Genomic DNA, 71589 nt, shown 5'->3' on the forward strand with positions numbered 1-71589 from the left:
TCAAGTTCTTAACTTCAATAAGCGAAACGAACGAGGCCTTAAATTTTTACTCTTGATTAATATCCTTCTAATCAAACAATTATACTAATAAAATAGGTATTAATCAAGAATAAAGGGTAAAGATAGATAATGAGTTATGCACATTAAATATAAATTGAATAATTTTCTTTATTTTTTGGACGTGATAACAAGAGTCCTCACAAGTTGAGTAATGTATGTAATAAGTCCTAACTACTTTTGGATTGCCAACTTCACCAAACGCTAATGAACATCAAACACATAGTTGAAAATATATCAAGCGCAGTTATATGAATTTTTAGGAATTAATGTAACAAGCGGCACAACTTTTAGATGAATATTTTATTTTTTATGATTTTTTCTATTTTTCGTCTTTAAAAAATAAAATAAAAATGAAGTCAAAAAATTCTAAAATTTTGCAGATAAGATCTTTACATTTTTCTGAGCATGCTTGCAAAAATGAACCCAAAAAATGAAAAAAAAAAAAAGATGTCAAAAAGCCCCCGACGCATGCAGTGGCCCTCTCAGAGACCGGGAGGGATTAAAATTCACATTTTTATTTATATTTTGCATTCTAAAATTAATACATGATTTTTAGGAATTAATGCAACAAGCGGCACTATTTTTTGATGAATATTCTATTTTTTATGATTTTCTCTATTTTTTGTCTTTGAAAAATAAAATAAAGTAAAAATGATGTCAAAAAAATTATAAAATTTTGTAGACAAAATCCTTACATTTTTTTGAGCATGGTTGCAAAAAAATAGCATCAAAAAATGAAAAAAGAAAAACGATGTTAAAAAGCCCTCAACGCGCGCAGTGTGGCGCCTAGAGACCGAGAGGGATTAAAAATTCACACTCTTATTTATGTTTTGCATTTTAAAATTAATACATGATTTTTAAGAATTAGTGCAACAAGCTGCACTATTTTTTTTAATGAATATTCTATTTTTTTTATTTTCTCTATTTTTTATCTTTAAAAAATAAAATAAAATAAAATAAGATGTCAAAAAGTTCTGAAATTTTATAGACACGGTCCTTATATTTTTCTGAGTATGCTTGCAAAAAAATGGCATCAAAAAATAAAAAATGAAAAAAGCCCCCAGAGCGGGCAGTGGCGCGTCTAGAGATTGGGAGTAGGGGTGGCAATTCGTGTTACGTATCGTGTTTTGATCGTTCATTTCTAAATTTACAATCAACCTGAATACGACCCGTGACACAAAATTTTTTAAAAACCGTAACACGAACATGACACGACCACTTTACGAGTTGACACGACACGAAAATGACCCGTGACACGAAATTGACACCAAAATTGTACACTTTTATTTATTTTTTTACATATTAAAAATAACTTAAAATTCATAACACGCTAAAATACAATAACATCCATTGAAATTAAATAAATAATAATATAAGATTTTGAGTACAACTATCATGATATCACAAGTTCATAATAAAATCAAAAATATGTAATGAAAAATATATGTATTTTTTAGTTTTTTACGAGTTTTGTGTCGTGTTCGGGTTAGGCGGGCCCAACTCGAAATTGATCAGTATTTTTCGTGTCAATTTCAGGTCGACTCAATTCTGACCCGAACCTCTTTTTTCTCAACCCTAACCCGCGAAATTCGTGTCATTTTCGAGTTGTGACCCATATTGCCGGCCCTAACTGAGAAGGGTTAAAAATTTACATTTTTATTTATGTTTTAGATTCTAAAATTAATACATTATTTTTAGGAATTAATACAACAAGCTCCACTATTGTTTTAATGAATTTTCTATTTTTTATGATTTTCACTATTTTTTATCTTCAAAAAATAAAATAAAATAAAAACGGTGTTAAAAAATTCTGAAATTTTGTACACACGATCCTTACATTTTTTTGAACATGCTTGCAAAAAAGGGCATCAAAAACTTAATAAAAGAATGATTTTAGAAAGCGCCAACGCGCGGAGTGGGGCGCCCAGAAAACGGGAGGGGTTAAAAATTCACATTTTTATTTATGTTTTGCATTCTAAAATTAATACAATATTTTTAGGAACTAATGCAACAAGCAACACTTTTTTTTTTATGAATATTCTATTTTTTATGATTTTCTCTATTTTTCGTCATTAAAAATTTTTTCTGACCATGCCAGCAAAAAATTGCTTCACAAAATTAAAAAAGAAAATGATGTCAATAGGGCCCCGGCAAGTGCAAAGCGGCGCCTAGAAGCCGGGCAAGGCCAAAAATTGACATTTTTATTTATGTTTTGCATTCTAAAATTAATACATGATTTTTAAGAATTAATGCAATAAGAGGCACCATTTTTTGATGAATATTCAATTTTTTTACGATTTTCTTTATTTTTGTATTTGAAAAATAAGATAAAATAAAAAAGATGTCAAAAAATTCTGAAACTTTGCAGACCCGATCCTTACATTTTTTTGAGCTTGCATGCAAAAATGGCGTCAAAAAATGAAAAAAGAAAAACGATGTCAAAAAGCTCCCGGCGCGTGCAGTGGGGCACCCAGTGGCCAGGAAGGGTTAAAAATTTACATTTTAATTTATGTTTTGCATTCTCAAATTAATACATGATTTTTAAGAATTAATGCAACAAGCGGCACCAATTTTTCATGAATATTGTGTTTTTTATGATTTTCTCTATTTTTCGTCATTAAAAAATAAAATAAAATAAAAACATTATCAAAAAATTTTAAAATTTTACAGACACGATCCATATATTTTTCTGAGCATGCCTGCGAAAATGGCGTCAAAAAATGAAAAAAGAACAACGATGTCAAAAAGTCTCCGGCGCGCGCAATGGCGTTCCCAGAGGTCGTGAGGGGTCAAAAATTCTCATTTTTATTTATTTTTTTGTATTCTAAAACTAATACTTAATTTTTCATAATTAATGCAACAAGAGACACCAATTTTTTTATGAACATTCTATTTTTTATGATTTTCTTTATTTTTTGTGTTTGAAAAATAAAATAAAAAAGATGTCAAAAAATTCTGAAATTTTGCGGACCCGATCCTTTCATTTTTATGAGCTTGCTTGCAAAAAATGGCGTCAAAAAATGAAAAAGTAAAACTATGACAGAAAGCCCCTGGCGCGGGCAATGGGGCGCCCAGTGACCAGGAGAGGTCAAAAATTCACATTTTTATTTATGTTTTACATTATAAAATTAATACATGATTTTTACAAATTAATGCAACAAGAGGCACCATTTTTTTATGAATATTCTATTTCTTTTATGATTTTCTTTATTTTTCGTGTTTGAAAAATAAAATAAAATAAAAAAGATGTCAAAAAATTCTAAAATTTGGAAGACTCGATCCTTGCAAAAAATGATGTCAAAAAATGAGGAAAGAAAAACGATGTGAAAAAGCCCCCGACGCACGCAGTGGGGCGCTCAGAGGCCGGGATGGGTCAAAAATTCACATTTGTATCTATGTTTTATATTCTCAAAGTAATAAATGATGTTTAGAAATTAATGCAACAAGCGGCACCAATATTTGATGAGTATTCTATTTTTATGAGTTTTTCTATTTTTTGTCATTGAAAAAAGAAAAGAAAATAAAAATGACATCAAAAAATTGTGAAATTTTTCAGACACGATCCTTACATTTTTCTAAGCATGCCTGCAAAAAATTGCCTCAAAAAATGAAAAAAGAAAAACGATTTCAAAAAGCCCCGACGAGCACAATGGGATGCTTAGAGGCCGAGATTGGTAAAAAATTTACATTTTTATTTATGTTTTACGTTCTAAAATTAATATATGATTTTTAGGAATTAATGCAACAAGTGGTATAATTTTTTGATGAATATTCTATTTTTTTTTATGATTTTGTTTATTTTTCATGTTTAAAAAATAAAATAAAATAAAAAAGATGTCAAAAAAGTCTAAAATTTTTCTGACCAGATCCTTACATTATTTTGAGCTTGCTTGCAAAAAATGACGTCAAAAAATGAAAAAATAAAACTATGGCAATGGTGCGCCCCGTGGCCGGGAGGAATAAAAAATTCACATTTTTATTTATGTTTTGCATTTTCAAATTAACAGATGATTTTTAGGAATTAATGCAAGGATAGAAACCAATTTTTGTGGAATATTCTATTTTTTATGATTTTCTTTAATTTTCGTGTTTGAAATATAAAAGAAAATAAAAAAGATGTCAAAAAATTTTAAAATTTTGCAGACTCGATCCTTACATTTTTCTAAGCTTGCTTGCAAAAAATGGCATAAAAAAATGAAAAAAAAATGATGTCAAAAAGCCCCCGGTGTGCGCAGTGGGTCGCGCAAAGGCCGAGAGCGGTAAAAAATTCACAATTTTATTTATGTTTTGCATTCTAAAATTAATACATGATGTTTAAAAATTAATGCAATAAGCGATACTATTTTTGATGAATGTTATATTTTTTATGATATTCCCTATTTTTCGTCATTAAAAAATAAAATTAAATAAAAACGATGTCAAAAATTCTGAAGTTTGCAGACACGATCCTTACATTTTCTCAAAATGCATGAAATAAATGGCATCAAAAAAAGAAAAAAGAAAAATGATGTAAAAAAGCCCTGCGGCAGGGGCCATCAGAGGCCGGGAGGGGTCAAAAATTCATATTTTTATTTATGTTTTGAATTCTAAAATTAATACATGATTTTTAGGAATTAATGCAATGAGCTGCACTATTTTTTGAGGAATATTCTATTTTTTTTTTATGATTTTCTCTATTTTTTGTTATTGAAAAATACAATAAACTAAAAATGACGTCAAAAAATTCTAAAATTTTACCGACACGATCCTTACATTTTTCCGTTCATGCTTGCAAAAAATGGCCTCAAAAAATGAAAAAAGAGAAATGATGTCAAAAAGCCCAAGGGGCACAGTGGGGCGACTAGAGGCCGGGAGGGGTCAAAAATTCACATTTTTATTTATGTTTTGCATCCTAAAACTAATACATGATTTTTAAGAATTAATGCAACAGGTGGCACCATTTTTTGATGAATATTCTATTTTTTATAATTTTCTCCATTTTTCATCTTTGAAAAATAAAATAAAATAAAAAAGATTTCATAAAATTATGAAATTTTACAGACATGATCTTTTCATTTTTCTGAGCAAGCCTAAAAAAAATGGAATCAAAAAATGAAAAAAGAAAAACGATGTTTAAAAGCCCCTGGTGCGCGCTGTGGGGAGCCTAGAGGCCGGGGGGAGTGAAAAATTCATATTTTTAGTTATCTTTTGCATTCTAAAATTAATACATTATTTTTAGGAATTAATGCAACAGGCGAGACCATTTTTTGTTGAATACTCTATTTTTTATGACCTTTTCTATTTTTTGTCTTTGAAAAATGAAATAAAATAAAAATGGTTTCAAAAATTTATACAATTTTGCAGACACGATCCTTACATTTTTCTGAGCATGCCTGAAAAAAATGCACTCAAAAAATGAAAAAAGAAAAACGATGTCAAAAGGCCCATGACAAGCGCAGTGGGGTGCCCAGAGCCGGGATGGGTTAACAATTCACATTTTTATTTATGTTTTGTATTTTAAAATTAATACATGATTTTTAAGAATTAATGCAACAAGCGACACTATTTTTTTATTATTTTCTCTATATTTTGTCATTGAAAAATAAAATAAAATAAAAATGACGTAAAAAAATTCTGAAATTTTACAGACACGATCCTTACATTTTTCTAAGCATGCCTGCAAAAAATGGGCTTGAAAAATGAAAAAAGTAAAACAATTTCAAAAAGCCCCCGGCGCTCAGTAGGGCGCCCAAAGGCCGGGATGGGTAAAAAATTCACATTTTTATTTGTTTATTTTGTTTGGAAAAATTTTATCCGATCGATTGGGGATACACTATCAATGACGATTTCTTCACTTCCTATCGATAAAACACATATTATTTGTAAGAGTATAGACACTTGCATTCATGGTGGTCTTAATACACCATGCTAATTGTTTAACCACACACACTCCTCACTTTAAAATTATTATAATTAGAGTACATGCAGAATATGGAAGATGAGATTTTTGAAACTGAAGCAAATGAATCAATTTCCACCTAAAGAAAAAACTTGTCAATTAAAAAAAAAGTTTCATATAAGGAAGTCTAAATGAGTACTAAAATTTTAAATTAATTTAAAAAATAACACAGTAACAATAAGTGTCTCCCATTAAAAAGGGACAAAATAAACATTTTTGTGTCATAGATTTTTGAGAAATGGAGCTGGAGCATTGACTACTTGGACTGTCATAAAAAGTTTTTAGAAAAAAAAAAAGGCACTTTTGTAGTACGGGTTTTTTTTTAGAGGTGTCAATTGGGCCGGACCGTCCATGGACGGCCCGGCCCAGCCCGCTACAGTAGCAAATTCGGCACGGCCCGGCCCTGTATTGTTATGGGCCGGGCCGGCACGGCACGCCAGAAGGGCCTGGGCTGGGCTTCATGTTTGAGGCCCGCAGCCCAGGCACGGCCCAGGCCCGCCCAAGGCCCAGGCACGGCCCAGGCACGCCAAGGCCCATGCATGCGAAGGGCTAGGCACGGCCCAGGCACACGAAGGGCCAGGCCCGCGACATGAAATTTTAATGAGGTTTGAGGCATTTTAGGGCTAATTGGCCGACCTATGCCGTCTGGTCACCCAGTCATTTTCTTATAATTATTCATATTAATTCAATAAAATCACATATTTTTGGGGCATATGATATATTACTTTTTTTTGTCATCAAATTTGAAATTAAAAAAAAATCCTAAAAAATATTGCTAATCATAAGTGAAACTCAAGTGCATTAAAAAAATTAGGTTAAGATTGAGTTTATACATAACAGAATCTTCTAGAAGCACTTAGGTTTTGTAATTTACTTATCCTAAAATACTGCTCTCTTTTTTCCTTCACTAAGGTTTTGTCCCGATCTCCCCACGAGATTTACTTGACAAGGTTTTTAACGAGTTGATCATTTATGTGTACTTATTTGTATTATCTCAATTCAATAAAATCACATCTTTTGGGGACATATGATATATTTTCTTTTTTGTAATTAAATATTAAAAAAAATTAAAAGGGCTAGAGCCGGCCCGTGAAGGGCCTGGGCCCAGGCCCGGCCCTAGCTCTCATGGACTAGGGCCAGTGCTGGGCCTGAGGGTTTCTCCTCAGGCCCGGCCCTGGCACGGCCCAGGCCCGCCATGGGCCTGGGGTTAGAAGGGCCGTGCCGGCACGGCCCTTTTGACATCTCTAATTTTTTTGTTACAATGAGTTTTTTTATTGGTAGGAAGTATTGTTTTAATTGTTAAATTTTTTAACGTGTTCACGTTAAAAATTAATAAAATAATAAAAAACTTATTTAAATAGAGATTAAACGGTAAATAAAAAATAAAAAATAAAAAATAATCTAAATAAAACGTGCAATTCCTTCAGTAAAAGGGAAAAAAAGATAATATTATATTGCTGTGGAAAGAAGAAAAATAGAAGAAAGGATGGGCATGTTTAGTTCGTTGATTCGAGTTTTTAATTCGACTTGAGATGTGATTTTTTATGAAAATTTTTTACTGTAACAAAAAAAATTAAATTTGACTATTTTTAAGAGCTTTTTACTGTAATTAAACTCAAATTTTAAATTCAAATGAAATGAACGAGAATACGCAAGCAAGCACTGATTCACCCAATTAGGCTTTACTCTGGCGCGTTTCATAGACTAGACAACCGTTTTCTCAACTTCCAATAGTCAAGTACATGACACGCGCTAGATATGCGGGTAGGATTATTTTCACCATTCGATTAGCTTAGGTATAAAATCAGTTCACCTTCCTCGCACTTCGTTAATTTCGACAGTCGCCTATGGCCACCGGAGCTCTCGGCTACGACCAAATTCTGACCCGATTTTCGTCGCCGAATCCACCCGACAACCCGGTTACTCCTCTCCGTTTCTCCAATTCCGATATCAGCTAAGAATTTCTAGGTCAGTTCAATTTCACTTATCTCTCTCACTGAAAAACCCTAGGTCCTTTTTTTTCCCCCCAATCCTTCAAATTGAATGTGATTTTCGATTCAATTCATTGGTATATTTATTTTCTTGATTATGTTCTTGTGTGTATCTTCTTGGTTAGTGGCGTGATTAACGTTGAAACGAAGTTTTAAGGTTTGGAATTGTTCATTTCTTGCTCTGTTCTTAGTTTGCCCTAATTTATATGTGTATCTATTGATTTACAACCAACGGAATAATGTGGGCTTCTTTGCTGTTTTTCTTTGGATTCATGAGATGTTTAAATTGAGCTTTGATTTGACACCGAATTACGGGGATTTCAACGAATGTTAATGGATTTTGCATTTCAACTTCATGAGCTGAACGTTACTTATTTTGACTTAATTGTTTCTTGTGTTAGTCATTCTTTTTTATTTTTAAATCATCTATGCAACATTTTAATTGAGTCCTGATATATAATTGTAAGTATTTGAAATTGGTGTCAATGCTTAATTTTATTAGTCTAATCTTCTTGGCAATTTGTGTGTGTGTGTGTGTGTAATTTGAGTCTTGAATAAATTTCCGACATTTTCTCATGATGTTTTTTTTATCTTATTGACCAGACCGTTGAAAGATTGCAAGCCATGGGGGACGCTATTGATTTAACCGGAGATGGAGGCGTCATCAAGACGGTTATAAGGCACACAAAAGCAGAGGCGATTGCTCCAACAGAAGATCTCCCCCTTGTTGATGGTATGTAACATACAGATGAAATCTTATCGTTACTTCTGTGTTTACTACACATTGTAAGTTACAGAAATAGAATGACAACGTTCAATAGAGGTTGGAATTTGGAATGAATAGTCCTTTTTCCACCTCATAACCATATTCAGGAATTAGTGCCCCAAATTCAAGTAGGTGACTCCCGCTTAGGTTTTTCAGAAATTCTTATGCTTCTTAGTTTGAGGCTTTACGTATATTTAAACTTTAAAGACACTATTAGTTCCATCATCATGTTGCAAATGTCCTTTGATTTCTTGGAATAATGAAAACTGTTAGTCTGTTACTACCATTCTAACGTATTTGTTTACTCTGAGCAGTTCATTATGAAGGCACTCTGGCAGAAACTGGTGACATCTTTGATACTACACGTGAAGACAATACGATTTTCTCTTTTGAGCTCGGAAAGGGGACTGTGATCAAGGCTTGGGACATCGCCTTACGAACTATGAAGGTTTAGTTGTTCTCCTGATGTAAAATTTTGTTAGTTTTGACGTTGAATGATTTCCCTTAACCTAGTATACGTTGTTGGATTCCAGGTTGGGGAGATAGCAAAAATCACTTGCAAGCCGGAATATGCGTATGGAAGTGCCGGCTCCCCGCCCGATATTCCGCCAGAGTAAAGTCATTTTTCTTCCTTTATTATTGTTAGATTGACAATAAAAGGCTGACAGCTACTTGTAGGGGTCAAAAAATAAATAAATAAAGAAGAAGAAGAAGAAGAAGAAGAATCGAACTCAAGACTGAGCAGTCAGTACTTCATGTTGTTTTACAAGTCTTTGAACTAAAGTTGGAATTGTACAAAGGAAGGGACCTGATTTAGCGAGTAGACAAACTCAAACCATAAAATCAAATCAATAGCTGGATAGAAGTAAGGTCCCATGTAACTAGAGGGAAAATTATTTTAAGCATAGATTGTGTGCTTCATTGTGGCGTCTCACGTCTCCCTTATGTGATGTGGGAAATATGGAGTTTAGAGTGAACGTACAAGTCTTTGCATCAGTTGCTTCAAATCATTATTTGGATAGAAAGAGACCCCCATACAACTAGAGGGGAAATTTGTTTAAAGCTTATGTTGTGTGCTTTTGCTAGTAGTTTTGGTCAATATATCTGTTATGATTATTTACGTATTAATTGCAGTGCCACACTTATATTTGAGGTGGAGTTAGTTTCCTGCAATCCACGGAAGGGATCAAGTCTCGGCAGTGTTTCAGAGGAGAGGGCTAGACTAGAGTAAGTTGAACCATCCCTGCGTTATTCATGTGCCTTTTTGATACCCTACGGAGTTGCAGACTTACTCTCTAAGATAAATATACTTTCGTGAACAATATGATAATAATGCATGTCACGAATTGATGTTGTTACAGAGAGCTGAAGAAGCAGAGGGAGATTGCCGCTGCAACCAAAGAGGAAGAAAAGAAGAAAAGAGAAGAAGCCAAAGCTGCCGCGGCTGCTCGTATTCAAGCTAAGTTGGAATCCAAGAAAGGGAAGGGAAAGGGCAAAGCAAAGTAGGGCCATATAACGACATATACATTTAAATGAAAGTAGTTTTGTCATTTGCCAGATTGCATAACTTGACTGGGTTAATTTCTATAACTCTTAAAGAGGTATTTTTAAGTCCCAATTATGTTGTAATACTAAAACAAAACAGTTAATGCTTTTCTTATGGGTGAGATAGGTCGGTCCTTTTGTGTTCAATATGAAATTTCGAGACGGCTGTTCAACTCACTATGTCGTATCTTCTTCCGAAACTCGTGAACCATAATAGTTTCCCAAGTACCATCAATAATAATTGGTATGTAGCCTTTAGATTGTTTGCTCCAGTCGCGGGTTTGGGTAGCTGGGGCTTTGCGGAAGGTCGTGGGGTTAACCCACCCGCCTTGTATTAAAAAAGAAAAAAACAAAAAAAAAAACAAAAATTGGTACGCAAGCTTTTAATAAATGAGTCAAACCATCCAACAAGCTCATTTCAATGTAGAAAAACTTGGGGAAATTAAGAAGAGATTTTAATAGAATAAACGTCTGTTCTTGTAACAAGGCCCCGTTTCTACTCCTATAGGCAATTGCACATTGGTTTGGGTGTGTAATACTAGAATCAACCAGCATCAAAGTAACAGAGTTTTTTATGTTACTTTCACCCAAAAAAAAAAAAAAAAAAAAAAAAAAAGCGGTGAAGTCGACCAAAGAGTGCTCTGTCACTCATCTAGATGCCTATGTCAAGGTAATTACAATAGATGCTGGCAATAAGCCAATAACTTAAAAAATAGTTTCTCTATACTCTATAGACAACCCCTTTTTAGTCGATGGAAAGCCCCTTCAGGCAGAGGCATTCACTAGTTAAATCAGTGTCTGAGTGGAGAGGATTTAAACCATATAAGAAGCATCCACTTCATCTTGTCCATTTTCATGCCAACCGGATCCCGCCCGGAATTTACATACAGGACATGTTCCTTGTTGCCTTAGCCAAGGGTCAATGCAGTTAGCATGGAACTGCAAAATCAAAAGTTATTTTCATGGTTACCATACAACGCTGGAAAAATGAAGATTAGAGAGAACACTAACTATTACGTCTTTTTAGTTCTATTTTCAATAAAAACAGAGGAAGATACCCTTAAGGATTTTCAATATAGTAACTACAAATAGATATAAACACAGATGTAAAGGAAAGAGACTCACTTGCTAATCCCCCTACTAAATCGACTTAATATAGATTCGTGACATTGAGTCATTTTAAGACATTGGTAGATATTCCCAATGTGGTACGGTATTACCGACTCTCTCAATTAACAATGTCATACAAAATCTAGGAATATTAGCTTGAGAATATCGAATCATTTGAAACAAGATGCTAAACCTGATGCAAGCATGGCAAGCTCCGGATGAGTTCTCCCACATTAACTTGCTCCAAGCAAACACTACAAGTCAGTTCATCTTCTGAGGCCTTAGTGTTCCCAGCTGCACCGCTAGAGGTTCCTTGCTTCTGCTATAGACAATAGAAAATATACATGAGAGAGAGTAAATGGAAAGACAACGAGAAGGCCGCAAAAGAATTGTTAATACCTCAACGGATGCTGAAGATGAGGCCTGTTGCATAGAAGAGGCACCACTGCAATCAAAACAAGAACTTTCTAATAATGGATTTTCAGACCCAAATACTCTAATAATCAGAATGATAGCAATTTTTTAACTGCTTCAAAAAGACTAATATTCAAGTTTGACATATTTCAAACAAGTTTAGGAACTTAAAGTTTCTACAGGTTTCACAATGTATCTCCTTTTCCTCCCCATTTTCCTTTTTTCCCCACACCCTCAACTTTCTCATAACAACATGTGAAGGAATTGAAATAGCATGAGAAGGAATTTCAAAGGGGAAAAGTTCAACTAACAAATTTGTGAACAGTAAAAGAAACGTTCATTCCTAGGAAAAGTTGAATGGGGAAAGAATTAAGTACAAAAACAAACTTCAATTATCAGAGCTCTTATTCTAAGGGTTTTAAAAAAAAAAAAAAAAGGTGGAAAAACTGCCAACAAGTAAAACTCAAAACTTACGTTTGAGAACCAGCAACCTTGTATTTATGAACAGGAAGAGCATTTATCTCTTCCTCACTCATAGAAGAAGCTGTTGGAACATTATCAGCATCCAGCGCTCTCAATGTTTCATAATCTGTCAAAAACCAGAAAAAACTATGCAAAAATTAATAATCTTATGTTATTCTTTCTTTTTGCCAGAAAGTTTTGGATTTTTGCAAATTAAACTGATTTGAACAATTTAAATGATTGAGTTGCCACTCCACTTTTGGAGAAAAGTAAGATACTAAAATAATGCAAGAGGATGAAATAGTTCAACATATATATATATATATATATTTTTGCTAACAAGAAATTCAACATATACTAGAAAGAAGTGTCTTCGGGAAATATTATAACTTAATAAACACTTATCCCATTTCAAGCAACAGAAATCCTTTAAAGAAATATATCTCTAGATAACAGACCCAAGTCATCAAATTCACGGTCAAGAAGAGCAAGCTGAAGCCTGAGGCCCTGCAGACGTCCTCTTGTTGCCAGTGATATGGATGGTGGCATGTGCAAGCGCAATTCAGTATGACCGACAAGGCCACTGGCTGCCGCAGCATGAGCTTGGGCTTGAGCTTGAAGTTGCTGGCAAGTTGCATACATCCTTAATGTTGTGGCCATCAAAAAGACACCGAGCACAAGCCATAGCTGCAGAAATAAATCGAAGAGACACCCCAGTAAAATTTACTATGATTTGGAAACTAATGCTAACCTTAATTAGCAAGATTATACCCCTCACTAGTAGCCAGAGAAAGAAAATACCAGAAAGTTAGGTGACATCTGGTGCGAGTTCAGTATCATGAATAGCAATAAAACTGACATAAAAAATACATTAAGTGAATTTAATATCTCTATAAGAAAATAGCTGGTAATATATATTAGGAGCATTATAGAGTGAGGATATAAATACCTGTAACAAGGAAAGTAAGTGAGTTGGAACTAACTGGACGTGCAGAATGTACACGCTGATGGGAGGGGGAAAAACAATAAGATTAGCAGATAAATAATAGTTGAAACTCTACATATGTGATGAGGAACTCTAAATTGAAACAACAAGAAAACTACGTCTGATATATGGGATATATGTGTACCATTGGACGCTGCTCAGGTACAAATCCTGGAAATCCACTTTCTATATCTGCTCTTGTCCCCCGGAAAACAAAACTCATGCTAAGGAATGTTTAAAGAACCTCAATAAGTTATATATTCTCCAATTGCACGTCCCCAAAGTAAAATATATATATGCGTATTTCCAGATTTCAGAAACGTTAAAAACAAATACTTAGGTAGGTGATTCAAGGAATGCGAATCTAGCAAAGAATCCCAACTTAAGCAACATGTAAGTAAATAAGCAAAAGATCAAAAGTAACAAATCACGCTGAATTTTCATCGACAGTGGCAAACATCATCGCCACCAAGTGCAAGCGCACCATTTCCTTATTCTTATGTTTTCCACTTCATTATATCCCTGGTTTCAATATCATTGTATCAATTACTCAGGTCCTTGCTTCGTTCTGTTATAAACCAAAGAGAACAATTCGATTGTTGGTTTCGTCTTTTTTTTTTTCTCATTCTTTTCCATCACAATCTCCCCTCTTATTCTCTTCTTCTTCTTCTTCTCTGTTATTGAAAAATATACGTCTAACTCTGCTATATCCATTATCCGATTATATTCAAACTCCATTAAAACTAAAACACGATGCAAACAAAAATCTACAGTACCTTAAGCATAAACTACTTAAACCGTGACCGTGTAAAAGGACGTATAAATTTTCCATACCCTTCTTAACCCAAAACTGTCTTAGGATTCTTCCCCATTCCTGTGGCAGGAACAATAACGTTTATACAATAGAATAGCAACTAGATAAAAACTAAGCAGCTGAACATCAAATTCAAAACTAAATCATTCTTGAACCTCATCTCGGAGACTCCGAAAAATTAATCAGTGCCATTGATAATAATGGGGATCCTACAGCTGACGGAACAAAAAGCAATTCAGATAAACATTATTCACCAAAAATAAAAAAGACTTTTCAATCTCCCATTCAATCCATCCCAATTAAGAATATTTGAGAAACAAACTCCTTGATCCCCAAAACCTTGTTCAATTTGCTCGAAATTCGTTGGAAAATCATGTGTTGAAATAACAATAATATTATGGTGAGCGCATCAAACAAATAGAATTGCAAACCAATATGATCTGATCGAATCCAGGGGCAGTAAAGCTATTACTTTTAGATTGGGAATTAAAGAGCAAGCGAAACCCTAATTTCGAAATGGACATGAACTCCTAAAATACCCGGCAATCACGAACACAAACAGAAGCAAATCAATTGGAAAGCTAAATGTGAGAATAGAGTGAGAAAATGAATTTACGGTGTATCGGAAATGGCTCCAAAAGCAACCGACAAATTTGGATTTGGTCGGCCTCGACGTTTCGGAGATCGTTTCGAAACACCGGAGAGGTTCGGGACGAACGAGTTATGCTGACCGATCTATCTGATTTTGACTCGGACTCATCCTTGTTGGGTTAAGTTGGGCCTCATTACTCGGCCTTTTCCGTCTTAAACATAACGATAGGACTCGGCCTTTTCCGTCGAAAAAAATCATGACTTTTTTTTGTTATTTTCTTTTAAATATTTTAATATTTTAAATATTTTTAGATTTTTTAAAAGATATTGATTTTTATTTAATTGATAAAAATGATAGTTTGGACATTACATATCTTAAAAATTAGCTTCAAGTACCCAAAAAATGATTTTTAAAAAGTGAATGTATCATTTTAATATTATAAAAAATACATGATACTAAAAGCATATTTTTTTATAATAAAGAGTAGCAAAATGATTTTATCCCTTTATAATATTCTAAAAACTTGGTTAAATTTCAATTTAAGTTATGAAATTTTACCTTGTAGTGTAATTATTAGTTTTTTCTTTTGAGTTAATTACATATATGTCCATTATGGTTGAAAAAATGAATTTTCACAAGTTATGATATTTGTAAATAAGTCTATAAAATAATCTGCAATAACATTCTTATCCTTTGTTAATTAAACTAAATTAAGTAAATAGTAGTTTTTAAAATTATTTAAAGTAAATAACAGTTTACCGTGTAATTGTTTTATTTATAACTGGTAATACATAATTTACGTGGTAAATTTTTTTTTTTTTATGTAGAAAGAATCTTTTTATCAATCGTAAAAAGAACATTTATGTGGAAAAAAATCTTTAATGAGAAATAAATGAATCATTAACGCAGTAAATTACAATTTATTTTAAATATTTTTAAAATGTAATTTACTTAATTTAGTTTCATAAATATTCTATTGTTTATTCTCTCTCTTCTCCTTTCGTTGCGTGCAGAATTGAAGATTCAAGACATCTCGTTGGCAACTTAAGCGATCGGTGACCAATGGTGCCTCTAACTGGTGAGAACCATTCCACTTTTATATCCGTTCGTGAGTTCAATTGTGCAGCGTCAGATCTTCTCCTTCATAGCCTAGCCATTGTGAACATTGCTCACTCGCTGTAGATCTTTACGAACTCCAGAATGTACTGACTAGGGGCGACGAACTCTGACCAGAAATTTCACTTATCTTGGTGCACAATAAATAAATCATTTATCGCTAAATGAATTATTTATCAATTAAATGAGTCATTTACCAAGTAAATGAGTCATTTGACAAAAATTTAAGGTAAAGTTGTTGATCTCTTCGTCGGATCTGGAGACAACCTCTATGACGACACTAGAGGTGTAAGTTTAGGCCGACGAGCCCGGCGACCCAAAGGGAAATTTCAGGCCGGCCCGGTCCGACCCTAAAAGAGAGAGATTCGGCTTAGTCTCACCCTAAACCTAAAAAGTTTAGGGCCGGCCTGGTCCGATCTGAAATTTTATAAGGTATTTTCAAAAAAATTCTTTAAAAATATGAGGTTTAAACCGGGTCAATCCGACATAAAAGGAAAGAGGATCGGCCTAGTCAGGCTCTAAGCGCAAAAAATTTAGAGCCGAACCCGGGCAAACAGCAGTGGGCCTCAATCTTACCCGTTTAGCTTAGCCCAAACTTGCAGCTCTAGAGGGCACCATCACGTTTTGAGAAACAGTCAAGTTCTCAGGAGCTCTGTGTAGCTGGGTGTGGAGGAATCAGGAATTTGCAAAGAAGTTTGATCTTAGCGCGTGGAGTTCCATTGCCAACTTGGTAGAGATTCTCATTGACGATCTTTCTCTAGCGAAAATCGTGTGAGGAAATCAGATCAAACTGAGGCAACAAAATCATGACGGAAAAGGCAAACGATGAAGCAGGACAAACGCGAATGGCATTGCAACATTGGCACAGCCTTGGTGGCTTCATCGCGAGCATGGAGAGAGAGAGGGCAAGCGAGAGAGAGGGAGCACGAGGAGAGAAAGTGTTAACGAGAAAGAATATGCTTTTACTAAACGTTTTTTAAAATTTACCAATTAATTCTAAGAACCCCTCCAAAAAGTGCTATTTTCCTCATTTTCTCATTTTGTTTTGGTGAAAAAACCGAGCTGAATTCAAACCGAATTGACTCAACTTTTTCAGTTTTAAAGTTGAAAGATTTAGTTCAAACCGAATGGAGATGAGTTTTTAAAAGAATACTTCCCTATTCAGTTTGCCATTTCCCCTATTGGCCTCAACATTTTCACCTCTTCTTTGCTCCATGCCTGACTTTGTGCCTCGCTTCCCTCCTCACCAACTGTCGGTCAAACCAATTGAATCAAACTAACTATTATCTGTTGGTTATTGGTCAGTTTTCTACCACTCTTGGTTCAGTTACGGTTTGTAAACTTGTAAAAGCCAATGATACCAAAAACTAAATTGACTGATAACTTAATAGCCCTAAATATTTTTTTAGAGAGCTGGTATTCAAATACATGACTTTTGTGCAAGGATTAAGTATATGTATACATAAAAGTGGTATGAGCATATAACTAGACTTCATAAACACTGTTGGAACTAATTTACAGTTAGACTTGTATAATTTTGAGTCTTATAAGTTTCATGTACAATGAAAAAGTTTGTGAACAAGAACATGTCTCTCTTTTTTCTTCGTTTCTTTCCCCTTGATTTAATAAAATGTGTATATGCTTCTTTTATAACAACAGTAAATAAATAAATGAATGAATAACTTGTACTGTTGTTCCAGTGAAATCTATAGTTTTGGCATGGAGAAAAGTAAGGCGAAAAATTGTTGGTGATGGTATGGAGTAAGAGAGTTGGCAGGTTGGAGCTCTGGAGGGCCATAGATATAAAAAATCTAGATAATAGTTGTTGACGGTCGATTTTTGTCAACAATACTGCACCGGATTACCCCACGGTGGCCCGTTGGGTTAGCGATTTAAAACTTGTAACTAAGTGTACTAGAGTTTGAGTGGATGTTTTGTAAAGAAAGTATGATGAGCAGTGTAAAAATAGTGCTTGAATGAGAATAAAAACGCACGAGTTTTGAGTGGTTCACTCTGTTAATTAAGAGCTACATCCATTGTAAATTATGTTATACTTTTTGTTCTCTCTTGACTACATTCGAACAACATCTTTCCTTTCTTCTGGGGTTTAGCCCCTTTTATAGCTTTCCGGGTACATATGAATATCTAGGCTGCTTGTAGGGTTTTTTGACGGTTCCTTCCAAGTGGTCCATCCACTCGAGTGGCCTACCATCTCGTTTGCCTAGACTTTAGCTTGCCAACACCTTTTGGACTGTTCACTCACCCAATATGTCGCCTATTACGGCTCTGCAGATCCCCTGTAATCTTTAATCGTCCGTTTTAGGTGGTTTAGGAGCTTATAATCATTTCCTGTGCCACTGACTTTCTCCAAACCTAGACGTAACTTCAGGATTTCCAACTTGTCATATCAGGTATTTCTTGGGGCATAGGCCCAGTCATCTCTGTTCTGCCCTCGGCGCTCATACTGTATTAAGCAAGGCGTAGCCTCTCTCCCCGTCGACCCTGTCACGGTACATTTGATGCGATCATATAGGCCTCGACCGTATGTAAGGTCGACGGTTATATATGATCGACCCTTTCACGTCATAAGGGGGAGGGGCAAGAGGTCTGGGATTTGCTCTGGCTCTTTTGTTTGCTTCAGATGCGGGTGCCTAACTCCGAACCTCCCTCACAATAATGCCTCGGGTGGTTCGAAAATCCCTTGAGAAGTGCAAATGTCGTGTCAGTTCAATCAACATGCTGACGTGGGCCTTTATTTAAACGAACGAATCTGAGGAGTTGGATCGCGTCTTTTTAGCTTCCCGCCTTTGTTTCCGCCGTTTGATCTCGATTGGTTACCCTCGCCATTGTATATTAGGATTCCATCCAATGCTCAGGGGTCGAGGGCTCGTCTTACCTTAAAAAGCTGCTTCGAACTGAGACTTCTATCCAAACCTCTGAGGACTATTGTTACTCTGCCCAAATTCTCCCAGAATCCACATCTCGTTCTCTTCGGTGTTTTGTGAAGTTCATTCGGGTTGCGCTCCGGATTCTAACATTTCTTGAATCCCTAGTAAGTCCTTCTATCTTCTGTTTTTTTCTCAATTTTTCGGATCATTACATGCCCTAGGTTTGAGAAAGATACTGAGTTCAGAGACTTACTTTGCGTATTGCTACTCACATAGGATAGCTTTCTTGGTTTCTAGCTGACTAGAGAACTTTAGGATTCTGGGTTTGGGATATTTGATTGATGAATATGGGTTTTACATGAACACCCGTCATTTTTTCCTTATGAATAGTCGACGGCTTTCTAAGCCATCGGCATTCATATACCTTTCCAGCCATCGAAAGTTTAAACAATCGTCGCTTTCCTTTCCCTCTTGACTTAGGATTTTGGCTTAGCTCCTCACATCATCCCCCCCTTTTTTTTCTTTTGTTATACCAGAACGATGGCTCCTAAACCATCTAACCGTTGAGAGGACCCTTCATCTATTGTAAGGCCAGATTCTCCCTCTGCCGCCGAAGTTTCGTGGACATCCTCCTCAACATACGATGACTCTGTCCTCTAGGAAGTCGAGGACTATGCGGTAGAGGCGAGAGAGATTGACAGCGTTAACCTTTTGGTCGAAGGTGGTGATAACGGCGAAGCTTCCTTGGTAGGGGGAATGCATTTTTTTCGCCTCCGGCGTGGGCGCCCCCTTGGCTGGCATGAGCGGAGATCTCGACCGTCCTTTTTTCACGGCCGACGTGACAGAGCCGAAGACTCAGAATAGGGACATCGTTCGAGCCTATACAGAAGGTCATATAGATGGGAGATGGTTTGATTACCTTCTCCCGGATATAAACTTTAGGTCCAGCCTTCCTTCACCTGGGTATCTTCCAGTATATACCCTGGCCTTCACCGCAGAGATGACTTTGCCAGTTCATCCCTTCGTGAAGGAATACTGCCACCACCATGGCATCTCCCCTGTTCAATTGGCGCCGAACTTCTGGTACAGCTTTGCTGGTGTCTGGGTTCTATGGAGTCAGCGGTTTGACGTAGACCTGTCACTGGACGAGTTCATGTATATATACAAATTGAGCCATGTTGCGAAGTGTGAGGGATGGTACAATTTAGGGGGGTTATGGGCGATCTAAGCCCATCTTAGGAAAATTAATACAAGGAATCCCCTCTTCCTTACATGGCTGGAAGCCCATGTTCTTTATGGTCACAGGACCTTTTAACTTTCACCCCGAAGACTGCAGACGCCACCGCTGAAAAGTGCAAACGTCGTTTGGGAGTCTGAGTAAGACTCAGAAGTAACTTATTCTCCTTTCCTTTTCTTTTTATAACGCTGACAATTACTTTGATTGGCAGTTAGTCACGACCGGCCGAAGCAAACCGGGCACAGACGGGCGAGGGTTGATGAGGCCTTTGCTATTCCAGAGGGTGATCGTCATATCGACGTCCTTCTGACCAAGGACAACCTTAGGGAAGCAGGGCTAATCCTTTCTCTTCCGGATCTCACACACCTCCCTCTCATTCAAGAGTTTTTTAATTTGAATGCAGAAGGTAAATCTTCTGGACTTGTCCCCTTTGTGGGTATGATTCACCATTGATCCTTTGATTCTAACTTGTAGTTGTGCAGAAATGGCTTCACTGAACATCTAACTCCCTACTGGCAACCGACCTCAACAGAAAGGAAAGGTGAAAGTTAGCGCCGGCGCCTCCTCCTCGATTCTCTAGAAGAGGAAGTCGTCGGGGGGTGCCTCGGGATCAACGTGAGAGGCTCCTGTGCCCAAGAGGGTTCGTAAGGAGGAGGCACAGGTAACTGGGGGTGTCTGGACGCCGGTGGTTCCCATTCCTAACGTCGCCGAGGTTCTTCCTCCGCCCAGGGAGCGCCTCCTCATGCTAGAGGCGAAGGTCATGGACCCGACGTTCCAGGTTCATGATGTCTCTGACACCCAAATTGAGGCGATGCTGAATCTTCCTCCCCTCTTCTCCCTGGTCTTTCAGGCCTTGTATGAGTCATTTTTTGATAAGCATTGGGTCTCCGCATCCCGTTCTTCTCTGGTGGATCATCAACGCAAGCAGATATCCTTCCAGATCCACGTAAGCATCGACTGTTTATTTCTAGACTCGACTTTTATTTCTTCTGACTTCTGATTTATTTTCAGGGCCTTGTCTTCACCATTCTTAACCTCATCGACCTGGTCAAGGTTGAGGAACGTGGCAAGGAAATGGACGATCTGGAAGCAAAACTTAGATCTCTCATTGAAAATGCTAAGTCCAAATGCTCGACGGCCATTAGGGAGAAGGACGCGATCATGGCCCAACTGGCGAGCCTACAAGGGAATTAACCAAATTGGCGAGCCTACAGGATGAGGTGGCCCGTCTGAAGACTTATGTTGAAGAGACCACCAGGCGGACAGAGACAGCGGAGAAGGATGTGGCCGAGGCTAAGGAAAAATATTTTGCCGAAGGGAAAGCCGAAGGGAAGAGCGAAGCCGAGCTTGCGGCTGTTGAGAATTTCCTGAACTCAGAAGACTTCATCGCCAAACGCAAGGAGATTGTTGAGGAGTTCATGACCTCTGAAGAGCCAATTGAAATCCGCACCAAGGATTTTCAATCTACTGGGGAACTGATTATAGATTTGATCAGACAGCATCACCCTGAGTAGGATTTGAGCTTTTTGTACGTTCCCCTTCCTCCTGTTGACAACGATAGCTCTTCCCCGCCTGGAGATGGAGATGGCTCGGCTAGTGGTGGTGATAACTAGGAGCATACCTCCTGTGGTGTTTTTTTTTTAGACAATTGTTTATATTTGAGACAATGGGCTCTATGTCCATCAGCATGTATATATATATATATATTTTGTTTTTAATATAATGTACTACTGCTTTTATTTTTACATCTATCTTTGATGCCCTTTAGGAAGACTTCCTTTTCCATGGAGAGGTCGGCATTTTAAATACAGGATCGTTATCTTTGTAAATTTCTTGAAATTTACCAAGAATCGCCTCTCCTCTTGGGATTAGTCAACGTTATGATCCTTGGAGCTTACAGATTCCTTAGAATCTTGTTTTATGTTGTCGTCGCCTCCTTAGAGGCGTCGACGTATGTATATACGTGATTGTTATGCTAGATTTCTATTCTACTGCCCCTCATGCTTGTCTGACAACCTCGATGTCTAGGCAGGCATGTTATTAAGATGTTGACTTCTAAGTAGTCTTTTTGAATACTGGATAAATTTATTCATCTATTGAATTACCAAATATAACTGAAATGCGTAAGGAATCGTACACTATTGGTAGTATAGTTTTAGTTGCTCCGCATTTCACGGGTGCTGAATCCGTTTACCGACAAGGCTTTCTAGAACATAGGTCCCAGGGCGTAACACCTCCCTTATGCGGTAGGGTCCTTTCCACGTCGGGCCTAAGGGACCAGTATTTTTTAGTTTAGTGCTATGCATCATCCTTTTTAATACCAGATTTCTCTGGGTCAACCTTCTTTGTTTGACCTTCTTGTCGTAGTATTGTGTTGTCCTCTGTTGATAAGCGGCGAGTCGTAGATGAGAGTTGAGCCTTTTCTCTTCCAACCGGTTAAGTTCTCCGTTCATGGCTTCCATGTTTGCGCCGTCGTCATATACGACCGTTCTTATCGTCGGCATCTCAATTTCCACAGGGAGTACAGCCTCGATTCCATACGCCATAGAGAATGGTGTCTCACCCGTGGTAGTTTGACTCATCGTTCTGTACGCCCACAAGACTTTTGGGAGTTCTTCAGCTCATTTTCCCTTTAAGTCGTCGAGCTTTTTCTTCAAGGTGTACTTTAGGATTGTGTTAATGGCCTCAACTTGGCTATTGGACTGCGGATGTATTTGAGCTGAGAAGTCTTTTCGTATGCCCAAATCATCACAAAATTTACGTGTCGAGGTAATTTTGAACTGCTTTCCATTGTTAGACACGATCGAATGTGGAATGCCAAATCTGCATATACTGTGGTTCCATATGAAGTTGGTGCAAGCTGCCTATGTGGTCGAAGTAAGAGCTTTCACCTCGGCCCACTTAGTGTAGTAGTCTACAACGACGATGGCAAACTTAAAGCCTCCGGGTGCGAGGTGTAAAGGTCCGATCAGGTCGATCCCCCATTTGGCAAAAGGCTATGGGCTAAGAATGGAAGTTAGGTTCTCTAAGAGTGCTCTAGGAATCGTGGCATATCATTGGCACTTATCACAATGTCGAGCGTATTAAACTGCATCTTGTCTACGCATAAGCCAATAGTACTCCTGCCTCAAAACCTTCAGAGCTAAAGATTTTCCCCCAGTATGATTACCACACACTCCTTCATGGATCTCCCGGAGGACCTTTTGCACCTCATGATCGTCTAGGCACCGCTACAAGGGCGTTGAGAATCCTCGTCTGTATAACAAGCCATCATATAGTAGGTACCTGGCGGCTCTATACTTGATCCATCTGGCTTCGTCTCTGTCATTGGCCAGCTTTGCATCCATTAAGTACTGGACGAGTGGCGTCATCCAGTTCCCGACTGCCTGAATTGTTAGGACTTCCACTGATTCATCAATCATCGGCCGTTCTAGTTCTTCGATGGGGACGACCCCTATCATGTCCAAATCCTTTGAGGATGCCAATTTCGCCAAGGCATCGACGTTTGTGTTCTCGGCTCTTGGTACCTACAGTATCTCATAGTTTTTGAATTTGGCAAGTTTTTCCTTTATCTTTCTCAGAAATGCCCCATCCTTTCTCCGCGTGCATGATACTCCTCCTTCACCTGTCCGGCCACTAATTGAGAGTCACTAAAAATTTCAAGTCTTTCAACCTTCAAGTGACTTGCTAACCGCAATCCCGTGATTAACGCCTCATATTCTGCTTCATTATTCGACGCTTTAAATTTGAATCGTATCACCGTTGTGATTTTGTGGCCTTCTGGGCTTACTAGCATAACGCCTGCTCCTGACGAAGTTTCATTCAACGCTCCATCTACGTAAAGTTTCTATCTTATTTCCTTAATTTTTCATCGGCGGCTAATGCCGGTCTGTGGGAGAATTCTGCCAGGAAATATGCCAATGCTTGTCCCTTGATCGCCGCCTTTGGTACGTATTCGATGTCGAATTGGCTCAACTCTACCGTCCATTTCAAGAGTCAGCCTGATGTTTCAGGCTTTTGCAACGCCTGCCTTAACGGGTGGTTCGTTAGGATCCGTATAGTGTGGGCCTGAAAATAGTGCCGAAGCTTCCTCGAGGCTATCACTAAGGTGAGAGCTAACTGTTCTGTCTTGGTATATCTTGACTCGGCATCTATGAGTATCTTGGTTACATAATAGACCGGTAGCTGGACCCCTTCTTCCCTGGTCAGCACAGAGCTTACAACATGCTTTGACATGGAGAGGTATAAGCTCAGCTTCTTGCTCGGTATTGGTTTTGACAAGATAAGGGGTCTGCCTAGGTGCTTCTTCAGCCTTTGAAAGGCCCCTTCACATTGTGGTGTCCACTCAAAATGCTTACCTCCCTGTAAGGCGTCAAAGAAGGGAATGCATTTGTCCGTCGCCTTAGATATGAATATGTTAAGAGTGGCGACGCATCCTGTTAGCCTTTGGACCTCTTTCAGTTTCGTGGGAGATCTCATATCCTGCAAAGCTTTTATCTTCTCTGGGTTAGCCTCTATTCCCCGGTTATTAACCATGAAGCCAAGAATTTTTCCTGATCCGACCCCAAAAATCGCATTTTAAAGGGTTCAGTTTCATGCGATATTTCCTTAATACATCAAACATTTCTCCCAAATGGGTGACGTGTTGTCTTGCCTTAACACTTTTTACTAGCATGTCATCAACATACACCTCTATTGTTCTCCCGATTTGTCGAGCAAATATCTTCTTCACTAGCATCTGGTATGTTGCCCATGCATTTTTTAAGCCGAAGGGCATCACTTTATAGTAATAAAGGCCCGTGTCTGTTATAAATGACGTGTGCTCTTCATCAGATGGATGCATTGGGATTTTATTATAACCGGAGTCGGCGTCCATGAAACTTAACAACTCATGTCCGGCAGTGGCGTCGACCATCTGATCTATTCGGGGGAGTGAGAAACCATCTTTTGGGCAGGCTTTGTTGAGCTCGCTAAAGTCGACACATGTCTCCACTTCCCGTTAGGTTTGATTACCAGGACATGGTTTGAAACCCATCTAGGATAGTGAGCCTCCCTGATGAAGCCGTTATTGACGAGTTTGTCGACTTCTTTCTTTAACGCCTCGTACCTCTCTGGATTCATCGGTCTGCATTTTTGGCGTTTTAGGGGATAAGTGGGGTCGACTTCAGGGCGTGGCTCATGACTTGGAAGTCGATGCCTTTCATGTTTGCGTGTGTCCAGGTGAACACATCCAGATTTTTCTTCAGGAAATCTTCGACCTCGATTCTGAGCACCGGAGGCAGATCCGATCCTATCTTTAGTATCCTCATCGGTTCCCTGTGATCCACCTGGACTTCCGCCAGCTGCTCGACTGGTTGGTAACTTCCTCTGTGATTCTAGGATCTATGTTCTCAACTGGTCCCTGTTGTACAATCTTTGTCTCTTGTTTTCCTGGTTAATCATACCTGCATACGGCGTTCGAGTATACCACCCTGGATTCGTATTGGTTGCTCTTCATTTCTCCTACGCCATTGGGGGTCGGAAACTTAACCTTTTGGTGATAAATGGAGGTTATCGCTCTTAACGCCTGAAGAGTCGGCCTCCCGATTACAGTGTTATACTAGGAGCCTCCTTTTATCACCATAAAATTTGCCATCGTGGTTGCCTGCCTAGGCTTCTTTCTTGTGGTTATCGGCAGCCGAATCGTCCCTTAGGGGATGACTGAGTCTCATGTGAACCCATACAATGGCCGGGATATTTTCTCTAATTGTTCATTTGGAATCTCTATTTTTCCAAGCAATCAGAGTATAGGATGCCCACCGAGCTCCCGTTGTCTACCAGGATTCTGCACACGGTGTGGTTTCCAATGACTGCTTTTACCACCAAGGAATCGTTGTGGGGGAAATGGACTCCATTCACGTTTTCCTCGGTGGATGCCACATCAGCACCTCCGAACTTTGCTGTTTTCGCTGGTCTGATAGTTAAGAGATTTAAAAACCTCTCTTGGTATACCTGTCTGGCCTCGTGGGCGTAACTCTTCTGGGATCTCCTCGAGTCTCCCCCAAGGTATGGCCCGCCGTGAATGGTCCGTATGACACCAACCGGCTCACGGTCCTCTCCACATGTATTATCTTCCCTGTATCAATCATTATTTTCATGATCGTGGCCTCTCCTTTTAGCTTTAAACTTTTACAACCTCCCCTCGCAGATTAATCTTTCGATCTCATCCTTTAAGTCAATGCAATTGTTGGTGTTATGGCCGACATCGCCGTGGAACCTGTAATATTTACTCTGATTCCGTCAGTTTGGGTATGACTTCATAGGTTCTGGCCGACGTAATAAGTTCCATCGGCCAACTTGATTGAACACCTCCTCAATTCCTATGGTCAGCTCGTGGTAGGAATCATACCATTGGAACGGTCGAGGCTTTCAATTTTCCTCTTGCCTCGGTTTCTTTGTTCTGGAGGGTTTGGCGCCGAAGGAACTTGTTTGTCTCCGTTTCCTCCACCTCATCATTTCCGATTATCTTGTTTCCCTGAGATCGATCCTTGTTCTGTCACTTTTTTTTATTGGACCTATGTTCGGGGTCATTGGCGTCAGCTTTTTCGGCGTTGATATACCCTTGAGCCCGGGCTAGGAATTCTTTGTAGGTGGACGGTGGCTTTCGGTTCAGATCTTGTTTGAATGGCGTGATCTTTTTCATGCTGGATAGGGCACCCATCAAGGCCTCTCGATCCGTTATATCCGTTGTGACGGCGACAGCTTCTCTGTACCTTGCTAACCATTCTTTTAATGACTCGTTGGGTTTTTGGTACACCGTTGTCAGATTTTGCTTCGGCGGGATGTACTTTTTCACCCTGATGAATTGGATGGAGAAAGCTTCCTTCAACTCCTCCTAGCTGGAAATGGAATCCGACTTGAGAGTTCAGAATCATCTTCGGGCAGAATCCGTTAGGTGGTTCTGGAACGCTCGGCACATTATTTCCTCTTCGTATCCATGCAAGAGCATATGTCCCGTATACATCTCCAGGTGGTCATCGAGATCTCCCCTTCCATCATACAGTGGGATCAACGGGGACCTGTATTTGTTTGGGAGAGGTGGTGCCATGATTTCTGTGGTAAAAGGGTGGTCATGAGTTCGGATGGGAGTGATGTCGACGTTGACCACCTCTGCCACCTATCCTAGGTTTTTTTACAGGTGACTTACCTGGCTTTTGACATCATTCTTTAAACCAACGACATCACCTATGAACTTTTCTTCTAGGCTCGTCACGCGCTCCATAATGGCTCTTGCCTCATCCGTTGAGATTGCAGAGCTGTCCCCTTTCGAGGCTCCTGCCTTCTTTGTATTCAGCTTATCCCTCAGGTCTCCACCTTCTTGTACCGACCCTGAATCTCCTAGGATATTCTTTCCCGGGTTTCGAGGTGGTGCTTCAGGGTTTTCCAGGCCTCCGTGTGCTCTCCTCTCCTGGGCTCGTCGCCTGGCGGTCCTTTGTCGGCTACAGAAGGAATTGGATGGTCAAGGTCTCAAGTTATCTCCCCTGGCGTTTTCACTATCCCCGATCCCTTCCGGGGCACCTTAACAGTCACCAGCATTTTGGTTCCCAGCCATGGCAGCTTTTAGTGGTCTCGGGGGATGTTCCAAATGAGGCATAGAGTTTCTCCCGTCTAATCGCTCGACGACAGACATCCGTCCTTGAACCAAGTCGGTCAGAGTGTTCAGCTGGGCCTGCATATACACCGGGTCAAGCTGTGGCACGTCCGGAGGTAGAGTTTCATGCCTTGTCGGGGGTTGATTCCCCTGGTCGGGCTGATCTCTCCTACTCCTACTGTTGGTCGGATATGTGGTATTTTCCTCCGTTTGGCTGTTTATTTGCAACGTCATTTCTTCTAGGAGGCATGGTCGTTGATTATTTCTTGGTCGTCTTGGGTTCTAAACATGCAACTAGAGATTCTGGGTTCGGTCCCTAGTGGAGTCACCAATTATTGACGGTCGATTTTCGTCAACAAGACCACACCAGATTACCCCGCGGTGGCCCGTTAGGTTACCGGTTTAAAACTTGTAACTAAGTGTACTAGAGTTTGAGTGGATGTTTTGTAAAGAAAGTATGATGAGCAGTGTAAAAATAGTGCTTGAATGGGAATAAAAACGCACGAGTTTTGAGTGGTTCACTCTGTTAATTAAGAGTTACATCCACTATAAATTGTGGTATTCTTTTTGTTCTCTCTTGACTACATTCGAACAACCTCTCTCCTTTCTTCTGGGGTTTAGCCCCTTTTATAGCTTTATGGGTACATATGAACATTTGGGCTGCTTCTAGGGCTTTTTGACTGTTCCTTCCAAGTGGTCCATCCACTCGAGTGGCCTACCATCTCGTTTGCCTAGACTGTAGCCTACCAGCGCCTTTTGGACTGTTCACTCACCCAACCGTCCCCTATTACGGCCTACAGACCCCCTATAATCTTCAACCGTCCGTTTTAGGCGATTTAGGAGCTTATAATCATTTCCTATGCCACTGACTTTCTCCAAACCTAGACATAACTTTGGGATTTCCAACTTGTCATATCAGGTCTTTCTTAGGGTATGGGCCCAGTCATCTGCGTTCTGCCCTCGGCGCTCATACTGTATTAAGCAATGCGTAGCCTCTCTCCCCGTCGACCCTATCACGGTAAATCTGATGCAATAATATAGGCCTCGACCGTATGTAAGGTCGACGGTCATATATGATCGACCATTTCACGTCATAAGGGGGAGGGGCATGAGTTCTAGGCGCCGATAGCTACTTAACGTGGCCAGTATAGGGCCACGTGTTGCATGGTCTCCATCCGACGTGTCGATGCACGTTTTCCCACACAACAATAGTATGCCAGACGACAAAGATTGTTGAGAATGGTGTCCTAGAAGGACGAGATGTAATAGGATATTTATTATTTATTTAATAAAAGAGTTTATTAATTATTTTATGTGCATTTATTTATAAATATTTTTTGAATATCAAAGGAAAATTCCATGATTATTTATGTGACCTTAAACATTGTATATAAGTGTTATATGCGAGAGGATAATGTTTAAGGATAATAATAAAAAACGGTGTTCATAATGAATTTAATTAAAGTTCAGAATCTTTAATTAAAACATTATTAATACATATCATTCCCATTTAGAATGGAACGGTGTTCTCCACACTATTAATATGACGAGATATTGAATGAGTGTATTTCACATAATGAGATTATGTGGAATAAGGACACAGACAATATGAATTTCTAATAATTTCTGTTAAGTATAAAAATTCTAATTGAGTCTATTGATGGTCATATATACAATGATCTTAACAGACACTTATTTATGGATTTGTGTCTTTTGATTTACTCGGTATGGATTTTGAGATCCTGAATCCTATTCCTTATATTTTGGAGACATGATGAAGTAGGTAGCCAGGAATGTTATTATACGAGATGAAATCCATTCCTTCTTAAGAAATAAGTAGATAAATAATTCTCTTGGGGGTTGATTCAGTACTTGGACCAGTAGGAGCTCCGATTCATGAATGTGTTTTATGAATCACTGTCCATTAGAGAATCAATGGTACTTAAGGATAAATATACAATTAGAGAGGTTAACGAATTCTACCTAGCTCTAATTATGAATTATTTATGGAAGATTAATCTATATGCAGTGACTATATCAAATTGACACTTCACAGTTTAGAAGTAATTTATGTCTATAATTTCGAAAGTGCAATTCCAAGTTTATAGAGGAGTAACTATTGGCATTAATAGAATTAATTAATTAATTAAAGTGTTTAATTAATTATTAATTTTATTGGAGCTCGGGATTATAGGTCCATTAGTCCCCGCGTCGTCCTTGTAATTCTACGAGACACAAAGGGTAAAATGGGAATTTTAGAATTATGGAATTCTAAAAATTAAACACTCGAAAATAATTAATTGAGAATTAATTATTACTGAAATAATGTGATTATTTAAATTTGAATTTGAACACATCTAGTTTTATCCATTTAAACTTATTTGATAAGTTGTTCAATTTAGAATTCAAATTAATTTAAGTTTGACTTAAATTGGAATTTAAATTTGAGTCAAAATTGGACTGCAGGATAAATGATGATTTTCTCTTCCTTCCCTATCTGATGTTGGCACCTACACAGGGATAAAATCCCTTATCTATGGCCGGCCATAATGGATAAAAGAGAAGAGGAGATTTTGTTCCAAATTCAAATAGGAGATAATTAACAAGCTTTATATTGGAGATAGAGATTTGATTCATTTTAAAAGTTTGACTTATACTCTATAAATAAGAGAATGATAGAAAATTGTGTCTCACAATTTTTGAACAATTTTTGCCCTATATTTTGAGTGGTGGGCGAAATTCTCTTATTATGGGAAGGAAAAATTTTTCTCCAAAAAAATTCCACATCGTGCATGCGTTGGTGTTTGTAAAAATTCGAGTGTTTATTCTAACCCGTTTTGTCTCAGGTGTGCCCACACACACGTCTTCATAGATTCTAGGAATTGACGTGAAAGACATTGGTTTTCTAAACACAAAGTTTTGGAGCAAGGATTGTTCGAGGTCAAAGAACTCAAGTTATCATCCTAATCGGCCGCCAGGTATTATTCCTAATTGAGCTCTTAATAAATAAATTAATGTGATTAATTTATTCGTGCATAAGTTAATATAATTTATAGAGTATCTCAAAAGTTTTATGAAAATTTTTGTTATACTTGATCCGCCATTCCCCACGCTTCCGCATCCGAATTCGATTCGGTAACCAACATAGATTTGGTGGCTCATGAAGTGACTTTGCCTCTACTTCAAAAGTTCCAACACCTGCTTCCCAAACTTGACAAAGCTCCTCAATACTCCCATGTAAATCACAAATAATAAGCACTTATTTTCCCATGTAAAAGAGGGAACGCCAAACCTTTGTATTCTTAATTATTTGATTTTTTTTTGGAACTACGTGAGCACTTTTTTTTAATTATTTTTTAAGGAAAGAGAGAAATAATATTGTTTGGGGAGAGAATTAAAATTAATAGAAAGACTTTCTAGTATATTCTCTTATAAAAAAGTCTGAAGTACTCCCGATCTCCTCTCGAAAATCGCTCATCGCTGATTGTCGTTGCACTTCCATCACCATTGCCTTTGCGATTTGTGATCTCGCCCCGTCATATTCAATTGTATGCAACCGTCGATTATCTTCGCTTCTTCTCCATTGATGACATATCTGTTAAAAGCGGCAGCAGCAGAAGGTGTTTAGGGCGGTGGTAAGGTTGCTTGTTTTAATGATTTTGCTAATAATTAGCGTTTTCAAATATAGAGTTTGGTTTTCAAATTTATTTCACTTTTCTTTTGTTTCAAAACTGCTATTAGCTATAATTAAAAACAAAGTTGAAATGGGAAAAGCAAATAAACTTCTTTAAGAATGTGCTACGTGCTAATTAGATAATTTATGTTATTTACAATCTCGAAGTTTATGAAATCTGTTATATGCTATAAAATCGTTCCATTGAAAAATAATAGATTATCCTAGTAAAATTTAAGATTCATTTAATTTCTAAGTGGTGTCTCATTATTACTACAACCGTATAAATACAATTGTACAAAATCGAATGCCGGTTTGGACGTATGCTTACAAATCACAAAAAGCCTGGTATGAAACAAACAAGGAAGAAGAAAATGAAAGGCAAGCAAACGAGGGGTGAATGTGAGGCAGCGCTTTTGAGATGGGATCCGACGGCATATAATGGTGATGATGACAGCCTTTTTGGTAGAATGCCATATATATATATATATATATATAGGTATAATGTATATGCGGTTCTCGAAATCAACATCTGGTTGGTCGGCACTGACAGTCTGTCAAACTATCACTCAAATATAAAACACCATGGTACAGCATGACTGCTTACTGTTGCTGCTTGCGGTCTGAAAAATTGTTTAAGGGCACTGTTGTTTTATATTTAGAATTCTATATGGTAAAACTCACCATCTATTAAAAAATAGTATTAAACAACACCAGCGTTTTATAGCATTATTCGTCTACTTCGACTCATGTATGCGAGAAAAAATTCACTGTCTAAATGTCTTGCAGTAAATAATTGCCTAGGCACGAGGCAATAATATTTGGTTTTTTTTTTTTTTTTTAGTTGGAAGGCAACATTATTTGGCATTATTATACTAAAGATATTATTTGACATTTAGATATACACCCATGCTACTAATTATAAGAATTTTCCTATAAGATACTCTTTCTATCCTTAAGTATAATTATTGTTACTTGATAGGAAGTCAGTGATTCATAGCATTATGTAGCCCTAACAATTTATTAAAAAAATTATCTTGTGTCTATAAGTGTGGATTGTTATTTGTATTGTCTTTTTGTATAGTGAGATATATTTTCTCTTCAATCAAATTATCAAATCATGTCAAAGAAGAAAAAATTATCAAACGTGCATCAAATGTTGTTATTAAAAATGAAATATTTAATCTACAATATAATTTTGATGTGATACCACAATGACAAACACAAGATTGAGCATCTAACAGTGCTTCACCCCCCTAGCAAGCAAAATAAAAAATAAAAAATAAAAAAAATAAAAAAATAAAAAAATAATCCGTCGACATTAATCAGCTATTTTTCTCTAGCTGTATAGCACCAATCACCATCATGGTTAGCTCCTAAAACACTCGCACCAATACCTGTCAAATTCCCACCTGCTTTCCAATGAACAAGTCAAACAAAACACTCCCCAACTTTGCATATTGAATATTCCCTCAGAGTTATCCAGAGGTTTCAGATCGACTTTTCAGAGAGAAGAAAAAAAGAATCTCACAGCCACAGTTCAACATGGAAATTCCAAGCACCATATTTTTCTTTGCACTCCCGCGTGGCAGTGAACTATTGAGCCACGGAAATAGGACCAACCCAGAAACGACAGCAAAACTTGCGCGACCGTAGCTTAGTAGTAAAGACTACCGCAATTGGCTCTGGAATGAAAATTCAAATACTGACGAGAGTTTGGTTAATAAATTCAGAATTATTTTTATTTTATGTGTATTTTTTATAAAAAAAATATTGTACTGAATTACGAATTATGATTCGAATCATGATACGAATTTCTCTTTCAAACGTTCTCTGAATGTTCTTTTAAGGATCTTAAATGTGAAGGCCATTTGTTCTTGGCATTAATTCTGAATGCATTATGTATGGGATCATATTCCAGCGTGTGCTATTTGTTAGCTAATTCAGTAAAATAGAATTGGGGTGGCGTGTTCTTTGATGAGATAGAGCCTATTGTAAGATCCTTTTTCAGATATTTCTTTCAATTAATGAAAAAAAAAACCTTTAAGGTATGCACTTTTATTTTATCATAAAAATAATTATTTTTAATTATTAAATTAATTTTTTAATTATAATATGTATGCATGACTGCATTAAAAATTTATAATGCAGCGACACAAAATTGCTACTATTAAAACACTAATCTAATCCTAAAACACATTTACTTTTAATGGAACAAAATTTTAAGTCCTACCATAATTTTACCTTGAAAATATTGCAAAACTCTCTCCTTTCTTTTCCTTTTTCCTCTGTTTCGAAGAATAAAAAAAGAAAAAAAAATCTTCTACGTGTTGAGACCCAAGGCTCCGAGCCTTTGACTCACCAAATCACACCTAACCTCAGCGAATCCCACTCTCGATTTCGCCAGATCAAACTCCATCCACACATTCTGCTGGTGATGATGACCAATCACGAACGCCTCTATTCCCAGCAAATCCGAATTCCCAAACGTAAAACAATAAACCCAATCCCCCCCCTTCCCCGTCATCCCCTGCACCCTATACAGCAGTCTATCGCCGGACACGCTCATTTCCGCCCCCGTAAACACCAAACTCACTGCCGGAAAATCCGAAAACCCCTTCCGATTCGGCGGTACTCTGTAGCACAAATCCATCGCCCCTTGGAAAACGAAATTCGCATCCTCAAAAACAGTCGCCAATCCCCTCGTCTGCCTAACGAACTCCGTTTTCAACGCCGAATAAACCGGCCCGAGAAGGAATGTAAACTGGGTGCCCGAGTCGACCATGGTCTGTCCTGCCCCGGTGTGATCTGGCACAAATGAGGATCTCGGGATCGGCAGAAGCTTTCCGGCGACTTTAATTCCTTCGAGTTGGACGCTGTACGCGACCCGGTCGAAGTACGGCAATGGCCTCGAGATTTTCACGAACGGCGTGTAGTTAAGTGGACCCAACCACGAGAACTTCTCGTCTCCAAAGAGAAGAACGCCGGATGAGTCTTGTCCCGATATGCAGTACGAGAACTTGGAGAAACCCATCTGAGTGACGAACGACAACGAGCCCCGATTCATGCCGATCAAGCCCGTCGTTTTCGCGTCCTCGTCGGAGTTGGAGCTGAACCCGGAGTCCATACACCCGAATATGGTTCCGGGTCGGGTCAACGACCCGATACGGAAGGTTTCGTAGGCGAGGTTGCCGACGAGGGAGGAGGCGTCGGCGTAGGAAACGGAGACGTGGCAGAGTTTTCTGGAGTCGCATGAAGCGGGTATGGGTAAGTCTCGGGTTCGGGTACGGCAAACGGGTGAGGAGCAGGGGATTGAGGTGTAGGAAGAGGAGGAGAGAGGGGTGTAGATGGAGTTGAGGGTTGGGGATTTCTTGCAGTGAAGCCAGGAGAGCTCGCTGCCTGTGTCGAGGACCATGGTAACGCTCTGTGGGGGCGAGCCAACGGTCAACGAGACTGTCAAAGTCACGTTGTGGCGGAAGGAGAGCTTGTTGTTGGAAGAATTGGATGCCTTTGAGGTGGAGAGAAACCCTATTGGTGGCTTCTGGATTTTCAAGGGCAAAACGAGCGTTTTGGTCGAAACAGTAGAAGAAGAAGGAGGAGAAGACAGGAATAGTGGAATAAGGATGGAAAAGAATAATATGGCGGTGAGAAGGGAGATATTGTTGTTGTTGGTCATGGTTTTTTTGGTGATTTGTTAAGGTTGTGAAGTTTTGTTGTTGGTGTTTGATGTTCTTAAGGATGTGTGATAATTAGAAGGTGAGGCTGCTTCTTCTGTGCCGGTTGAATATGGGGTAGTGTGTTTTATTAGTTGCTTAAGTAGTAGGCTATAGAATGTGAAAGTTTGCAATTATAGTAACATGCAGTGAAGGTGGTACGTCTTGTTTGTATGCTTTTCAGTCTTTTGCAATGACAATAAAGGACACGCGAGATTACATGCATTGTAAATTTTAATTTTTTTAGCTCACAAAAAAAAAAAAAAAAAAAAAAGAAGGTTTACATTGTGATTTATGAGTTTAGATTAGAAGAACGATGAAAGACACTAGGAGTAGTAATGGTTCTGTGATGTTCAATTGCTAGCGTGACTACTTGGCTATTTATTTGATTCATATAGATTTGAGCGGAAAATTTGAATAGAAATTTAGACTTTTTAAAAAAAATTACTGCACTAAAAAATTAAATTATAATTCAAAACTATAAAATAAACGGAATTTTTGAAAATGTTGTAAATAATAATCCGATAATTGCTTAGTGTAATGTAAATCACCAGCACGTACTATAGTGGTTTTAGGAGTTATAATGAAATTAACTATTTGGGAGTGTAGTAGCTTTCTTGACAACCAACCCTAATATAACAGTAATGTACTTATTTTTGCTGTACATAACAATAATGCACTTTTTTCGGTTAATCAAAAATTACAATAACGTACTTGCTTCTTTTTGTTTTCTTCTTTGGTTTCTATTCCCTTGTCATTCATATCTCTCTCTCTCTCTCTCTCTTCTTTCACTAGGTTCTCTCTCTACTTATTTAGATGTTAATATTTGTTACTCATGGTTTACATAGACGATTTGGTATATCAGACGACAATACACTCATGATCTAATATGACTTAGAAAATAAGCTATATATATCTTCCATCAGTTCGTGTGTACATGGGGATCCACAAGTTTAATACACGTGACTTCATCAAATCCACATTAAATAAAAAATTCTCTTATGATTTTCTTTTGGTGGTATTACATAAAGAATTGACCTAAACCACTTTCACGAATAGAGTTTTTTTGTTACCTTCTAGACAGTAGACACGACACTTCTTCCAATAAGAAAATTATTCAGTTGTACCTCTCTCTTATCTGAAGCTCAATATAAAATGGCCACTAGGAAATGTGAAACGATGATACATGAATTAAGAATAATTTCTTTCAAAACACTGATTCTTGGTAGCTACTTTGCTTTTCCTTGGTTTTACAAATAAAAATCAACAAATTTATAGTGTCAAGTGTAACACCTAGCTGGCATTTGCCGTTGCTTATATAGTTTTATATGCGTGTTCTTTTGTTCATGCATATTACTTGGTTAAAAATGTTAGGGTCTTTTTTTTCTGTTATTTTTTTTTTATCATTTTTTGATATTTGTTGTTTAACACTTGGATTCTATTAACATAATATATTGTTATATAAATCAAAAAATAAAATAATAAAATTTATGTATTAAATAATAAATTTAAAAAGTGATACTAACATTTCTCTTACTAATTAGTAAGTGATCACAATGTTGTTAGATAGAAAATCCTTCTTTGCTGATTTATTAATCTTCGAATCCATCAATCACCAAAAGCTAAAAAATGACATATTCGGTTTTATCAATATACATACATCATTGAAAAGGGCAAAAAAAAAAAAAAAAAAAAAAAAAAAAAAAAAAAAAAAACTTCTGGGTACCGTCACTTCACCTTTCTAATTGTCAATTTAATGCGCCATATTATTTGCAAATAAAAGTTTAGGGTCCGTTTAGTTCGTTGATTTGTGTTTTTAATTCGAGTTGAGATGTGACTTTATATGAGAGCTTTTTACTGTAGTAAAAAAGTTAGATGTGATTATTTGTGATAACTTTTTACTGTAGAAAAATTCAAATTCTAAACTCGAATCAACGAAATAAACGGGGCCTTAATTGCTTAAAAATTGTTAACCATAAAAAGAAAAGTTTCTCCTTGTTTGTAGAAATTTGGGAATATCTTGAGGTAAAAATTTAGGACTTAGCACTAAACATAGTGGTGTCGCCACATCACATGTACGGTTAAGTTAGGAAAAAGCCCTAACTCGAGTTTTAAAATTTTAATTTATATATCTAGGATTTTAGTTGCGTAAATAACAAAATTTATAATTATGACCCTCTAATTTAATAAAAACTATATTTTATATTTTTAATATTGTCACGGTTTTTTTCACAATATGACCGTGCAGCACTTAACACTTCCCAAATATTAAGTCAGTCTTACTAAATTCAAATACTTAAGCAAATAGCTAGGGGAATAGCAAGAGAACAAAGAAACAAAGCTTTACTAACTCAAAAAAAAAAAAAAAAAAGAATACAAATATGATAGTTCTCTTGGTTGGTCTCAAATGAATTCATCTCATTTATAGGCCAAGAAAGGGTGGTTCTATTCACAAAGTTGTTTTTTCCATCCCCTTCTAAATATACATCTTATATTTTAGATTTACTTTTTGCACACTCTTATTATTACAAAATTAAATTCTTGACCCACTTCATTCTTCTTTTTGTACCCACCATTTCATTTTAATTCGTTACTAATATCATTTCTCTATTTTTTTTGTCGGAGCTTTGAGTGTGAATCTTTTTGCATGCATAAAAATTTTTACTATTACACTCTTTAGAAAAAAAAATAAAAGACAATATTTTACTATAGAAAATTTTTAATAGTAAATTTACATTCACTGTTACATGAAAATAGTAGATTTCATTTTAGAAAATTTAGTAGTAATGTAGCGTTTAATTTTTATAGTAAATGTCCTCAATTTTTCTAAAATAGTCATTTTCATTATGTTTGAAAAAGTGCTTCATTGTCTAAGACTCAGTTTCAACTGAAAAAAAAAAAAAAAAACAGAGAGAGAAAAAAAAAATTTTAAGTATTGAATTAAAATAAACTGGTGAATGAAAAGAAAACTGAAAGTAAAAAATTAAAATTTTACAAAATTAATTTATAATTTTAAAATAATAAGGACGTGTAAAAACTAAATTTACTTATTATAAAATTATAAAGAGCGTGCATCTAAAAAGAGGTGTTGACTATCTTCCAATTTTAAAAAACAAAAAAAAGAAAAAAAGAAAAAAGAGGTGTTGGGAATAAAAAAGAAAAAAGAAAAAGTGTTTATATAGAACGAACCTTAAAAAATACTCCACCAACTTACAAAGAAAATTAAGATCTAATTTAATTTGAAAATGTTACAAAAAGACCATACGCGTCTTAGAAATGTGTGAAAATGGTACCCAGGGTTTTGGCAAAGAACGACACGCGTTTTCCAAAGGTGTTTTTGGTAGGTAGTACTGGGGACAATCGTGGATACTCAAAAATCCCACCAACCTATACTATATATGTAGATGATAAAACTCATTTATTTCAAGTCACTGACTCTTGAACCTTATGAATAGATAATTGATTGGTTAACAATTAGCTGGGCATTATAATGTTGATTATGACCCTAATTAATTAAATTAAAGTTATAAACTTTCGGCTGCTAAAAACAAGCAAAAGCTAGACTCTGGTCTCTAAACTTGGAGCAGCAGACTCTACAGATTTCTGGCCAGTCCAATCTATTGTATATGGTTTGAAAGTCTTATGTTTAAACTTTAATCAGCATTTGTTTGGATATATATAGTTGAATAAGGTATTTGTGTATGGGTTTACAAGCAATTAAATAATTAATGAGATTGTCCCCTGTGGACTTAATTTGAAAATTTATATTTAATTAAATCTCTCAATCGACAAGCTTTTTTATTTAATTACATCATCCTCTTTTTTGTTGAAACTTTTAAATTAACAGGTCGTTCAATCACCAATATGCTGTGCTGTATTAATTTGCTTATAGAAAATACTACATCTAGTCTCGAAAGAACCATTTGTTAATTAACTCAGATTTCAACAAGCAAGATTATCTAGCTATCACAAATTCACATTCGCTATGCTGGAAATTTTAAGGTAATTAGTTTCTAGAAGAAAATATGTAATTGAGGTTTAACAATATTATGTAAAAACTAATGATAATGAATATCTAGAATATATATGTATATATATATATAGTTACTTATTATAACATGATTTACTCATGCATGCATTCCTCATTATCATTAATTAATGTTTTTTTTTTTTTTTTGTTGGTTTCAAGTGCTTAATATATACTTTATAAATAACAATGAAAATGCAGCTCTAACTTTGCATGAGAAAAGTTTATCTTTTTTTTTTTTAGTTTTTTTTTAACCTTTATTTTTATGGAAAAATCAAGAAAAGCTTCTCTTTCATTGAAAAATAGGAAAAAAAATTAATATTTGAAGTATGATTAGAATCTTTTCTTTTTGCTACATTCTAAATGGAGTCTTACTGGTCTAAAGCTATATCATTGCATTATGCAATATATGCATGGCTGCAGCCATTCTTTTTCTGTTTCATATTGATCCAAAAACTTTTGTCAAACTTTTCACAAGTATCAAGCATCTTTTCCATGTAAAAAGAAAAAGAAATGAAGTCAAAACAAAACAAAAAGAAAAATAAGAGATTATGGTACGTCTAGAGAACATAGCAGTGAAAGTCCAAACAAATTTTCATGAATATCCAACCACGTATATCCCTCCACAATCCTTCAAAATGATCATCCAAAATTGTCTGCTAATTGTTACTAGTTACCCACAGCTAGATGGATTCATATATACACGGGGACCATCCATATTATCAACACCAGTGAAAGTAGTTCTCTTTCCTAGCCTTTGAATTTTTTTAAATAATGACAAAGTTTAATCAATAATATAAGAATTTTTCTAAAAATAATTCTCGTTTCTTTTTCTTTTTCTGGACAATGGGCCAAAAGTTTGGTAATACTTTGATGTGTCGGTCATGTACTGATGCATTAAATGTCACTCAAATTTACCGACGAGAATTACTCCAATTATCTATAGTTTGACCATGTAAGGGTTTATATATATATATATATATATAGTAAGACTTCTTATCGGTGATTTACATTTTAAAAAGTTGATTCTAATTAAAATTACATCAAAGTAAAAAAAAAAAAAAATATATATATATATATATAGAGAGAGAATAAAGATTATTTTTAATACATATTTGAAGACTGAAACACAAAGACCTGCCTATAACTTATCTTTACAGATCCTAGTGTAGAAATCTTCAAATACAAATGAGTTTCAAATGGAGAAGCCGAAGAAACTAGGCAACAGATGAGTTGGGTGTGCTTTCACCATCAAAGTGTGTTGTAAGGTTCATCATTAATTTTATAGCAACTCCAACGTACGCGGTAAACTAGAGAACTAATTATAACTGTTCTAAATTTCACTAAAGCATGTGACTCTAGAGAAGGAATTATGCAAATGCTCACTTCTTTGTGTAAACATAGTTTGGTATTGACTATAGAGCAGGGAAAAGAAAAGAGAAAGAAAAGATTAAATGAGTAGTTGAAAAGAGAATCATACAAAATACTCACAGCTAAGTCGTTGACTTTGGACAAATAACCATATTTTTCTACTGATATCTCATTTACATTTCAGCAAGCACAATATGCAATAAGATGATTGAGCAAATATATATACATATATATATATATATCATTGTTCAATATCTTTTTTGGTTTTGAAGTGCCTAAGATGATTCAAATTTGATTAAGTACTCTCCATATCCCACTACAAAAAATAAAAAATTATTTTGACAACTAGATTTTCACATTGAAGATATTTCCTTTTCAACATTTTTCAATCTTCATGAGACGTTCATGATAGTACTGCCATTTGATGATGAAACATGCATGGATGTATTTGGCCAAATGCCGGAAAAAAGAAACAAACTTATCTGTTATGACACTAAAGGATATTGTCCTTACTAGAACGGAATGAAAAAGGCATTTCAACGTTTGCGGAAAGGTCGAAAAAGTGGACCAAAATTATGGACAATATCCAAGAAGCGGAAAAATAATTTTTTCGCGTGACCATTATAAAATTTTCACTAAAAAAAAAAATCACAATAACAATGATAGAGAAACTGAGCATAACCTTATCGAGCTTATAAAATACCCCATCGGATAAATATTTGTAAACAATTTGAACTTAAAAAATTCAGTTCTAATGGGAGCCTAAAATTAACGGTGGTACAATATCATAGATTTATTCATAGGGTTCTAATGAATTATTTTTATTAAAATTCTATTGAAATAGGTTTTATGGGTAGAACACAATTTTAAACGTTGAGATCATTTTAGATTGAAAATTAAATGACAAGACAAATTGAAATAATAGAAGTCATACGTTTCAAAGCTATACCCTCGTGAGGATATTTTTCTTACACTACAGTAAAAATTTAATTACTTTTATGCCGTGTTTGCGAAATGAAAATGGCTCCATAATTATATTTTAGGATAATTATATGGTAAAGCATAAAAAAAAATCAATTAGATACCGTTTTAAACCGCCAAATCATATTAAAATTACAGCATTATATGGCAGTTTAACTGAACTTAATAAAAGATCTTACAATTCAAAACTACATATTTTGGTTTTTTTTTTTTTTTTTTTTTCCCTTTATCTACTAAAAAGTTCTCATACTTTTTGGAAACGTTTTAAGATGCGGGAAAATTGTCCATGCCCATCTATGGATGTAGTATCATGGATTGGAAAGGTATCGACGTTGGAAGGTCATCTACCATCCTCAATCTCCGGAAGTAGGGACTACTTATCCAATTTGGTATGAGCCCTGTTACTAATCTCGTCGAATTGATTTTGTCTCTGTGAGTTTTGGGGGCTGGAAAAGAAAGGATTGTTTCCATTGATTAAGCTGCTGTGGGGTCCTACGCCCACAAATGGGCTCTATTCTGACAATAGGAAACGGGTCGAGGAAGATCCGAATCCAAATCGGGCCTAATAGATTTGGCCCAACATAGTTATTCCATATGAGTTATTTATTTATTTAGAGACAAGGGGTGAATTAGTAAATTACAGCGTAATTTTTTAAAATAGGTAGGTTATAGTATAATTAATATCTTAGGTTTTAATCATTATTTAAAAATTTTAAAATACCCTTCTCTGTCTTCTTCCCACCTATGGTGTGGTCTACCATGACCGACATTAGCTCCGGCGACCAATAACTGACTCTAGTGATCGCTGACCGGCGCCAACGACCAATAAATACTGCATTTACCTGTGAACACTGTATTTACTGTGAATAATATATTTACCAGTAAACACCGTATTTATTAGTAAATACCCTATTTACTCGCAAATACCATAATTATATGAAAATCTAGCTGCCGCCGCTGATGACCGGTAAATACCGTATTTACTGATATATATCGTACTTACTCATAAATACCATATTTATTCAAAAATTTGGCTACCGGCGCTGACGACCATTTAATACAGTATTTACCTGTATTTACTCATATTTATCTGAGAACATGACCACTCGCATGACTGTTAAATACCGTATTTACCTATAAAAATCGTATTTACCAGAGATATTGTATTCACTCGTAAATACCATATTTACTCAGATATACCAGATTTATGTACTCGGAACTCCGGTCGCCGTGATAAACATCGTATTTACTAGAAAAAACCATATTTACATAATAATCTGACCGTCGACATCGGCGCCTGATAGATACGATATTTACTTGTAAATATTGTACTTCCCGAAAATCCAACTGTCGACGACGATCGCCGAAAGTTGGTAAAAATCCAGTCGCCGGCGATAAAATTTGCCATTATCATTGTTGAAAAAACATCATTTCTCAGGAAAAAAAAAACAATCAAATCTCCAAAACAACAACTAAACAACATCATTCACAACAAAGAAATCACAAACTCATATATTCCACACAAAAAAAAAAAAACAAACTCATATCTAACAATCATAAACTTAGACAAAATTTCAATAAAAACTCATATATAAAAAACAAAAACTCAGAAAAAAATTTGAAAAACACAAACTCAAAGAACCATCGTTGGTTCTGGCTGTGATCACCATCGAATGTTGTCCACAGTCTGTCGAGATCAGAGTCACGCTTGATAGAGAATCACTTGCACAAACGATCTGGTTCGAGGTCCCAACCAGAGAAGGTACCGATGATCGCGACGTTGTTTGTCAAAAACTCCCCTGCAATCGCTCATGTCAAAAGATTTTTGATGTCGTCCGTCTGACGCGATTCAGCGAAGAGGAAGGAGTAGAGGGAATGGGGCGATGTCGTCTTCATCGCGAGATTGGAGTTGCCAAGATTTGCTGCGTAGGTTACGGAGATCGCGACGACGGAGGTATATATATATATATGTCAAAGAAAAATTATGAAAATTAGCGATATTATATTCTTATCATACCGCGTCATCAAATTACTATATTTAATAGTAACTAGTGATAAAAACGTAACTATTGAAAACTTGTCCACAAGATAGACGGATGTGACATTATCAAAACTCAAAATAAATTTTGTTACATAATTATAAAATTCAGCATCATAGCTATTAATATCTCATGATAATAAACCAAACCCAAACTTAAAATTAACAAATTAAAGTTCAAAACTAAATCCGAACCCTACAAATACCAATCAATGTTCCCACAATTCAATCAAAAATAAAAAAATTAAAAAAATTAAAACACTAAACTTTGATTTTAGTTTCAATTCCAATTTAAATTCTAACTCCAATCTATACACTCAATTCAAATCACAAACTGTAATTGGTGAAGTGAACACGCCCTAAGAACATCATTCATCTTTGTTTAGTCACTCCATATCAACTTCATTATACATGTGCGTGCATGATTAGGTCCGGAAAAAATGAGAAACCTTCTCCACTCCGACTCCGCTCTCAACTCAGAATATTTTTCTCCGTATCGACCCCCAGTCATACCCAACCAACAAGGGGCCGGTACCTTCACGGCATTGCCTCTTTCATATCAGTCATTGTTATATATGAATTTCAACTTGTAGACTAGAGAACAACATAATATTCTTCCACGTGGATTAGCGTGGATCATTCGGTGGTTAATATTGGAATTACATATGAATGCCAAGCATAACATACACAAAGCATACGGAATGTATGATGCATCCATATATGTTGGTCATGTTCGCTTTGCGAGTTTAAATTGTGTGAATTAAAACTTATATGTAAGTTTTTTATGGTTTAAATCGACGTTTAATAGTGTAAGATTTAAATATGAAATAAAGTATGAACCATGTTTAGTTACATTATTATAATTATAGGTTTGAACCATGTTTAGTTACATTATTATAATTATAGGTTTTTAAAAAATGTAAGTAAAAGTGATTGATGAGAACTTTTGAGTTAGTTTTGTAAACGGTATTTTAGATTAGAACCCAATGATCTTTGAGGAGGACAGGAGGGGGTAAAGTGCTATAAAACCTTGAGTTAACACAAAACCTAAAAATCAATATGCAACTAAATATGCAACCAAAAGGGCTAAAAGATTTGGACTGCTTTTTCGAATTCAAACCCACAAGAACCCTCCAACCAAACGCCATGACTAAGTCGACTATAATCTCTCATTCACAAGTCAACTATTTTCTTAAGATAAGAGCCACAAACGGACACAAAATGATGATAAAATGGACCGTAAGGGCAAAGCTGGCGCCCGGCGGGCAGGTCCGGTCTTCCCTCGGCTTTCAATGATGGAGACGGCACGGTTCAATCTTTTGACGCGTAGAAACTACTGTGGGCCAATGCCATTATCAGACGAAATTTAATTTAGAACCCATTACTACTTGAAAAGGTTGGTTTAGTAGCTTTATTACCCAACAAAAAAACAAAAAAAAAAAAAGGGTTGTGTTTTTAGCTAAGATGTGAAAGAGACACATTATAGAGGTGCGCAATTCCGACCTTATCTTCAGGATTGAAATATAATATTTACTTCAACTTCCAGATTCCTGAAATGTGTCATTACGAAAGATACATTTATGCGAGCTGTTTTATCATTCTTTTTCGAAATGACTTTTTTTTTTTTTAATTCCTCATTTTATCACGTAATCTAATTCTCTGAAAAAACACAAAGATGACTAAGGGGAAAAAAAATTTGTTTCAAAAGTTGGTCACAACAACAATCCACGTGAAGAACATGTCACGAGATGCCAAAAAATTATTTCTTGGGCAACATCCCATGCCTTGCTGCTTCACACATATCAAGAAAGAAAAACTCCATATTTGTCTCATGGGCGTTGTCAATGGTGTAACTTTCACTTTCACTTTCAGTAGTGTAATACAACTTTGTGGGTATATGGCATCTATCGCAGTCAATACCAGATGGCATAAGAACTCTGAAATATCTCGAGTATCCTTTGTCTTACCTCAAATATCTGGCATGCAATGTATTATAGTATAAGCTCCTAGGCACACTTGCATAATATATCGAATCAAATCCCAATCCAAATCCCTTCCAGATATTTATGAGTTAAAACTAGACACACTTGCATAATTTATCGAATCAAATCCCAATCCAAATCCCTTCCAGATATTTATGAGTTAAAACACACGTAAAGAGAAATGTGCAAAAGAAATTTATTTATTTATTTATTTTAAGTTTCAAACACACTTATATGATATACCCTGCATGTGCAATTTTTGTCTTCTCAAGTTTTATACACCTTGTTTGTATTCTGTACTTCAGTTTAAGTCAATGTGCCAAATCTTATCCAAGAAAAAATATATATATATTTTTCATGCTGCAACAACAACAACAAGCATTAACTACAACTTAATTAAAATCGGCTATGTGAATTTTACTTTTTCACGCAGCTCTGTTTTTCATGAAATAAGTAACTACAACAACAACTACTTGTGCCAAAACCTCCCACTTCTAACTTCCAAGCACCTTATTTTGGTAAAGTTGAGTTATTCCAAGTGTCATGGCTAAAAGACACTACTTTGCGTCCAATTCTTTTCGCTCCACACATTGCTAACTATTTTGAATTAAACAATTGTAAAAACCTATGAAATGCTAGATGTCAAAACTTTCGGTGCAAATAAACCATAATGAATGTTAGTTTAGATAGATGTCAAAACTTTCTATAAATGGAATTGGCGAACAAGAATGTACCACATATTTGCCAAAACAGATTCTCGAGATACGCCAAACGTAATTACTAGAAATCCAATTTGAACTCAAGTAATTCTCGAAAACCCTTAACGAAGAATTGAGCAAGAATTATCTCATACATTATGCATGCTTATGCGTGCTATCTAATTAGTATCATCCAACAACCCTTAACGAAGAATTGAGCAAGAATTATCTCATACATTATGCATGCTTATGCGTGCTATCTAATTAGTATCATCCAACTGCTTATGTAACTAAGTTCGAGGTATTTGCCAAAACAGGTTTTTGATAAGTCGAACACTTCAAATTCAAGGCTAAAACAGGACTTACCATCATCCAAATTTGAACTCAAGTCATCCTCAAGAACCCTGAGCAAGAAACATCTCATAAAACATGCTTGTGTGCTGAATCAATCTTAGAAGTTTTCTTTTAAGAAATAATGACAGGAAAAAAGAAACAAAAAGAGTAAGATAACAGACTGAATCTGACTACAACTTACAAGTTACAACAAAGATGCATTAAATAGAGAGAGAAAAAAAAAAAAAAAAAACTCTAATTCAATCCATAGAACTTTGAAAAACATAAGCAAATCAGGTGGTATACCTTCTTCTTCTTGTTCAATAGCCACCTCTCAACGCCAAGTCGTCTTCTTTTTGAGGCGTCATACTTGCTGAGGCTTCTTTATCTTCAGCTTATTCTCTTTGGTTCATAGCCCCCAACAATTCAAAGGATCATCTAATAGCCCGATTTCGGAATCCAAAGGAGCATTTTGTTCTTCAATATTTACAGTGACTATTATAACTTTATCTTCTATTACACAATTCACCATCTCACAACTCCTCCACTATTTACTTCCATTGACCAAGTTCTACGCCTCCGTGGCCCATCCGTCGCGCCAGAATGCGCCAAAGACCGAACCCTTCTTGCAGGCCTTGACTCCGAGCTGGAGCTCGAATCGGAGCCAGAAGCCCGATTCCCACTGAAGCAAGCAAACAAATTGCGAAAAACCCGTCTCAATCCGCCTCTCTCTCGCCCTCTACTCCCTCTCGAAGACCACGATATTCTTCTAGGCAGACCGCCATTGTTAAACCCTCCATCCATTTCCGTATACACGACGGGAAGCTCTCTCTCTCCTCCTCTTCTCCCTCCAGAAAACCTCCCCACCGCGAATCCACCTCCCGGAAGCCTCCAAATCGTCAGCCCCACATTCTCTTCCTCGTTCGGAGTCAAAGGTTGGCCATTTTCAGGCTCCGACGAGTTCGGCGCATCCGCAGGCAGCTCATGGCGACAAACAGGGCAAGAATTGTGAAGCGAAAGCCAAGGGAGAATACATTCCGGGTGGTATATGTGCTTACAAGGCATTTCTCGAGCTTCTGTTCCCAATTCGAAAGGCTCTTTGCAAACGGCGCAGTGCGATTCCGTGCTTATGTGAGAATCATCGATTTCGATTGTCGGCATCGATTCGATCGCGGCTTTCGACGCCGGAGGCTGTTCCAACCGTCCGATTCCGTTGATCTCGATCTGCGAGAGCTGCTCCAGAAGGCGGTCAAACCCCGACCCTAACAAGAACTCCGACATGCTCGCCGGCAGAGGCCTCAAGCCGGACCCACCGCCGTCGTCGTAGTAAAGCTCAAACCCTCGCCCCTCACCTTCCCCTCCGCCGCCGCCTCCGTCTGGAGATCCTCGGAGCACGATCACCGGGTTGAAAGGAGACCGATCGCCGCCGTTCCTCCTCGTTCTCCTGAGGATCGGACCGGAATCGTTCCGATCCGAGCTGGAAGGTGCGTTACGCTGAGCAGCCCCGATCATGTACATCGCGGCCGCGGGGAATCTCCTCCGCCGCGGGCCGCCGACGTGGACTGCAGGCTGCGGCGGGTTCTCGATCTCCTCCACGAATCCGCCGTCGCAGTCCGGGCACACCACCGCGTCGTCGTTCCAAACCCTAACGAATCGGCTGCATCTATAACACCAATAAGACGACCTCGCCGAAGACATCTATCTATCAATGGAAGAAGAAAAATCAACCAACCAAACCTGAAATTCTCTTAGAACTTCGATCTGATTCTTCACCGATTGGATTTCAGAAACCTTCTCTGGCAAAATAGACAACACTCTCCGACGAAAGGAGGAGAGAGAAAGAAGAGAAAAGACAGAGAGAGAGAAGAGAGGCGTTTGGTAGACGGCAAAATGAAGAGCCTCGCAATTTCCTGGAAAGTTTTTCCTTTTTCTTGTCCTTTTCCTTTTTTTTTCCTTTTCTTTTTCTTTTTCTTTCTCAGTGGGGGTCAAATTTGTATGGATGTCAGTAAAAAATGGAGGTGAGAGGAATTTTATATTATTAATTATATTATATAAAATTAAACAATATATAGAAATTAGGTAGGAGAGATGTTAACGGCAAATCCGCGTTGTCATATGTTAGCGTGATATGAACGCTGTCGTATCCTGTCCACGTGGTGAATTCTTATTCGTTGGAGCACATAACGACTCTCCGTAGGCGTTAACGTTTTGAATAAGAATAAGCTCGGTGCCCCTCACCACTTGCGTGGCCTCCACGTGGCTACCCACTTGGCCCCACACCATATGTGGACTATTGTTTTTTCTTTTTTCTCGGACAACTGTTGTTTCAGAACTGGCCCATATAATTCTCGTGAGAGGTTTGATTTATAAGTTTAGAATTATGATTTATAATTTTAATTTTTAAAATTTAAATTTTTTTATATTAAAAAAATATTATATAGAATTAAAAATTATAATTTAAAATTAATAAGGAACTCTTAAAACAAACATTTTTTTATTAGTGATTTTAAAATGCGTAGGATTGTTGCGGCCTCTAGTTGTCCTACTCCGTCTATGGTTGTTCGACAAAGGGAAGTACCTCCTGAAGTTAAAACACAGACGCAGCTGTCCGTGAAGGTGCGGAGTTTATTGGCGTGGCCGGGGGCAGTTGTTCGCGATCACACAGGTTCTGTAATAGCTTGTTTGTCCAAAAAAGTCTGGAAGTTTTTCCCCCTTTATGGCAGATTGCATTGCTCTTAGAGAAGGCCTGACTTTTGCCCATAGCTGTAGGTTACGGATTATGGTTGCGGAAATTGATGTTATCTGAGTAATCTAAGGCTGCGTTTGGTTGGGGAATGGAATGGAAAGGAAAAGCCATTCCACCTAATTCTAATGTTTGGTTTCATTTTTTAGGTTAGAAAAGGAAAGCCCATTCAGTCATTTTGAGTGAATTGGCATTCACGTGGGGGGCTGTGGAATTACTTTTCCATTCAGCCCTGATTCACATTTTCTCCAAAACCTCCCTGCCCTAGCCCCCATTTCTTGCTCGACCACCGAGCTCCAGCCATTGACCATCGACCTCCAGAGCACTCCTCCCCCGCTTCCTTTTTTTTTTCTTCTTCTCGATCTCCGGCAAGAGAGGTTTGGCTCGATTCTTCTCGATCTCCGGTGAGTATCCAAGAGGTTTGGCTCCGATCGAAACGAAGAAGTTCTCGCGCGGCTCGATTCTTGGCTCGCTTCGTTGCTGCTGCTTCTCGGATCTTCACCGGTGCCTCACCGCTACTGCTTCTTGGATCTTCACCGGCATGAAGACGAGGTACTATTTCATCGAACTCCTGTTTGCTGTCGTCTTTCTTTTTATTATCATTTGACAGAGGAAATGTTCATACTTTCTTCAATTTGCTGCTTCTTTTTGGTAAAATTTCCAGATATTTAACACAGCTTTGATTGGTTTCTGGAAATTTGATTGGTTTTTATGAGATTAGTGGAAAACCCAACAATAGCCCTCTAGTTTGAAGCCTGTTGTTTCACCAAAAAAATGGACTACTGCAGAACTAGGACTTAGATCACGCTCCATAATATCGCTCCTCTCCACCCCGTCAAATTCCATCAAATTTTGTTTTCCCGCCATTGATATTCAGTAGCTTGGTAATCCCTGTAGTCCTTGCTCTAGCAATTGCTAGCATTGTTCTTTTTCTCTAATATTTGAATTTTCACTGGCTCTCGTTCAAACAATTTTGGAGACATTAATTTCTTATACAATTTTGAACATGAAGTCGATTAAAGAAAACAGGAGATTTTTCAGTTTAATCATGGTTAACATTCTTTTTTTTTCTTAAACTCGTGTTCTGTTACTGGACCGAATCTCAAAGAAACTTTTCTATCAAAACTAGTTCATAAGTTATTAAGTTTGCTTAAAAAGTCAAGTGTCTTGGACAAATTTATGTTTAAAGCAAGAAGTAAATTACCTGATGAGGAAAATGGTTGTAAGTGTACACTTTTTTTTTTTTACGAGACAATTGAAACTGTTATGAGACATGTGACTTTGCTTTGATGCAACATTGCAAAGCTTCCTAGGGAGCACCTCAAGCAGCCAAACAGTTGCAACAAAAATAGTCACAATACAAGACTATAGTTATGTAGAGGAAGTTGTCAAAGATGTGTCATTTGGGTCGTTTTGTTTTTGTTAAGTTTGAGGTTTTAGATTCTAGGGTTATGTTGGCGAACCGCATTTGAAAGGGAACATTTTTGCCTGGACGACATTGCTTGAATAATTGAATCCAGATGTTTTATGGGGTTTGTCCTGGGTTATTAACACTATTTTTGCATGAATTATGAGTGTTGTATCACTTAGATTCCTGAACTTTTTATTTTGACAATGTAACTCCTGACTTTTTTTTTAGAGACAACTGAATATTATGCATGTAGTTGATTATTCTTAACTTTGGAAACGGTGTCAACCTCCGTTCAAGTGTGTCATCCTTTTGGTTGTTTTATTGTAGGATAATGGCTCGCTTAGGATTAGCCAAGAGTGAAAGTTTGAGAAAGAGGAAGATAGTTGCTTTGCTTTTACATTGGTTGAATATTATGCATGTAGTGCAATGGTTCTTTCAATTGATGTAAAGAGTGGTGATGGAGGATATAGCCGTGCGGACTACAGAGACAACTTTATGTGTTTGACGTGTTTGTTCATAGGCAATGTGTTCATCAACTAGCTTACGCAAGTGATGTCATATTTTTCATGGAACATATCATGATAGATGTCAAAAGTTATCATATTTCAGCTTGTGATATTTTATTATTACATAAAAATATTAAATATTATTTTTTTACAATTGAAATATAGTTTTTAAATTATCATCCTTCAAATAAAAAGTTTTTTTCAATAATTAAATTATTATTTTTACTATTTTAATTAATTAAAATATTAAATTACATAGGATTATTAATCAAGGGTATTTTTGTCAAAATACAGTTTATTTTTATTCCATTCCGTTGTCAACTAAACAGCATAATCCTCATTCAGGTATTAATTCCATAACTCCAATCAAACAAAAGAATCAGTTTATGATTCCAACACATTTCAATTTCATTCCATTACTATTCTCATTACTATTCCTATTACCATTTCGTCACTGTAACCAAATGCACCCTAAGAGCGATCAAGCGAGGTTTTTCTCTGGTAGAAGAATGTGTGCTTATAGAAAGATATATTAGGCGCGTTTAGAACTCATTTCAAAATAATTTTATTTTTTGTATGAAAATAAAAATGAAAACGTTTTCAATCTCAGACAGAAATCATTTTTAAAAATACGTTTGGTAGTTTTATTAACTATTAAGAGATTGTTTTCAATGTAAGAAAACCTATTAATGTCTCTCTTTATCTCTCTGCTCGAGAGGAGAAAATGAAAACAAAAAATGAAAAATGACTAAAAGTCATTTTTTTCTGCTCGAGGGGAGAAAATGAAAACAAAAAATGAAAAAATGACTAAAAGTCATTTTTCATTTCTCTCTCATTTTACACTAAATTAAAAAATCGTTTTGATTTCTGTTTTTTGTCTTTATTGCGCCAAACACCGTTTTAAAAACGTTTTCATTTTTTCTTTCTCAAAAAACTTAAAAAATGAAAACGGAATCAATTTCAAATACGACCATTGTACCTGTTGTCTAATGTTTCGGATTGGATTTGTAGTCATGTCTTTGGAACATGCAATTCGGTTGCCCATATCTTGGCATCTTGTGCGTTTCACTCAGTGTTACGTATTGTCCAATCTGAGGACCCGTTTAATTCGCTGATTCGAGTTTTTAATTCGAGTTGAGATGTGATTTTATGTGAGAGTTTTTTACTGTAACAAAAAAGTTAGATGTGATTGTTTGTGAGAGTTTTTTACTGTAGCAAAACTCGAATCAGCGAAATGAACGGGGCCTGAGGCTATTCCTCGCTTTGTTTCTCACTTTTATTTTCGCTGACTTGGCCTAATAAAAGTTATAGGTTTTCCTTAAAAAAAATTAAGTTTAACCCATCATCTTTCAACTCTTTTTCTTCCTTCTCTCTTCTTCCTCCTCCCTTTCATCTACTCAATTGCGGAGCCAAGAAATTTATCTAGAGGGTGTAGTGAAGCCAAAATTTAGTGCTAAAATTACAAAGCAATTATATTTTCTTGACTTTTTCTATCATTTTGCATTCATTTTATCTATTTTATTATCTTTTTATTTTTCTTCCAAATGAACAAGTTTGTAATAGAATTTAATATACTTTTTTAAAATTTTGTCCTAAAACATATAAGTTTGACACAGTACTATAGTTGATTTTGATTTATTTGGGGCTTTAGTTGGGTTGTAATAGAAATAGTGAAAAAAAAACTTTTTAAAGGGTACAATAGTTCTACCACTCAGTCTACTCACCATTCAACAACTCCAACTCATAGCTTGAAACAAAAAATAAAGTGAGTTTTGTTATTAAAATAAAAAAGGACTGAGATGCTATATTATAAGATTAGTTTATATATACATATATATAGATATAGATATATCTATATAATATTCTAGTAAAAAATTGTCGGGGTCCGGTAGATTCGGAGAGTATGACATGGCGAGGGTATGCACGTGTAAGTATCTGACTCGTTAGTGACGGTTCCAATATGGCTAGAACACTTAATGGGTCTTCAAAGTAGACAGCAATGGTAGGACATCTGACGGTGGTGTGGTTCGCTTAGGCTCAAATAAGGTGAAGAACACGTGTTTTAGGACCCTCTTGGTGCCAAAATCACGAAAATGTTCTTGCAAAAAATGTTAGAAAATCTAAAAAAATAATAATGAAGAACTTCACGAATGAAGAGTGGGAAGAGTGATCACGTAGTTGATGGAGGGGTGACTCGAGAGATGGTAAAGGCTTTTTGATTTAAAAGGGCTCCTAAAGCAGTTTTTGAGCGATTTTGGAGGCTTTGAATATGTAGCTTTGCTAGAGGATAAGGCGCTGATGTAGAAAAATGATACGAGGGAGTCTGGTGAAAGAGCTCCGAAAGTGAATGCAGGTTGTTCTGAGAGCATGGAAATCGTTTTAAGCACTCCCTCCGACGGTGGATGAGAGTGACTCCGAGGTTGGAGGCTTAAATGCTTTCGGGAAAGTGTGAAAATAACTCTCAAAACACTCTTAGGTGGTGTTGGAAGATGATTGAAAAGTGTTTTTGAGGAGTTTCTAAGGAAGTCAACACTTATAAACTATGGAGTTCCTCAAGAACTTGAAGAAGGCTTCAAGTCTTTATATCAAAAGACTTAAAGAAGACACTTAGAAAGAGATTTTGGAGTAAATTCTCAAGAGTTTCAGTACTTAAGAAAGTGATAGTGAGATCTGATGTGTTGATCTAGTATGCAGGCGTGTTGGTGGTGAAATGAAGATGGTGAGGAAGTATTTATAGGAGGAGATGTGAGTGCTTAACAGATGTTCTAACGGTGGTTGGAACACTCATTTCCGTTTAGAGGGAGGCTATCAGAGGCCTTTCTTGGTTTGACAAAGAGATGGTCCAGAAATGGAATAGAAGATTCTGGAATGGACGAAACGGCAAAGGGCTGTCAGAACATTCCCATTTTGAGGAAATAGGCCAGATATCTTTCTAAGTTTGACAAAGAGACTCACTGAAAATTGGATGAAAAGTTTCTGGGATCTTGCTCTTATGGCGTTTTGATGAAGTACGGCACAAGCAATTTCGTTTGGAGCAAAATCCCAACTACATTGTCGGAGGAGGGGAGTGATCACGTAGTTGATGGAGGGGTGACTTGAGAGATGGTAAAGGCTTTTTGATTTAGAAGGGCTCCTAAAGCAGTTTTCGAGCGATTTTGGAGGCTTTGAATATGTAGCTTTGCTAGAGGATAAGGCGCTGATGTAGAAAAATGATACGAGGGAGTCTGGTGAAAGAGCTCCGAAAGTGAATGCAGGTTGTTCTGAGAGCATGGAAATCATTTTAAGCACTCCCTCCGACGGTGGATGAGAGTGACTCCAAGGTTGGAGGCTTAAATGCTTTCGGGAAAGTGTGAAAATAACTCTCAAAACGCTCTTAGGTGGTGTTGGAAGAGGATTGAAAAGTGTTTTTGAGGAGTTTCTAAGGAAGTCAACACTTATAAACTATGGAGTTACTCAAGAACTTGAAGAAGGCTTCAAGTCTTTATATCAAAAGACTTAAAGAAGACACTTAGAAAGAGATTTTGGAGTAAATTCTCAAGAGTTTCAGTACTTAAGAAAGTGATAGTGAGATCTGATGTGTTGATCTAGTATGCAGGCGTGTTGGTGGTGAAATGAAGATGGTGAGGAAGTATTTATAGGAGGAGATGTGAGTGCTTAACAGATGTTCTAACGGTGGTTGGAACACTCATTTCCGTTTAGAGGGAGGCTATCAGAGGCCTTTCTTGGTTTGACAAAGAGATGGTCCAGAAATGGAATAGAAGATTCTGGAATGGACGAAACGGCAAAGGGCTGTCAGAACATTCCCATTCTGAGGAAATAGGTCAGACATCTTTCTAAGTTTGACAAAGAGACTCACTGAAAATTGGATGAAAAGTTTCTGGGATCTTGCTCTGGTGGCGTTTTGATGATGTACGACACAAGCAATTTCGTTTGGAGCAAAATCCCAACTACATTGTCGGAGGAGGTAAAATGACACCTTAGAAGTAGAAATACTTGGAGGCCAATTCCGGATTTTGGGCTGACACGAAGTGACTTCAGACTTGAAATCTTCAAGAGTAATTGACTCAACCGAGTGCTCTGAAGACTTTCCTCTTTGGGGGTCTAATCGCGTGTCAAACCTTTGTCGAAGGATGTTTGTACGAAAATGACTAAGCAACCATTGTACTTGCTCTGAAAATAGATTGCTCCGACACCAGGTTGCTCCGAATTGATAACCTCACATGGAGAAGAGCTGGGAAAGCACGCCTGACGCGAGAAGTGCTCCGAAATGCATGTTTGGTCGCAAGAAAAGCCTCCGAATGAGCCAATATAAATGAATTTCTCAGGTCTTTCAGTTGGAGAAAATTTCTGAAGGATCAGACTTGAATTTTGGGCCTTTCAATGGCTGAAATAAAGGATTTTGGTCTTCCAAGGACAAGGGGAAGGCTATCTTGGGTTGAATCCTCCTTCACCCATTCGTGCTTAATTTGACTGATTTTTAAAAACCCTCAAGCGGGTTTCAAATTGGGTTAAATTAAGCACAATTAGGCCTATGTGATCACTCATGGTCCTCAAAATCACAAGTCACGGGAGTTCTCTGAGCATGGCTTAGGTCCAACAAATGAGCCCAATAACGTCGTGGGACGCAAAAGATTGGGCCTGGACCCTTAATGGGACTGTTACTAATTCAGGTATCAACAAAAGTTTCTTACAATGTATTATAGCTTTTGTTTTCCTTTGTTTCTTTTGTTCTTCTTAACTGCAAAATAAAAATTGTAAAAAAAATTTAATAATAATAATTAAAGAAGTTGAAATCTTTAATTATATGTAGTGTAAATTAAAAGATATAGAAGTAGTTATAGTTTAATAATAATAATTAAAGAAGTTGAAAATCTTTAATTATATGTAGTGTAAATTAAAAGATATAGAAGTAGTTATATTACTTAGTCCTTGGGCGTATTCTGGGTGGGTTTGTTGCTTTTGATTCAAAATTGAAATGATAAAATATTGTTAAGATATGTATTCAAAATAATAAATGTTGATTTTTATTGATAATTGATATAAATTAGTAAATAAAAAAATAAAAATTGAGAACAAATGTGTAAAATCAGACTATAGGGCAGGAAAAGACCCAAAACCTCTGCGCAGGAAAGGGAGAAGAAAGGAATCAGACTATAGGGCAGGAAAAAACCCAAAACCCCTACGCAGGAAAGGGATAAGAAAGGGAAAAAAAAAAAAAAAGGCAAACTCGACGGTTCAAATTCAAGGGGCAAAACCAGTATTCCATTGTACTATGCACAGTAAACCATGTCTCTTCTTTAGTATATATAATAACTAACCAAAAGCATGCGCATTGTTGTGGGAAATACAGTTGAATTATACAAAAAGTTAAGAATTTTTATAGTAAATAATTAGTTTATATATATACATATATACATATAGATATATCTATATAATATTCTAGTTAAAAGTTTCTTACAATGTATTATAGCATTCGTTTTCCTTTTTTCTTTTGTTCTTGTTAACTGCAAAATACAAATTTTAAAAAAATAATAATAATAATTAAGGAAGTTGAAAATCTTTTATTATATGTAGTGCAAATCAAATGATTTAGAAGTAGTTATATTACCTGGTTCTTTGGCATTTTTTGGGTGGTTCTTTTACCTTTGGTTCAGAACTGAAATGATAAAAGATTGTTAAAGATATATATTCAAAATAATAAATGTTATTTTTATTAATAATTGATATAAATTAGTAAATACAAGAACAAATAATGAAATAATAACATCGTGGGACGGAAAAGATTGGGCCTGGACCCTTAATGAGACTGGTACGAATTCAGGTATCAACAAAAGTTTCTTACAATGTATTATAGCTTTTGTTTTCCTTTGTTTCTTTTGTTCTTCTTAACTGCAAAATACAAATTTAAAAAAAAAATTAATAATAATAATTAAGGAAGTTGAAAATCTTTAATTATATGTAGTGTAAATTAAAAGATATAGAAGTAGTTATATTACCTAGTCCGTGGGTGTATTTTGGGTGGGTCTGTTGCCTTTGATTCAGAATTGAAATAATAAAAAATTGTTAAGATATGTATTCAAAATAATAAATGTTGATTTTTATTGATAATTGATATAAATTAGTAAATACAAGAATAAATAAAGAAATAAAAAACTGAAAACAAAAGTGTAAAATCAAACTACAGGGCGGGAAAAGACCCAAAACCCCTGCGCAGGAAAGGAAGAAGAAAGGAATAAGACTATAGGGCAGGAAAAGACTCAAAACCCCTGCGCAGGAAAGGGAGAAGAAAGGAATCAGACTATAGGGCAGGAAAAGACCCAAAACCCCTGCGCAGGAAAGGGAGAAGAAAGGGGGGAGACTATAGGGCAGGAAAAGACCCAAAACCTCTGCGCAGGAAAGGGAGAAGAAAAAGTTGAGAATTTTTATAGTGAAGGATTAGTTTATATATATACATATATACATATAGATATATTTATATAATATTCTAGTTAAAAGTTTCTTACAATATATTATAGCATTTATTTTCCTTTTTTCTTTTGTTCTTGTTAACTGCAAAATACAAATTTTTAAAAAAATAATAATAATTAAGGAAGTTGAAAATCTTTTTTATATGTAGTGCAAATCAAACGATTTAGAAGTAGTTATATTACATGGTTCTTTGGCATTTTCTGGTATGTTGCCTTTGGTTCAAAACTAAAATGATAAAAGATTGTTAAAGATATATATTCAAAATAATAAATGTTGTTTTTATTAATAATTGATATAAATTAGTAAATACAAGAACAAATAAAGAAATAAAAAAGTGAGAACAAAAGTGTACAATCAAATCATAGGGTACGAAAAAACCCAAAAATCCTTCACGAGAAAGGGAGAAAAAAGGAAAAAAAAATGGACAAATTCAACAATTCAAATTCAAAGAACAAAACCGGTATTCCACTATACTATACACAGTAAATCATGCCTTTTTTAGTATATATAATAACTTGTAGCAAAAGAGTTTAGGTTTTTTCAGAATATCTACTTTGTAGGTTTTGATTTTATTGATTTTAGTTTCTATTCAAAAAATGTGTTTTTCTTTTAATTAAACTTGATTTTTCCCCCTCTGTTTACTAGAAAAAATCAATTTAATTGTAATACCTAACTGCAGGTGCCATCTGTACATGAGATTTCAGTCTTAGCAGTGAGCATGAGATTTGATCTGTTTTTTTTTTATTTTTTTATTTTTACTCGAATACTTAAGTCTTAAACTACGCCAATCGTGTATTTTTTATGTGTACTACCGACATGGATCAGTGTGATTAATAGTTTAAATTTTCACTCAACATTTTTTAAGTCTTATTTTTATTTTCCTTTCAAAAAAAAAGTCTCATCATTTACTTTCATCAAAAATTTTAAGTCTTATTTACTCTATATATATATATAATTGGACTAAAAATAAAGTCAGATAAAATATTCTCATTCCCCTGGTTCGCCATGCAATTTGTAATACTTATTATTCTTTTTAATAAACAACAATATTCTTATAGTGTCATTCTACAAAAAATATTATTCTTCTAATGTTATAGAATCATTAAGTGTTTCACATAAATAATTAGTCTTTTTAAGGCAACCGACCATTACATTGAAAATTATAGATTAATTCACACCCCTCAATATATAAAAGCCTACACATGCTTTGAATAAATTTTATGCACATGACCAACTGGTGTTGCGTACGTGCTTACAATTACAAATCATAGAAAATGATTTATTTTTACAAAAATTAAAAGCTATTATTTATTTGATGTCTATTCTACCTGGCATCTTATATGGTATATTCATAGAACGGCATCTATATGTCACATTTCTTGACTTTGGACACAAATATACAGGGAAAGAAAAAAAAAAAGCTGCTCTTTTTTTTTGAAATGGAAAAATAACTGCTTTTAATTAGCATGTCGCAATTGTTTCTCATGTTTGGGTAAAAAAGCCCACGGCTATGAGCATGCATGTTTAAAAAATAAAATAAAATAAAAACTATGAATGTTTGGTAGGAATTAGAATGTAATAAAAATAAATTATATATCTTTGTATAGACCATACAAAATAGGAAAAAAGAGATAAATACTACTTAAAATGGATGGGAAGAAAGAGAATGCATTTCATTATAGGCCCACAAAGATTAATCCTTCAAAAAAAAAAAAAAAAAGGGCATTCAATATAACTTCTCCATTTTATGCGTAAATTGTATATTATTTAGTTTAACGAGTCGACTATATTCCATTCACGACAAGTGTATCAACATATTTTCCAATCCGCTTTAGTACAAAGAAATAAGGACAAGCACCATACATTTTTATGTGTCTTTTACAAACAAAAAAGGGAAACTTATCATCTTAAATTGGTAGCTCCTTTCAAAACAATTTATTGTGATTTTAAAATGTATAATCTGAGTATTTGGGAGCCTTTTTTAATTAAAAAAAGGTTTAAATTAAACACATATGGAAAAGATATAAATTAAAAGAAAAGGAACACAAAATGCTTAAAAGCAACCCCATTTTATGTGAGTTTAAAATTTTGTCTCTTTTATGTGAGCATTTTATATTCTCTTTTTAGATTTTTTTATGTATTAAAATTTTAAATTATATGTTCTTAGACGTTAGAAATTAAGATCCTTTTCATCTAAAAAGAGGCATCGGAATACTTGGATGATATAAATCACAAGGTACCATTTTTAATATTTTTATAACACGGGTGTTGATAAAATAGTCGATGAATACTAGGTTTTATGGGGTGGCACATATTCGATCTCGCATTGTATATTAAACAAATAATAATGATGCAAAATTTTCGAAGTAGTAAAAGAAGAAAAAAGAATCCATCTTCTCGTTCCCTGTCCTCCTCGTCGTTTTTCAGTATTGTATATATGTGTTGCTTTTTGCCGATGCCAACTTCAAAACTTTTTCCTCCTTGTTTCTCAACACGCTTCCCAGAATTTCCATGGGAGAAAAATACCTTCTCACACAAACAATCTTCTGAACAAAATTAAAACAACACAAAGTTGAAGGCTTGAAGCTAGCACAAACTTCCAAAGAGCCAAGAAAAATAAAAAGACAGGAATAAAAACAATATTGCCCATGAATATAAGCTCACAGTCACGGAAAGCATAAAACACGCATTGTTTGATGGGATTTTAACACAGATTACTATTTGAGATCACTTAAATTTTAGTTTATATATGAAGTATTTCTTTCTTTCTTTCTTTCTTTCTTTCTTTTTTGTTACATATATATATATATATATATATATATATATATAATGTGCATAATATAAAGCAAAACGATAAAATTACCGACAATAAAAAAGATAACATGGAGGGGGACAATAATGATATAGGTGATTAAATGCATATTGGAGGAAAGTTGAAGGATAAGTTAAAAAGTCTATAACTTAACACCGATATCATCATGTTGAGCAAAATCTAATTTCTCTTTTTTGCCACACTATTCTGTTTTGGCGTGCCTAGTGAGGTTAATTGCAACAATACTTCTTCTTCAGTTAAGTAATCTTGAAACTCTTAGTCCAAATATTTACTACCCCGATCCGATCGAAGTTTCTTAACAGGTTTAGGTAACTGTTTTTCAACTTTATCCCAGAATTCCTAAACTTTCTAAAAGTATTTCTTTCTTTCTTTCTTTCTTTCTTTCTTTTTTGTTACATATATATATATATATATATATATATATATTTAAGATCACTTAAATTTTAAACTCAATCCCATGATTCTTTAAAAAGAGTGTTTAACTTCTGAAATAATTAATTAACATCTTAAACACCCCAACATACATATCCAAGATCAAAGCAAAGTATTAGAAAGTAGTACTGCAGAGAATAATATCAACACTTCATGCATTAAAAAAAAATCATATATAAGAATTTTTCACGAGCAATTATTCTCGGATGCAAATATTTCTCACCTTTCCATTTGAAATCATCGTCAACTTTATTCTCTAAACTTTACGTAAATATATACGTGTGTGTGTGACGATGGTATAGCATGCTTGACGATGATAGGGAAAAGAGAATGAAGTAACTATTTGATTCACTATATGAGGTGTAAGAAAAAAAAAACACATAAATCATGTGGAATAATCATAACCATTACATGATTAATGTGAACCATTGAATTTTTGGTTAAAGTACAAAACTTGTTCAACCTCCTTCTCCCTTCTTATATATCATATTAATACTATAAAATCTACAAGATAAGATAAGAAGTGTGATTTATATATATATATATATATATAAATTAATATATATATGTATAGCAATTGGAATTTGTGATCGTGATATATTAATCTTGGTCAATAATCACAGTTTAAACTGTAATCGATTGTAACTTAATCTTTCGACCAATATTCACATGTTGATCACATGACATGAAAAGGTCAGTTTTACACTTTCAATTCACGTGAAAGTCTCTCATTTATCCTATCCTAAAAACTAAAAAGAATCCATAATTAATCCAGAACTTGCAATAATATTGCCCTGTTAGTTAAGACTACGTCAGAATGTTTAGGTGCCATATCAACCGCCATAGAAATATAGTGTCCAATATGTCAAAGCTACCTCACCAGATCAAAAAAATTAAAACTAGCAAGAAACTTACAGAAACAGTTCAATTCCGCCCACCAAATCAAGCAAATTAAGAAGTATAAGTAACTAAATATAATATTATACATATATATATATATAACTAGAGCTATATATTAATGGATCGTAACCACGGTGACCTGAGATTGCATTATATATGTGTGTGTATATATATATATATATATATATATATTAATATGCTGTATCTGCGACAGTGCTATTTATATATGGTGTAATTTATTAGAGATCGAAACAAAGTATACCAAGTCAATGTATTTTTTTTTTTTAGATAATAGTTAATGTATTATTCAGAACATATATAAATTTCAGGGTTATTTACAAAAATACACCGATTATCTTATTACTAGCACCATTTTTTTATACTTTTCATTTTAACACTGCTACATCAATAATTGAGAGACTCATGAAGTTAAATTGTCAAAACTACCATTGGCAAAATTCAATGTCAGATTCCTGCTTCCCTCTTCAATTTCTCTCTCTTCATTCGAACTCCCTCATTTTTCTCTTCCTCTCTTCCTCTCGCTTCATTTGAACTCTCATATTTTCTTTCTTTCTCCTCTCTCGCCTCACTTGAACAAGTTGCATATATCTCCTCAATTTTCTCTTCATTTGAACTCATAGCTTATTCTCTCCTTCTCCTCTCTCTTCATTTGAGATCCCACATTTTTTTTCTTTCCCTCTCTTTCTCCGCTCTCTCTCTCCCACTCTCCTCATATGAAAAAGTTGCAGATATTTCATAAGGCGTTTAATTAATCCCAATTTGCATCTAATATGCAACACAACCTCGTTTAGAAGTGTTAATAAAAAGCACTTTGACTTCTTTTCCACATATATGGTAAGAAATCTTTAAAAAAAATTGGGTTATGATTTTGAGGGAACCAATTGGTCAAATTTGTTTCTAATTTGAATAATAAGTGGAATATCAGTTTGATTTACTCTGTGAGCCTCATTATGTTTGTAAAACAATAATTTTCGTTTACTAGGTAGTCATACGATAATGACCAATGGTAATTATCGTTGTGACTCATATAGTAATTATCATATTTATTAGTGGTCATAATGGTGATTACCAGTATCATATGTTAAACTTCTTTTTTCATGAATGGGATTTTAATACTAAATTTACTTTTAAAGTTCTCCTTAGATACACAATTCAAACGTTCTTTTTTCAAGGTTTCTTATTTTAGATTTGTTAGTTATGTATATTTTGTAGGATGACGAAAGCCCAAGAAAATACCTATTGGATTCTTAATAGAATTTGATATCTTAATGCAGAAGTGGCACGTAGAGAGGTAAGGGGTGGCTCTTGACTTATTAATTAGAAATTCTGATTATCAAAATTAAGAAATTTTGGAGAAAGTCTTCAGTGTTTTCTTTTTAGGGTGTAATTCCCGTAACTGTATATATATATACATATATTATATATATAATAAACATAGGTTGTTTTTGTGCACGTCTATTTTCCATTTTCTTTACTTTTCTAATTGTGTAGTTTTTTCAGCCTATTGTCTCAAGTATTTGTTCAATTTGTTTACATTTTTGAAGTTGCTTTAGTTTACGTATCATGTACAGAAGAGTAACGGCATGTATTGTATACTGTGGTGCAGTCGTATGAGGTGAACTCTAGGGAACTAGAGATTTTCTCTAAGAATTGGCTTCCGGAGACGTTATAGTGTGTTTTTATCATGGTTATGGTGACACGTGTACGTGTTTTATATGTCAAATAAATTGAAAGTTGACCGTGAATTCAAATGTATAAACACAATGATCATTCTTGTAACATTGTGTCATACAACATTCTTGTACAATTTTTTTCGAGAAAAGGTCGAAGTGCACTTTATTAACTAGAAAAGTTTGTAAATGCAGGATAAAGTAATTGAATTGGTACACTACAGTAATTTTTGAAATGACTACTCGGTAAATTTTGTAATTATTATAATCAATTTTTAAATAAAAACTACCTAAGTTATTCACTAAGCAGCTTTTTTTTTAGATTATATTGGTGGTTTTTTCATTTGATGTATAAATGGTAAAGAAATCATACTACTAGCAAGACAAAGTAATTGGATTGGTACACGACGGTAATTTTAAAAATGACCACTTAGTGATTTCTGTAATGACCATAATCAATTTTTCAAATAAAAATGCCTAAGTTATTCACTAACTTTTTAAAATTCTACTGGTGGTTTTTTCATTTGATGTATATATGGTAAAGAAATCCTATTACCAGCAAGACAAAATAGTTAAATTGGTATACTACGGTAATTTTTGAAATAACCACTTGGTAATTTCTGTAATGATCATAATCAATTTTCCGAATAAAAACTACCTAAGTTATTCACTACGCATCTTTTTTTTTTTAGATTCTACTGGTGGTTTTTTCATTTGATATATAAACGGTAAAGAAATCCTACTATCAACAAGACAAAGTAGTTGAATTGATACATTATGGTAATTTTTGTAATGACCATAATCAATTTTTTGAATAAAACATGCCTAAGTTATTCACTAAACAACTTTTTTTTAGCCACCATAACAGCATATTGGTGCTTCATAGTTCTTTTAAAACAAAATTCAAAAACAAACAAACAAATAAAACATCAAACACCAAACATACTCCTACCAAAAGTTCAAAATATCAAAGTGCGAAGATAAATGCGTAACCAACATTAAAAGAAATCCTAAAATATATCGACAATTTATGTTTCAGTGAATAAGTTAGTAACGAAGTACTCAAACTAATCCGTCGGCAAAGGCTTAAAAAGTTAAAGGTAAACTAATAAGTCAAGAGCCACATCTCGCCTCTCTACGTGCCACCTCTGCATTACGGATCTCAAATTCCATCAAGAATCCAACAGGCATTCTCCTGGCCTTCTGACATCCTACAAAACATACATAACTCGTAAATCTAAAATAAGATACCTTGAAAAAAAAACATTTGAATTGTGTATCTAAGAAAACTAATTTGAAAGTAAATTTAGCATTAAAATCTCACTCATGAAAAAAGAAGTTTAGCATATGATGCTAGTAATCACCATTATGACCACTAGTAATATGATAATTACTATATGGGTCACAACGATAATTACCGTTGGTCATTATCGTAATGACTACCTGGTAAATGAAAATTATTATTTTACAAACATAATGATGCTCACCTAGTAAATCTAACTGATATTTCACTTATTATTCCAATTGAAAACAAATTCGACCAATTAGTTCCCTCAAAATCATAACTCAGACGTTTTTTTAAGATTTCTTACCATATATGTGGAAGAAAAGTCAAAGTGCTCTTTATTAACACTTCTAAATGAGGTTGTGTCGTACATTAAATGCAAATCGGGATTAAACGCCTTTAGGAAATATCTGCAACTTGTTCATATGAAGAGAGTGGGAAAGAGAACGGAGAAATTGTGATTTAAAGAGAGGGAGAGAAAAAAAATGTGGGAGCTCAAATGAAAAGAGAGAAGGAGAAGGAGAGAAAAAACTGTGAGTTCAAATGAAGAGAGAGAAATTGAGGAGATATCTGTAACTTGTTCAAGTGAGGAGAAAGAACGAGAAACTATGAGAGTTCAAATGGAGAGAGAGAGAGAGAGAGAGAGAGAGAGAGAGAGAGAAATTGAATAGGGAAGGTGAAATCTGACATTGAATTTTACTAAGGATAATTTTGACAATTTAACTTCATGGTCCCTCAATTGTTAATGAGGTAGTACTAAAAATAAAAGTATGAAAAAGTGGTGCTAGTCATAAGATAATTGTTGTAATCGGTGTTATTTTTATAAGTAACCTTAAATTTTATATGTTTCCAAAATTGGTGGGCTGTTGCGCTGTCGCTTACTAAATGATCAAATGTTTGGCATGTTATCAAGGCACATATATAAGACCCACTTAAATAATTAACATTTCACATATATGGATCACTTATTTTGTTTTCCCTAATTAATATATATATGAGACACTCTACAGGGTGGCGATTAGGCCTCCAATATCCTTCACTTCTCACGCAAATAACGAAAAAATTTCTAAAGATTAGCAAGAGGGGTTAAACTTATTGTATTTGTATCTTTGTTTTGTAAAATTTCACAAATCAAATAAAAAAAGAAATATGTAAATATTATGAAAATATAAATAAATATATATTCCATATGTATTATACATTATAATAATAATTATTAATTATACTTTTTTCCTTTAAAGAAATACAAATCAACATGGAATTCATACTGGTATACATACATGTTCCACTTTTGTCTATATATATGTATATGTATATGTACATATAGCTTTCTTTTAAAATTATTGAGAATCCACAAACACCTATGATCCGATGTCTTCATCTCATTAGCTCTATGGCTTAAAATAATAATTGGTCTAGACTCTAGAGCTTTTATACTGCGAGTGTAATGTGTTCAAGCTTATATATATAAACCAATATATATACGCACTTATTTTGTTGTAAATTCAAAATGTGACAAAATAAAAACATACACCTTCAATCAACAATTCAATACAAAGAGTACTCCAATTCCCAAATTGAAGATAACTAACGTTAACGATAATCAACTTTAGACTTTAGTTATCCATATATCGTACATTTATTTAACACTTCCAGAAATAATAATCGACTCCCAAAAAAAAAAACAAAAAACAAAAAAAAAAAAACAAAAACAAAAACAAAAACCAAAACAAAACAAAAAGAATACAAATCACAACCAATCAATGTACAGAAACAAAAACAAATTAGAAATAATATATAACTAATAGTTAATTACGCCCCAAGCCAACCGACAACAACAAACTATAGCTAGTGAAAGAAGGGCTTAAAGGTGCTGACCACCTTCTTAAAATTATCAATAAACGACGATGTCGTACTCGAAACAGAGCCGTCGTTTCCGGCCAAAACCCTGTACTTGTCCTTCCTGGTGAAGTTGGTGCACTCAAACCCTAGCGTCGCCGCCAATATCCTCTGCACGTAGTTCGCCACGTCATACGGGCTCTTCCCCGACGAACACGTGGCCTCCGCCGGCAACTGGTTAAGGAAAGTAACCTCGTAAACCGGCCGAGGATTCATGAAGAAAAATATCGGGTCGAGACCTTTCCAACCCCTTGCCGTCGTTGCATGGAAGAATCCTACCCTGTAATTCATCGCAACCGGCACAATCCGGTCCGTTAGCTCGGCGAAAAGAGCGCTGAACCTGAGGAGGAAAGGCTCGCGACATGTCGTCCCCTCAGGGCAAACGACGAGGTCTCCCTCGGCTAGCTCGCGCTTGATCTTCTCGGCATCGATGTCGCGGGTTCGGGTAAGCCGGACGGTGGGGATCGGAGAGAGGATCTCGGAGAGGCGGGAGATTGAGTAGGTGACGGCGGGGATCTTGCGGCCGAGGACGGTGCAGAGGACGACTGGGTCCATTAGGGTTCGGTGGGTGCAGACGAAGAGGACGCCGGAGTTGACCGAGGAGGCGGGCGGCGGGGGATTTCCTTTGACGATGACCTTGCCGCCGAAGAGGCGGGACACGTAGGGGATGGTCCACATTGGGAGGATTAGGCCGACGGCGATGCGGGAGATGGCAAGGAGGACACCAAAGGGCATCCAGAGGAGGATAAGGAGTGCGGTGGAGGGCGTCGGCCGCTTGACGAGACGGCCATCGTGGAAGATCACCGGGAGCGGGCGGAGGAGCACAGCGTGGTCGGGTTTTTGGTTGGTGGTGAATGGCGGGTGCAGTTGTTCCTGTGTTGCGAAAACATAATAAGTTAGTTTTATTTCTCCTATTAATTTCTGGTCAAGTAATGTTTGAGGAGCCAAGGAGATCAATAGTTTTGGATTTTAAACTAAGTAAAGTGAAAGGGAACAGAAAAAAAAAATAGAAAGATAATACAAGTACAACCTGAAATCATTATAGAAGAACCAAATAAAGTAAAGAAAAATCTTTTTTTTTTTTTGTTGGGGTGTGTGTGTGGGGTGGGGGGTTGAAAAGTTGGCCGCAAGCATATAGTTTGTACGCTTATAGTATCACTTTCATCCAACTTTAGTACTAACCAATCTCCTTAAAACCCTTAATGTTGAAGTAATCTCATGATTTCTCCAAAAAAGAAAGGAAATAGAACTTAATACTAGAGACCTAACTCTAACCCCTACTTTTGATATAAATTCTTGTGGTAATATGCATTGTCATATTTTTCTAATAGAAGGAAATTTTTGTTATTAATTGAAGTAATAATTTTTAAAACACCTATTAATAAAAGAATGACAACTCACGTTATTTGACTTTAAAAAGTTAAAATTAAAGTTGGTATTCCTAGTATTATTAAAAATAAATAATGTGTACTGACGCTGATTATAAATTGAGCCTATTAATAAAAGAATGACAACTCACGTTATTTGACTTTAAAAAGTTAAAATTAAAGTTGGTATTTCTAGTATTATTAAAAATAAATAATGTGTACTGACGCTGATTATAAATTGATTGTATATCTATTTTCTTGTAAAAATAGGTAAAGTAGTTTGTTTATGTCTTTTTATTCCTTTAAGCATAAATCATATTTTCTCATGTCGTTCTCTTGCAAATACCTCATTAAAAGTGTATGTATAAGTATTTTTACCACTTACTCTTGATTAATAACCTTTTTAGTTAAATAACTATACTAATAAAAGGATATTAATCATGAATGAGGAATAAAAATCCAGACCTATACACTTTTAAGGATAAATTTTACAATTTTCTCTTATGGAATTGGGAGCTAGCTAGTGATTTCTCCATCAAAGAAAATGAAGCTATAGCTTGTCTCTCCATGAAATGACCATATATACATCATGGAAATGCTTTGATATGGTATGAAAATATGACAATTTACATCTATCAACTTACGCTTATAAATTATCATTATTTTTAGTCGGATATAATTTTTTTTAGAAGGAAAATACTAAACAAACAGAACATTCTTCAAATTCCCACCATCTAAAAAATTCATTGGTTATATTCAAAAGACAAAAAAAGAAAAGAAAAAAAAAAAAAAAACTCTACATGTATTATGTTTATTGTTTAGAGTACTCACCTTGCACAAAGATAAAAACGAAGAAGCAGATGAAGCCCTCCCCAACCCAGCCGAGGGTGGTTCATCCACAAACATCTTAGCCACACGTCTTGAAATGCTCGAGCCAACATCACCTTTCACGAGCCCAGTGGCGAACCCAAACCGGTTAACCACCAGCTCACTCCCCACAACCTCGTCAGCCCTAAGATGCTCCTTCACGAACCTCTCCACCATCACCCTCGGCATCTTTGTCACCACAACCCTTTTTTCATAGCAACTGAACTTCTTCCACGCCTCCATCTCCACATCATCCATGAAAAACTTCGGCAGCACCGCCCTCGCCACCGACTCGATCTCCGACTCCGCCACGCCCGCCACCGCGACGAATATCATCACCCTCAGCCCCACATCTCCCATCCCCATCACGTCCATCAGCCGGATCAACGGCCGCAAGAGCAGCAAAAGCGCGAACCGGACCAAACCGGACGCCTCGAACGCCACCAACATGAAGTAGGAGAATGTGTCCGGGTCTTTCAGAAGCGTTCCTTCCAGCTCCGAAACAACTGACGATGAAAATACTGATGATTTCTCCATTAGGGTTTACTTAATTTCCTGTACTAGTTTTCTTTAAGCTCAAGCTGTTTGCTAGGAACAAATTAAGTGGGATTATAACTTATATGGTACGGAGAGTTTCTGGGATGAGTTGGGTCTAAATGTAGGAATTTAATTAGGCAGTTTATCAGTTTACAACTACCTCTCTGATCTTTATAAAAAAAAGTCTTTCAATATTCGTGTGTTCATACTCCGGTGGATATATCTACAAAGGAAATAATATGGATTATACGCCACGTAAATTTGCCAAGATCGATTACTTAACTCCAACAACTTTAGGCTGAAAGTTTTGGACCCTTTTATGGTGTCCACGTGTACACCTAATAACGCATATAACACGACACCTTTAGGTTACTGACCGTATAGATGTATATATGAGAATCAATGTGTATATACATTCATCTATATGTAGATTACGTTACACCGGAATATATAATATAAAACACAATATTTGTAAGAGATAAATTTGTGACTATAGTCACCACCACGTTGTCGTTGTTGGGTTTTTAAATATTTATATATGAAAGTGACCACCACGTACGATGTTGTGAATGTTGTCTATAAAGAGAGGTAGAGGATCAGCATGAGCAAATTTCTGCGCTCTATAATACATGTCTTGATTTTGTCAGCTTTTATCACATTTTAGACCTCATGTATGGCTGCGCTAATTAATAAGTACTGCTTCTTTCTTCAACAGGAGTATGTTTAGAACTCCATATCTCTCTCTCTCTCTCTCTCTCTCTCTAAACGCTTTAGATTGATCCTATATTAATTGTTCAAGTACGCGCGCACAAAAATTTATGGTATAATTGTTTTTAGCATTTAAAAGTGAGACAGGAACAGCAACAGGGTATATTTGCAATTGTCATTGTAATGGAAGTACTCCTAAGATTTCGCAGTCCGAATTTAGGTAATGAACTCCCTTTTTTGGTCAATTTGCGTAAAGATCTAATGTTCATTAAAATCATCTAAGAAATGTTTCAATTAATTTAAGTGCAGTACTTATCCAAATGAGTAGCGCTAGCTAAAGACATCAACTTATAAGCAATATCTTATTATTATTATTAATGAACATGGTGTTAATCTTAAGTACGTACAAATAAAATAATAACATCCTATCACATACTGTGTCAATTAATATTAGAAAGTTAAAATTAAGTACGTGTCCTTAGCACTACAAAAGGGTCTTTAATTTTTTTTCTGATAAAAGATGGTGTCCTCCTCAACGCCTATAAAAAAAAAATCAATTAGTCCCATCAGTGCAATAGTTAAGAGCTTGGTTAGGGTGATCCCTAATTATCTTAATTAAACTTTATTGTGTCTTCGCGTGGGAGGTATATTGTACCTAAAACATGGGTGGACTAATTTGCAGGTAATGTATTATTTATGTATAATAATTGCCAACGTCCTTTTCAAATTTGGACTAGTATTTCAAATTATTAAGCTTGATATATAGTTAATCAATTATAAGGTTTATGGGCAAGTGGGCTATTGCCATGCTCATGATGTGAAATCTCAGAGCTAGCTGGTGATAATATGGGTCTCCTACGAAAATTAAGTATGGGTTTACATACCCCCGCCAGATCATAGTGCATATTTACTCAAACTCTTGAAGCGCTTTAATTATGAGATTTTAATGTTTTATATGATTGCCTTTTCTTGAGGCAAGAAACCGTATGGTTTAATTGGCGGGCTTTGCATAACTTCTTTTGAAGAATTTACTAATGAATAAAAATTAACAATCTTCGACCGTGGAAGAAATCAAAACTAGATAATCTTATTAAAAAAAACTTGTTCGTGCATATGAGCATGACCTTTTGTCTTTTTTTTTCCTCCTCCATGATGATCTCTCTCCATGGTTGTCAACGATGACGAGACTCGAATCCAAAACAGGAAAATAAGGAAAGATTTTCCGGGTAGCTTGCAGTTCACTTTATGGCCCTAAATTAATTTGTTTATGTTTCTTATCAAAGAAAATTATTTTGTTGTTTATACATAATCTAGGTAGCTAATTATTAATTTCCTGAGGAGAAACAATCACAATTAGGCTACAAATTTCTTGTAATTTAGGGTTAGACTCGTTGGCCTTGCATGGGCTGGTCAAACAAGTACGCTTGAATTGAACAGAAAGGTGGCTTTAGGCTGGCAGGGAAAACTTGTAAGAGAACATGAATCCAAAGTAGGTTAGAAATTAACGATACTTATATATAAACAATATCACAAGCTTTGTTTGACGAGATAGTTGCTCAACTTATTTGGCAAATATTG

The 71589-nt window shown here is 35.8% G+C and overlaps 5 protein-coding genes across 9 annotated transcripts; 1 reads left to right on the forward strand and 4 right to left on the reverse strand.

The window, feature by feature from the left end:
• Positions 1 to 7844: 7844 nt before the first annotated feature.
• Positions 7845 to 10477, forward strand: LOC21408040 (peptidyl-prolyl cis-trans isomerase FKBP20-1). The gene is made up of 6 exons (XM_010098288.2): positions 7845 to 7966; positions 8593 to 8722; positions 9070 to 9203; positions 9289 to 9368; positions 9890 to 9982; positions 10117 to 10477. The coding sequence occupies exons 2-6, from the start codon at positions 8614 to 8616 to the stop codon at positions 10259 to 10261; spliced, it is 561 nt and encodes a 186-aa protein (XP_010096590.1). The 5' UTR covers positions 7845 to 7966; positions 8593 to 8613; the 3' UTR covers positions 10262 to 10477.
• A 265-nt stretch (positions 10478 to 10742) lies between these two features.
• Positions 10743 to 14866, reverse strand: LOC21408041 (E3 ubiquitin-protein ligase SDIR1). Of its 3 annotated transcripts, XM_024165781.1 has the most exons (10): positions 14241 to 14677; positions 14106 to 14145; positions 13417 to 13495; positions 13236 to 13290; positions 13088 to 13140; positions 12745 to 12973; positions 12299 to 12413; positions 11810 to 11855; positions 11604 to 11732; positions 10743 to 11239 (listed from the first exon to the last, which is right to left on the reverse strand). In XM_024165781.1, the coding sequence occupies exons 3-10, from the start codon at positions 13492 to 13494 to the stop codon at positions 11114 to 11116; spliced, it is 831 nt and encodes a 276-aa protein (XP_024021549.1). In that variant the 5' UTR covers position 13495; positions 14106 to 14145; positions 14241 to 14677; the 3' UTR covers positions 10743 to 11113. The 3 variants fall into 3 exon arrangements, with proteins under 3 accessions (XP_024021549.1, XP_024021550.1, XP_024021548.1); XM_024165782.1 differs by lacking the exons at positions 14106 to 14145; positions 14241 to 14677 and adding an exon at positions 14702 to 14866 and having other exon boundaries at positions 11604 to 11729; XM_024165780.1 differs by lacking the exons at positions 14106 to 14145; positions 14241 to 14677 and adding an exon at positions 14702 to 14866.
• An 18552-nt stretch (positions 14867 to 33418) lies between these two features.
• On the reverse strand, positions 33419 to 35261 carry LOC21408042 (aspartic proteinase PCS1). Its single transcript, XM_010098290.2, has one exon. It carries the CDS (start codon positions 34895 to 34897, stop codon positions 33545 to 33547), a length of 1353 nt encoding a protein of 450 aa, XP_010096592.1. The 5' UTR covers positions 34898 to 35261; the 3' UTR covers positions 33419 to 33544.
• An 11180-nt stretch (positions 35262 to 46441) lies between these two features.
• On the reverse strand, positions 46442 to 48347 carry LOC21408044 (probable E3 ubiquitin-protein ligase RHC2A). 3 transcript variants are annotated; one of them, XR_002902234.1, is made up of 2 exons: positions 46671 to 48347; positions 46442 to 46493 (listed from the first exon to the last, which is right to left on the reverse strand). XR_002902234.1 is itself a non-coding variant. In XM_024165772.1 (2 exons), exon 2 carries the CDS (start codon positions 47880 to 47882, stop codon positions 46890 to 46892), a length of 993 nt encoding a protein of 330 aa, XP_024021540.1. In that variant the 5' UTR covers positions 47883 to 48021; positions 48102 to 48346; the 3' UTR covers positions 46518 to 46889. The 3 variants fall into 3 exon arrangements, 2 of the variants coding, with proteins under 2 accessions (XP_024021540.1, XP_010096594.1); XM_024165772.1 differs by lacking the exon at positions 46442 to 46493 and having other exon boundaries at positions 46518 to 48021; positions 48102 to 48346; XM_010098292.2 differs by lacking the exon at positions 46442 to 46493 and having other exon boundaries at positions 46518 to 48347.
• An 18048-nt stretch (positions 48348 to 66395) lies between these two features.
• On the reverse strand, positions 66396 to 69437 carry LOC21408047 (glycerol-3-phosphate acyltransferase 5). Its single transcript, XM_010098295.2, has 2 exons — positions 68731 to 69437; positions 66396 to 67405 (listed from the first exon to the last, which is right to left on the reverse strand). The coding sequence occupies exons 1-2, from the start codon at positions 69301 to 69303 to the stop codon at positions 66482 to 66484; spliced, it is 1497 nt and encodes a 498-aa protein (XP_010096597.1). The 5' UTR covers positions 69304 to 69437; the 3' UTR covers positions 66396 to 66481.
• Positions 69438 to 71589: the final 2152 nt, after the last annotated feature.

The sequence above is a fragment of the Morus notabilis genome, unplaced genomic scaffold (genome assembly GCF_000414095.1).
Source record: "Morus notabilis unplaced genomic scaffold, ASM41409v2 Scaffold139, whole genome shotgun sequence".
Classification (NCBI taxonomy): Eukaryota; Viridiplantae; Streptophyta; class Magnoliopsida; order Rosales; family Moraceae; genus Morus; species Morus notabilis.

Excerpts from the sequence above, each read along its gene's own strand:
- LOC21408047 (XM_010098295.2), bottom strand. The coding sequence starts at position 69,303 with ATGGAGAAATCATCAGTATTTTCATCGTCAGTTGTTTCGGAGCTGGAA. Across the intron at positions 67,406-68,730 it reads CGTTTTTATCTTTGTGCAAG|GAACAACTGCACCCGCCATT; the intron begins GTGAGTACTCTA and ends TTCGCAACACAG.
- LOC21408041 (XM_024165780.1), bottom strand. The coding sequence starts at position 13,494 with ATGAGTTTTGTTTTCCGGGGGACAAGAGCAGATATAGAAAGTGGATTT. Across the intron at positions 12,414-12,744 it reads CCGTGAATTTGATGACTTGG|ATTATGAAACATTGAGAGCG; the intron begins GTCTGTTATCTA and ends GGTTTTTGACAG. Across the intron at positions 11,733-11,809 it reads CATCTTCAGCATCCGTTGAG|CAGAAGCAAGGAACCTCTAG; the intron begins GTATTAACAATT and ends TATTGTCTATAG.
- LOC21408040 (XM_010098288.2), top strand. The coding sequence starts at position 8,614 with ATGGGGGACGCTATTGATTTAACCGGAGATGGAGGCGTCATCAAGACG. Across the intron at positions 9,369-9,889 it reads CCGCCCGATATTCCGCCAGA|TGCCACACTTATATTTGAGG; the intron begins GTAAAGTCATTT and ends TATTAATTGCAG. Across the intron at positions 9,983-10,116 it reads GAGGAGAGGGCTAGACTAGA|AGAGCTGAAGAAGCAGAGGG; the intron begins GTAAGTTGAACC and ends ATGTTGTTACAG.
- LOC21408044 (XM_010098292.2), bottom strand. The coding sequence starts at position 48,062 with ATGTCTTCGGCGAGGTCGTCTTATTGGTGTTATAGATGCAGCCGATTC.
- LOC21408042 (XM_010098290.2), bottom strand. The coding sequence starts at position 34,897 with ATGACCAACAACAACAATATCTCCCTTCTCACCGCCATATTATTCTTT.